The sequence below is a fragment of the Zea mays genome, chromosome 5 (genome assembly GCF_902167145.1).
Source record: "Zea mays cultivar B73 chromosome 5, Zm-B73-REFERENCE-NAM-5.0, whole genome shotgun sequence".
Lineage (NCBI taxonomy): Eukaryota > Viridiplantae > Streptophyta > Magnoliopsida > Poales > Poaceae > Zea > Zea mays.
In genome coordinates this window covers 104,723,233-104,794,707 of record NC_050100.1, presented here as the reverse complement: position 1 = coordinate 104,794,707, position 71,475 = coordinate 104,723,233, and the positions used below count along the sequence as shown (strand labels likewise).

General features: G+C 41.6%; 5 protein-coding genes, 1 long non-coding RNA gene and 1 pseudogene across 8 annotated transcripts in view; all 7 read left to right on the top strand.

Moving 5' to 3' along the window:
• Positions 1-77: 77 nt before the first annotated feature.
• LOC103626769 (clathrin heavy chain 1) lies at positions 78-2,818 on the top strand. Of its 2 annotated transcripts, XM_035959099.1 has the most exons (6): positions 78-215; positions 509-1,519; positions 1,608-1,793; positions 1,915-2,037; positions 2,133-2,243; positions 2,328-2,818. In XM_035959099.1, exons 2-6 carry the CDS (start codon positions 1,379-1,381, stop codon positions 2,493-2,495), a joined length of 729 nt encoding a protein of 242 aa, XP_035814992.1. In that variant the 5' UTR covers positions 78-215; positions 509-1,378; the 3' UTR covers positions 2,496-2,818. The 2 variants fall into 2 exon arrangements, with proteins under 2 accessions (XP_035814992.1, XP_035814994.1); XM_035959101.1 differs by lacking the exon at positions 78-215 and having other exon boundaries at positions 292-1,519.
• An 8,259-nt stretch (positions 2,819-11,077) lies between these two features.
• Positions 11,078-11,655, top strand: LOC103626768 (uncharacterized). Its single transcript, XR_002262106.2, has 3 exons — positions 11,078-11,166; positions 11,257-11,341; positions 11,444-11,655. It is a non-coding gene; the product is annotated as an uncharacterized lncRNA (long non-coding RNA).
• A 13,319-nt stretch (positions 11,656-24,974) lies between these two features.
• Positions 24,975-25,391, top strand: LOC109939521 (uncharacterized; annotated as a pseudogene). The gene is made up of 3 exons (XR_002261986.1): positions 24,975-25,089; positions 25,183-25,258; positions 25,322-25,391. The product of XR_002261986.1 is annotated as an uncharacterized protein (transcript).
• Positions 25,392-26,220: 829 nt separating this feature from the next.
• On the top strand, positions 26,221-26,849 carry LOC103626767 (uncharacterized). The gene is made up of 3 exons (XM_008647137.2): positions 26,221-26,421; positions 26,495-26,567; positions 26,662-26,849. Exons 1-3 carry the CDS (start codon positions 26,237-26,239, stop codon positions 26,773-26,775), a joined length of 372 nt encoding a protein of 123 aa, XP_008645359.2. The 5' UTR covers positions 26,221-26,236; the 3' UTR covers positions 26,776-26,849.
• A 2,609-nt stretch (positions 26,850-29,458) lies between these two features.
• Positions 29,459-30,646, top strand: LOC103626766 (E3 ubiquitin-protein ligase RNF167-like). Its single transcript, XM_020537709.2, has 3 exons — positions 29,459-29,594; positions 30,267-30,377; positions 30,495-30,646. Exons 1-3 carry the CDS (start codon positions 29,497-29,499, stop codon positions 30,538-30,540), a joined length of 255 nt encoding a protein of 84 aa, XP_020393298.1. The 5' UTR covers positions 29,459-29,496; the 3' UTR covers positions 30,541-30,646.
• Positions 30,647-31,086: 440 nt separating this feature from the next.
• Positions 31,087-32,482, top strand: LOC109939520 (probable E3 ubiquitin-protein ligase LOG2). The gene is made up of 2 exons (XM_020537707.1): positions 31,087-31,602; positions 31,910-32,482. The coding sequence occupies exons 1-2, from the start codon at positions 31,102-31,104 to the stop codon at positions 32,084-32,086; spliced, it is 678 nt and encodes a 225-aa protein (XP_020393296.1). The 5' UTR covers positions 31,087-31,101; the 3' UTR covers positions 32,087-32,482.
• A 38,414-nt stretch (positions 32,483-70,896) lies between these two features.
• LOC100275644 (uncharacterized) overlaps positions 70,897-71,475 on the top strand; it is a 796-nt gene continuing 217 nt past the window's right edge. The window contains exon 1 of the mRNA NM_001149687.2: positions 70,897-71,475. This exon is cut by the window's right edge and continues 217 nt beyond it. Coding sequence (NP_001143159.2) covers positions 71,003-71,455 — 453 coding nt within the window. The 5' untranslated portion in view covers positions 70,897-71,002 and the 3' untranslated portion in view covers positions 71,456-71,475.

Genomic DNA, 71,475 nt, shown 5'->3' with positions numbered 1-71,475 from the left:
ATCCAGCTTGATGGAAAGACTAAGCAATGATATGCATGCAACGAGCCTTTTCCATCAGCAAAGAGTTCAGCTTAACAGATTCAAGAAATGGAGGTGATACTTCGAATGAGGCCCATAAAAGGAATTCTACAGATGGCAACAATAAACAAACAAGTGAATTGGATGCATTCATCTACAAGAGTCTTGAGGGCATCCAAGATCAAGAATTCTGTAATGTATTTTAGTTGCATCCTGAAAAGGCTATTATTCTTTTACTACCATAATGTATTGTTTTGTTGTAGGAAATGGGAAAATTTCCAACAACTTTTATCTATTTGTTGCATTGTGCCTATTCGATTGTTAGCCAATCAATCTGTTGAGAAACCCGACATACGATCCAGGCTTGCAGTCGACCATATAAGTTGTACATCATTAGTGGGGGCACATTCTGTTACTCCATTTCTCTTGTGCATCAGGGTTTCTTATATGGCTGTTGTTGCTGATTTCAGTCACCTTCACCTTCTCACAGGCGGTTTCTTATATGGCTGTTGTTGCTGATTTCAGTCACCTTCACCTTCTCACAGGATGCTGCTCAGCTAGGCAGATTCACCTTCACCTTCTGTTACTCAATTTCTGCTTGCCTTCATTATTACTCATACTCTTTTTTGTTTTTTATTTAAATACTTATAAATAAGCAGTACATATGTGAGTATAAAGCAGGGATACTCATAAATAAGCAGTACATCGATAGTTATGTGGTACAACATAAAAATATAATTATGTAGTACTAAGTCATGAAAAAATAATCCCAACTCCAAGGATGTTACCGATGATATTTTCTTTGTTGCTGCAATTTATATTATGACATATTATCTTGAAGTATAAAGCAGGGATATTGGTTTCTTCTCTTGAATACAAATGGGCTATAGTTGATAAAATTGATTAACTGATTTGTGACTATGAAGCTGACTGATTTGTGTTTCCTTGTTTTGTTGGCTTCACGGAGTGTCCTTTTGATCTTAAAGAAGCAATATCAAGTATCTGTTTTGCTGCTCCAAGATGTGCAGATCTACTAAAACTGTTACAACTTAAATGATCTTTGCAACTAAATATGGGAAGGAATTTGTTGCTGCAGCTTCAGAGTTGATGCCTGATTGCGGGGTCAATCGTCAGGTTATATGACACTTTGAATTTGAACTAATTTAACCTTGTGCAGATAATTGAACTACTCTCTGTCCGTCCTCCTATTGATGCAAAGTTGAAACTGATGAAAGAAATAGCTGAGGAACATATTCCTGTAGTGCACTTTGAATAGAAGCCCTATTTCAATTCCATCCCAAAAATCTGATTCTTGTTGCTCTTTGGACAGGCTGGTCAGTTGCATCTTGTGAAACCATATATGGTTGCAGTTCAGAGTAACAATGTCTCTGCCATGAATGAAGCCTTGAATGAACTTTATGTCGAAGATGAGGACTACGAGAGACTCCGTGAATCAGTTGACATGCATGACAACTTTGACCAGATTGGTCTTGCCCAGAAGGTAAAATAAAAATAAAATAGCCAGACAGTCGTGCAATTCCTATCGCTACCGCTTTTAATTTAATAACATGTGTTAATTTATTGAGCAGCTTGAGAAGCATGAATTGCTGGAGATGAGGAGGATCGCCGCCTACATTTACAAGAAGGCTGGCAGGTGGAAGCAGTCGATTGCTCTATCGAAGAAAGACAACATGTACAAGGACTGCATGGAGACATGCTCACAATCTGGCGACCGTGAACTGTCAGAGGACTTGCTCGTGTATTTCATTGAGAAGGTTTGGTTCGAACCCATTGTATTGGCTGATGATATGGGAGTAGCTAATTCAATACTATATACAGCAAAAGGCGTATGCTTGCATTCTGATTAGTAAACGCATCCAATCATATGTAATGCAGGGTAAGAAAGAATGTTTTGCTTCTTGCCTCTTCATTTGCTACGACCTGATCCGGCCGGATGTCGCTCTTGAGCTTGCATGGATGAACAACATGGTGGACTTTGCCTTCCCGTACCTGTTACAGGTACGTAGTAATTTCTGTCCATGTTCGTGCCGACGTCTATTTACATACAGTTACCATAGTAACATCCCTACTGTGCTATGTGACTGTGTGCGCAGTTCATTCGTGAATACACTAGCAAGGTGGATGATTTAGTGAAGGACAAGATCGAGTCGCAGAAGGAAGAAAGAGCTAAGGAGAAGGAGGAGAAAGACCTTGCGGCTCAGCAGGTAAACCTAAAACCGCGCTCGCGTGTGTTTTGTTTCCGTGCTGAGGCATTGACATGACAAGTTGCATTCTTATGCGATGTGCAGAACATGTATGCGCAGCTGCTTCCTCTCGCTTTGCCAGCGCCGCCAATGCCTGGCATGGGTGGCCCTCCACCTCCGATGGGTGGAATGGGCATGCCTCCCATGGCCGGGATGGGTATGCCGCCGATGGGTCCTGGTCCGATGCCAGCATTCGGAATGGGAGGCTACTGAATTGTGGTTTTGCAGGGAGCTTAGATGATGATGTGAATTGTTCCATTGCAAGCATAAGTGGAACCTCATTGGAGCTGTACATGGTTTACAGTTTGGGAAATCAATATTCTTTATTGTACCAGGAATTTTTTTTGGGTGAGTCAGTGAAATCAGCCTGACCCATAGTTTGAGAAGCGGAACCTATGATATGTTTTACAATGGGATCGGAAATAGGATGATTAGGTTGTTTCAGCATGAGCTATTGAAAGCTGGTACCATGTGTATGTATAGTGGTGTGATAAAATCTTTTGCGTGTCGATAGACAAATGTATGTTTCTTTGTTACGACCTGTTAATCTATATATTAGCCCGACTTGTAGTTCAAATGTCCTACATTATTTTCTTCTAGCTTCTCCATCTTGGAGTTCAATCAATCAGTCATACTATATTTACTAAATTCAATGGCTATGTTCTATATCTCGAGCATAGAGTCTAGACATGTATCTTTGTAGACATGGCTAAGCGGTCACGCAAGGCGCGGCTGGGCTCTTTCGCTTCGATACTGCACCGCCAGGCTTGGCCGTGACCCGTGAAGGTGCATAAAAAAGGGTGATGGCCCTCGTGTGCGAGCAATATACATCTAGCGCACCGCGTTGCGCAAAACATTCTGTCTTCCTAACGACAAGGTTTGCAGTGAAGGTAATAACATTCAGAAGTCCACTGTTAAGGTTGGTACCCGTGAGAACTAGAATACAGAGCCAGCCAAATTCTGCAGGCATCTTTGAATGGATGGATGGATGGATTAGACCATTCTTTCCATGCTTGCTGTCAATTTTGCGAGGAATCTTTGTCGCTTGGCGTGAGTCTTTCTGAAGGGGACTGTTGTCGAGAGTTGAGTAATACCACTGCAACAGGTTTGGTTTTGCAGACCCGGATAGCGTCATGCTCCACGGTTAGTTTTTGGTTGCCTCCATCGAACAGTTCAACAATTCCTCCAGGCTTTACATGAAGACACATGCTGATGAAAGGAAGAACCACTCTGTCGCTGAGATTCAGAGCTTAGACTCTTTAGAGTGTGCATTTTGATGAGAATCTGCTATATTCTGAATGTCACCCACACCCCAGCCTTCACCTGTGCTGACTAATGAGCCCTGCAGTAATGTGTCATTGAAGGATGTGGTTGAGTTTCCTTGTTCTGTTCTTGTAGGAACCACGTGCCGACAGGGCTGTGTCTGTACATGTTAATGGGTTGTTTGTAAGTAGAGCTGTTCATATATTTATTTTTTCTTCTTCGTCGGTATTGTGTAATGGGGTGATTTGCAGACAACATGTCAGGCGTAGCTCTGTAGTCTGTACAGAAAAAGAAGGTTTGCTTTTTTGTTTGCTTGGTGTTGTATGTAACATTGACTCGTCATATACTATTGTACAAATGGGGAAGAACGCTGATCCTTTGGGTAAGGTGCTGCTTCTCTTCGGTTTGAACTGGAGCGAATTGGAATGAGGAAGAGGGGAGGGGAAACCCTTGAAGAGTTTCTTCTGTCTGAACTGGCTGCTCAGCGTCACACAGCAGCCAGAAATATCTGTCATCTCATGGCACAGGCTGTGAGCAATTACAAACCAATCGAAGCTGTGTTTTGACATTTCTAAATACATAGTTTTAATTATATATCTAGATCTATAGTATATAAAGATGTGTAACAAAACCTACAATTTAGGACAGATAGTACCCATCTAGATAAGCACAACAACCACTAATAGAACTGTTTAAGGGTAACAACTAATATGCAAACAGTCATTAGATGCAAGCGTGCAAACAGTTCTTTTAGTCCGTTGGATCTAAATCCAACCGTATGTGTAATCGTGGTTTGTTAGGTTTTTTTTATAAACGTACACGAGGTGGTGGTGGGAGGATTTAAATGCTAAATATAGTATATAATTAGATCTATATCTAATAGATCAAAAGATCTGCTTGCAGGTTTATACATAATGACTGCTTGCATATGAATCCTTGCCCTGTTTAAGTGCCTAACTGGTAGTCTTGTTTATATGGACTGCACAACAACGCCATAAGCTACGATGGGCTGCTCCACAACGGCTCATAGCAGAGCGCGTTTGGTCTCGGCGTACGACTGCCGCGCCATCTTTGATCAGGTCGGTATGTATCCGTTGATTGGTTGGTCGCATCTTCTCGTCCTGCATCACTATGTTCTAAACATTTGTTTAGTTGTCTATATATTTAGAGCATGAGTTACACGAGTGGATGCAAAACAAGTTATTTTAGAACTTTTTGGCTGCATCCCCACCCATACGCCAAAAATAACTGTTTCCGGTCAAACAAGTTATTTTAAAACTCTTTGGCTGCATCATACGCCAACAATTGCATCATACGCCAAAAATAACCATTTCTGGTCAGATGGGATCGGGCGAACGTGGGTGCGCTCGTCCAGCTAACCAATCAGCCGGTATATCTACTTGTACAGCCACATTATATACTGAGTTTAGAAGCTATTTTTTAATCGTTTGGTAGAGCTTCACGATGAGTCTGAGATATAGCCCGTCTGAGATGGAGCCTTCTAAAGAGCTATACTTAAGGAGCCTAAATATTGGGCATGTAGGTGAAACATACTACGACAATGAAGCAACAGTGTGGTCTGTGGATGGATTTCGCTCCGTATTGCAGGGCTAGGCACACGCATGACGTGTCATAAAATCCAAAACGCTCAAAAGAATCATAAAACGCCAATTGATTAGCGATCAATCAGCGGCGTAATTTTAATTTGTAGATAGAGACAGAAAATCGCATAACAAAACGGTTCTCCTCCCTTTCGCACAAAGGACCCGAAGAAATGTGTGCATAGAGAGAGAAACAAGAGAGCGGCAGAGGGGAGAGAAGAAAGTTCTCCCCCCTTCCGTCTTGTTCACTTTTCAATCTCCCACGTCGCCCCATGGCTGCTTCGGGTGTCCCTCGCTCTCTCTCTCGCTTTCCCTCTCTAGACTTCAATACTTTTCCCCTGCCAGGCCCACCCCCGCGCGCAGCGTCGCACAGACAGGCCCACCCGGCGCTCAGCGTCTCCTCCGCTCCACTCCCGCGCGCCGTCATCGCTAGCGCCACGACCTCCACAGCTGCACCAGCTCTCCCTGCAATCCCCCACGATCTCCCTCCAAACTGCTCCACTCCCTCCACTTCGATGATGAGGATAAACGTGGGCGCGACGTATACAGAGCAGGTTGAGCAGACGCCGAGAGCTCGCGTTCGTGGAAAAAGAGAGAGGGAACGAGGTCGGCGCCGCCACCGAGCTTGTGGAAGGTATGCTCCTCTACTCGTGGTGAAGATAGACCAATCCTCTAGCCACCCCCAGCGCATTAGCGTGGATACTTCCATTTAGGGTAGAGTTTTTGTCTGTCCTTGGGTTTGGATCGGAGCCGAGCAGCTATATTGGCTAAATTAGCGTGGATACTTCCATTTGGGGTAGAGCTTTTGTTGGTCCTTGGGTTTGGGCACGGTAATTGGTGTTCGCCTGGTCTCGGGGAAGCTACCTCCACTGCCAATTTGATGAACAACCGGTGGAAACTCGGGCAATCGCTCACCGGACCTAGGTACCTGCGTTCTGTTGTGGGCAGGCCCCTGCGCGCTAGCATACTAGGTAAGGGTGCCTCCCACCACTTGGTATTTCTCCCTGTTACGTGTAGCAGCTTTCAGATTATAGCATTGTGCGCTGGGTTGTTGGCGAGACGATCTGGTAATGGGTGATGATGAATGCGTGTGTCCAACTGAATGAGTGTTGGAGTCTGAAATTAAAATGGGCATCCAGCTCGTCTGAAATGTTCCATTTTTTTGTGTTCTGTGTTTCTGATACAGGAAGTACTGTTTCTGAGTCAATTAAAATCTTATAAGTATGCAACTTTAAGTTCATAGGAATTGAAATGGTTGCAATGGAATTCCTCGGTTACCAACGGTTCTTTGCACTGGGGTGATTTGGTACTAAAATTACTGGTGCCGTCTTAAGACATTGAAGTTTATGCCCTCAACAATCTGAACTGCTCCAGCTAAATATGTTCAAAATGAGATAAGCATGGTTGGGTCATAGGACATGACGATAGGAGACATTTTTCTTGAAAATACCGTGCACATGCCGGGGTAAGGCGTCTACTTCAAGTTTGTTTGGATGCTGTTAGCTAGCAAGAGCATGTACAAAACGTGGCCTCGATCAGCATTTGGCTGTGGAAAAGCCATGTTCCTTGCGTCTTGGGCTCCGAGCTGAATCGATGACGACCAGCTGCTTTAGCCAAAGCCAGCCAGCAAGAGAGCAACCACCGTACTAAGCAGGAAAAAGAAACTGTGTTAAAGAAATTCCTCACTTGCTCACTAAGGAATACATCAGTTGCGTCTTGTATGTCGTCTTTTTTGACCAATTAATCATGTATACCGACTGTTATTGGAAATTTGGTGTCGAAGAGTGTTTTAATTATTGTGTACAAAGCTAATGACACATGATTATGTTCATGCCGTTTATCGAATTTATTCCTTTTGTTTTTATTTTATCTCTGTTGCATTGACAGTTCATGTCCCAATTCTTTTTATTTCCAGCTTGATGGTCACTACTGGCTCACTGGATGCAAACTGTTGGGTGCTCCAAGGTAGCAAAAGGTTTTGTCTATAAAGTGTGGGACTGGACAGACATAAGGCAACTTCTCAATCCTGATCAGGTAATATAGTTTCTGCTCGTGGAATTCATTTTTACCATGTATATCACACTAATTCGATCTACAACGCACTTGCTATATTAATTTAAACAAATTTTAATCTGTCTCAACAATAAATAACACACATCGGTTTTTGCTGTATGGGTGGGGATGAATTTTGGGCCTGCACCTATCTGGTTTATACATCCACATGTTTTTATGTTCTAGCCATAGCCCATAGCCATATTCAGATAGCTTCAGACTTCACGTGTTAAATTATACTGCTCCTGTATATCTAGACCACTTTATATCTGTGCTCATATGCTCTACTACGTATCTTAGCAAGTTACATTAGGCCACATGTTTTGCTTCAGTGAAGTTGCTTCGTATGCATACTCCTACCACTGTTTGTTTCCGTGAAACCACTAAACTTATCATTACTATTGAGTGGAGTCTTGTGCAGCTGCAATATATCAAGTTATCAAGTTTTGATGTGAGATTGCAATGTAGCAAAATTGAGTGGAGTACTATTCGGTTGCTATTAGTTACCTTTGTATTAACTTATCTATTCTATTCTAGGCTCAGACACTAAGATAACATTTTAGGAAGAAAACAGGAAGATGCAGTTTAACTAAGTTGATTTTAGGCTCAGACAATCCATCTGTTAGTAATACATTGTCAAAATTCCATGTTCGAATGCATTGTATCCCAGTATATCCTAATATATCTTGGGAAACCGATTTTTAATGCTGAGCATCTGCAATACTGTCCAAGTGATTAACTTATTATGCATTTGCTTTTTCAGACTAAGCATTTTATCTCCAGCTTGATGGTCACTGCTGGCTGACTGGTTGCAAACTGTTGGGTGCTCCAAGGTAATATAGTTTCTGCTTGTGGAATTCGTTTTTATCATGTATATTGATTTATGCTAATGTCAAACACTCCCTATAACAATTTTATGTTTATGTTCTTCTTTCCCTTCTTCCTGCCACGCTTGCTCTCGTCGTCCTCCTTGCCGGCAGACTTGCCCGCGGGGACCCGCTTCTCCGCCTTGGGCTTCTTCCCGGCGGTCGTCTTCTCCGCCGCGGGCTTCTCCTCAGAAGAACCATCAAGTAAGTTGTATAGTGCACTGATAAACCTGCACTAAAATACTTTGAATATTGATCTGGAGAATTTATGTGCCTTGAAGCTTTCCAGTTATTGTTTGATGTGGAACATTTTGTCTTAGCTGACAATATTCTCTCATATAAAAGATCTGCAATCAATAAAGGTTAGCCAATAAGACCACATAAGCACAAACTTATATAGAGGTTATTGAAGAAAAAGAAACTAACTTGATGTAGCCTGAACAGAACATAAAATGATTCATTTCCATTAAATCTGCTGGTAGAACCTTCATTTTGTTTAGAAGTTCCATCTATAGCTTCATCTGAGCAAACACAGAAGTGTTCCTCTTTCATTTCACCATTAGGAGATAATTCACCCTCTTCTGTTTGAGGCCTTAAATTGTTGTGGGACACCGAATATGCACTAAATGGATGTACACCCAATCCATACAAAGATGTCATCCTGTCATGTTTTATTCTCTGTTGAAATGATAATGATTTTATATCTTAATTTATTAACCAAAAACAAGAGGCTATTTAGTCACATTCTCTAGAAATAACTTAAACTTGGAACGGTGCATTTGTCATCCACTGTACATTTGCCAGTTGCCATCACAATATCATGACCCAACATGAAGGTAGATTACACCAGCAGACCTGCAGGTTACATAAACCAATCACTCTTCATCATCTTCATCTTCATCGTCATCATCCGGAATGGCAGTGTCATCGCCAATACCCTGCAGAAGGGTATCCACATCTTTGCCGAGCTCTGTCAGCCTTGTGCTCAGCTTCTCGACCTTCGTTTGCTCCTGCCCAAGGCAGACGAGTAGATCATTCAGTTCTGCCTCACTGTCCTTCTCAGCCTCTTCCTTAGCTTGCGCTTTTATTGTTTCCACGTCAGGATATGGCACGCTGCCTCCCTGCCGCAAGGCTTTTACCTCGGCATCCAAGCGGTAGTTGGCCTGCTCTATGCTGTTGTAAGCTTCTGACAAGCTCTTGAGATCAGACTCCAGTTTTACTGAAAGGTTTCTTTGGTTGTTAGCTTCAGCTTCAATCTGGGACTTCTCACTTTTGAGTGCCCCTATCTGTCGTTTTGCCCCCTCCAGTTCTTGTCTGAGAGCTTCACTCTGGACCCTTTCTCGGCCACTGCTCGGTTTCTGTGAAGTATCTGTGGTCGTACCACCACCAGTTCTCAGTAACTCTTCTGCTAACATTGCATTCCGAGCCAGCAAGTCCTGACAGATAATAGCAGCCTTCTTTGAAAGAATTGCTTTGTGGATCGCTGGTAAGCCATCCTGAGGAAACCAGCAAAAAAATCCAATGAACAATAATGATCTAAAAACAAAGAAGCTGTATAGCTATTTTGCAGTCAGGCGGTGGCAATTACCTTATCAAGTGCATTTATGTCCACGTTATGTTTTAAAAGGCTATTCAATAGATACAAATCACCGGATGCAGCAAGGGTGTGAAGTGGAAGCCATTTACTCTGCAAGGAATAGATACAAGGTCATATTACACGTGAAAACTAAACTTGAAATAACAAAAATCAGCCTACAGACAGGTGAAGAGGCAAATTTTAAACATAAAAATCTCTATGGTTCTCATGATTCAAAAGCAAATTATTAATAACACTACAACAACTGAACTTCTCTAAATACAGATTTCTTACAGAAGTAGCTGTTTCCAGATCAGGCACTCGCTTGTTCAGAAGAATCTTCTCCTCATTTGAGAACAACTTCTGACGGCCTGAAGTATAACAGAAAATGTCACTATGCATAATAAAAATAAATATAAGAATGAGGCCGTGCTGCGTCCAGGCTCGAGAGGAGGATTGACCGGTGTAACCGACCATTCATGCCTGGGCCGGATATTCGGACCACGTAGACACGTAGTACGTGTCTTTCTACATGGGCAACTGAAGTATACTTCACACATAGTTTACTAGGTGGTCATAACTAACATTTCAAAAGTCAGTGCAGAGTAGCATTACTACATTATCTTATATATGTAACAATGCTCTTCAGCATTTTGCTAAATTCTTGTAGTCCAATGCCGTTCTAATTTGTATGATAACAAAAAACAATGTAGTTTAACTGCAAAACATAAATAACGGTCAAGTTAAATCAACATAAGACATGTGCAATTTTTACAATAAAATCTTACATGTGTTACACTACTATTGTTTTTCTGTTATCTCATCTAATCCTTTTCATGATATTTTGTATCTTTGCAATGATGTCATGAGCGATCCTATAGGATCAATGACATCAGTTACACTTAACCAAAATAGGACGGTTGCAGACTTGTGTCCCTTTCCTCCGTAAGTACATGGTTCACTTGTCACATCTATCTATCTATATATTAATGAAGAATCTAAGATAAAGTTCGTGTTTTATGTAGTTTCGTGCTATTTGACGATATTCAAGGTTTCAATAACTTACCACAAGTAAAGAGTGTCTTTGCGAGGGTAGTTGTTAAGTTTCCTAGGCATCGTAATAGTCAACACTTCATCCTACAGGACATCACTGTGAGTCACTTCATCAAGCTTTAAAATAGAGTCAATATAATCATGTTATTATATCATAGACTTTTTTGACTTATACGACATGTATTCTCAAAAAAATATCTAGGGAGCCAAAATCGAAGCAATTTCAAACGGCAATAATGTCGAACGGTTCGACGTCTTACTCAAACAAGGATACACATATACATTGTATAAAGTGGCATTCTGTCTAAACTGGGCGGAGGTTCAATTTCGGAATATTGCGCATGGGCTAGAGTTGGGATTGATAACACATACTGTTGTGGAGCCATTCACTAAACCAATTCAATTTCCTCCATTTCCAAAATATCTTATGCCATTTCATGATGTTTACCAACAACCGCATAAGACGTTCGTAGGTAATCACCCTTCCCTCCATATGGTATATAACTTAACATCTTAAGTTTGCAAATTATTCAAAGGTAACTAATCACATGTGAATGGCTCAGACATTATTGGCATAGTTGTTCATTTGGAGCCATTAAAGTATATCGGTGGAAGGCCATACAGAGAGGCTGTACTAATGGATTCCAGGTCATATTAATTCATAGTTACACATTAATTCACAGTTACATTCTTTTTAAAACATTAAACATTTGTTAGGTTTTAATCAAACAATTATTATGTGTTTTATAGGTGGAATCTAATTGTCATGGGGGTATGGACTGATCTCCTGCAGAGAAATGCTCTACGATGGGCATTAGCTAAAGTTGACAAGAATATAATTATTGCAACAATGATGCGTCGTAACAATAAATACAGTAATTTCTCCTATACCTAGCATCTTTCAACATATATTCAATTTTCATGTTTATTATTAATTCTATACTATAAATAACAATAGGATGTTTGGAAACTTCGGACTATAGCACCATTCATTTCAACCCAGATCATCACACTATACACCGGCTGCAGAGTGAGTTCTTTTTTCAATATATTGTTAAAAACATTTAAAATTATGATGATTTAAAATAATCATGTTTTTACAAATCATGTTCTAAATTGCAGTCATTCGACACTCGTTGATTCAAAATCCAAGGAGTCGTGCCATCAACAATTTTCTGGAGAACAGACAAGCACAATTGACAACTATGATACCCGATTGAGACGTGTTTTAGCTTATTATAGTAGATATACTTTATTAATTATATGTAGTAGAACACTTAGTAACAATGATTTGGTCTCTATTTGTATTGGTCATGTGTCCAGTCTTAATGGTGATAGCTTTGTACAAAACTATGTGACTTATCTGTGAGCTAATAAAGAGGTTCATCACCGTGTTTTTGTTACCAATGTTCTTACCAATTACTCCCTTTGCGGTGGTGTGTTCTACTGTGCAAAAAGAGAGTCCGTGTGTTGCAACGGGAATATATAATACAAGTATACTACGATAACTTATATACAAAATATGTGTTATATTTGTATATAAGTTATCGTAGTATACTTGTATTATATACATGTATACAACTGTCATATTTGTAATTTTAATGTATGAAAGACATGCATTTAATAAAACAGATGCAACAACTCAGTATATAGATGAGAAATGACACAAATGCGCCTGACAATTTCATCATAACAGTATACCCTAAAGTTTTAGTCATCTGCAATTTCCATAGTGCTTCTTAATATGGTTTTATTTAAATACAAAAAATGAGAATCAGAATATTTACCCGAAGGTAGTAGATAACAAGCAGACTACCATTTGGTTTCATGGGCATTTCATGAGCAGAGTCAAAGAGGGACTTGTGAAGATGTTTCTCCTCCTCCGAATCCCAGGGCAGATCCATCATTTTATCAACTAAATTCCTTTTAATGCAGATAGCACAAAATTCGGTCCCCATCATCTCAACATGATAAACCCAAGAGTTTTTTAATGTATCCTCAGCATGTGTCATATTTTCTGAGTGTTGCTCTTTCACCTTAGAGCAGTAGCTTCTATGATACATAAACGTTTCTGTTAGGAGGCGACATTCAATTCTGACACGAACCACAATCACTGCCTCACTAAGCAATGAAATGCCATCTTTTTTAAAGTTTTCTGTAGCAGAGAAGCTTCCATGCCCTGTGCACTTTAGCACACGAAGTGCCATATCATATTTTTGTCGTTCCAGCAGAACTTGTGCTATCTTTGGATGTGTTTCCTTGCTAGAGATTTTGGGAAGATGAGAGTACGCCTCCTGCAAAGGAAGCAGGGTTGCATCACAAACATAAGATAATGAAGACAAAATCCATGAAACTCAATTAAAATGGCACTGCATACATATACAGACGAGATTCAAATCTGAAGTCAATGGTACCATGAACAGAAAAAACAAATCATTGTTACATAGCAGTACGTAACACAAACTATAACACGATTCCAATAACAAAACACTACAATGCAAATGTGTTCAGGTAAGTGCAGGCAGCCAACAAAAAGAATGTCTGCAATTCAAAGAAAAAGTAAACACAGCACGCCTGTGATCCTTGCAATTGCTATGCTCAGTTAAAAAATCTCCTCGTTGTGCTTCATCCACACTTGTGTTATGGAAACTATATGTGGGCTACCTTCCGTCCTGGGGGATGTTGCATAGTGGGCAGAGCTGACCCTTTATTAGTTAATGCCATTAGGGATAGCTTATTAATAATGATCCTTACCTTCTGAGTTATCTCAAAGGCAATGTCAAGAGCCTTCTGGTAAGCCTCTCCTGCTGGAACACAGTAGTTTGCTAAGCCTGAAACACACACACATTTATGATTTGTTGCTGTAAGTATTAAGTAGGTAAAAACAGGTAACAACTAACAAGGTTAGCATTACCCATTGTTACAGCTTCAGCTGCACCACATCTGTGGCCATTGAATATCAGTTCCTTTGCTCTGGACCTCCTTATGATCCTAGGAAGGCGTTGTGTACCTCCAGCTCTGTATAGTGCAGCAGACGGAAGCAGATTACTCTGGTAGTTTTGGTTAGGTTTTGTGTACCTTTTAATTTAAGTACATCAAAAAATGCATGTACAATTACCATAGTCAAAGCATGCAGTGGGAAAGTTCTATCATGACAAAGAAAACCAATGTCAATTTGGATTCTAGAAAAGTAAACACATCATGTAAAGTCCTGCTTGCTGGTTTTACCTTTTCAGCATCAACAAATTAAATCGACTATTCGAAAGGTAATTAAAGTTGATGTAGATGCTTACTTCTACAAGTTCCTTATGCTTGAGTCTTTGTTTCAAACTTTTGCTAGCCACGTCAGATTATTTTCTGTGAAATCACGTCCAGTTACAGCTAGATTTATCACGTCACAATTGAAGATGAAAATTGCACCAGTCTGGGGACTCCCTATGTATTTCTGTTTTTCAGGCTATTTTGTTCCAGAGCATCTTGACATTTTCTTAAAAAATTCGTATATAAAACTAAAAAAGAAACACACAGGGTGGCTTGTGTAGGTTATATATTTCCATACCCAGGTATAATAGCAAGGCTTGTTTCTGGCAGTCCAAGTTCAGCATTTTTCTCCTGCACAAATTGAAATAACAGTCTTAAAGTATAATCAGTGCAGTTAAAGTATAATCTTAAAAATACAAGATGATACAAGACTCCTCATAGGAATGGAAAAGGGCTATGCTGACTTATTAAACAGCAGTCAGTACTTATTTTCTTTCATCCAAATTACTCAAGGATCATATAATCTAAAGAACTTTGAAATGATTCAAATATGTGTAGCCAGTAATAAGGTATCTGGCAGATCATCGGTCCGGCGGAGCGGAGAGCAGCGCGTAATGCGACGGCCAAACCGCTGTCAACGATGTGTTTTAGATACATTTTCTGGTTGTCGTCCTGAAGGGGCAACGGCTGAAACAAAACAAATCTCGCAGAAAAACGGTGAACACAAATAGTAGTATAGACTACAGAACACTACTTTCGATCGATTAGCTCGTTTCCTCCTCGCTGAAGAACTGTGCGATCGAGTGTACTGTAGGAGCCGAATTTTTTGTCAATCTGTGCCTGTATTCTGGTGATCTAGCCGCTCATCCTTTGCTCTGCTGGTCGACTTTTCAGCCCTGCTCTGTTGTTGTCCGCCGTGCATCGATTTGGATCCGCAGCTCCAGCTGTATACTTACAATAAAGCAACAATTTTAGAGATGAATCTCAATTGACTTCCATTTAGCTCGATAGGACTTTCCCTATCTCTACAAATCATTGCTATTCGACTAGAAATTGAGCTTATATTATCCTCTGTTGAAGTCTGATAATATTACTCATCCTTTGTATACAGGTTTTCTGACTGATTGGAAGACGTAGATGGACCCGTTTCAAAATAATGATGTTCATTATCCATTAAGAGAATTGTCTAGCAACACTGTTGAAGGTATATCTACTAATAAAATGGCTTATTTGACATTTCAACAATGTTTAAAATTGAATAAATTTGATGGTTTAGGAGAATGTGTTGATGCAAGTCAACGTAAGAGGGAAAGAGAAAGAGCACGATATGCCGCGATGAGTGTTGAAAAAAAAAATGAATTGAAGAAGCGTCGTGAGTCACGTAAAAAAGAAAACCTTATGCAGCATGAGTATTCAGAAGGTATATTAACTATTTCCTGTGCATCGGTTATTTTAAGAGTAACATTGTTACTTTTCTTATGAGTTGTTTGGTTGTTTTGTAGATTGCAATATCCCTATAAACAAGAATAACTCTCATCAAAGCACCAATATTGAGGACATAAATTCCATACATTTGTCAGGTGCTGGTTGAAATTATATTCTAAGTTTAGATTTTAGATTAGAAGAAGTTTTATACTATACCGTGTGATAGCACTCTAAGTAATTATGTTTCTCTGTTATGTTCTTTGCATATACCGTGTTATAACACTCTAGGTATTGGGCACCATTAGTTGGTATATATATATAAGCCCCTAAGACCTTTTCTACTTTTAACTTTAAGGCACATCGGGTCTAACGTGTCATCAACATGCTTCCAATCCAAGTTCAGAAGTTTTAGATGCAAGGGAACGTAAGAGAATCCGAGAAAGAACTCGATTTGCAACTCAAACAACGGAACAAAGGGCATTGCGTAATAGGGAACCATGTAATAAGAAGGCAAGGAAAGACTATAGAATAAGACAACGAGGAATGCTAAACCAGGACTCAATCGCCATTGAGAACCCAACGTTTACCCCAGAGCTTCAGTGGGGTCCAGCGGATTCTCAAGCGCCTCATGGGTCTCTGTCTTGCTCCAAGGACATGGTCATCTCTGAGTTGAGCGCAATACCTTTTGTTCCTGCTCCGTCGCAGCCTGAGGATGTTGAGGAAGACAAAATAACACAGTCTCCTAGACGAAAACGACATAAGCGTCATGTATCGTCTGGTGAAAAACAGAACCTGGTATCTCGTCAAAACCAGAAATTTCAATCTACAATTGGAGGAAACTTTGCTACTGCAACTAGGGATCGTGAAATGGATACCAATGAGAACAATGAAATTGATCATCCGACTGCTTCTGAGATTGATAACAATGGTTATTACTAATTCATCTTTACTTCATCTAACACATCAATTATAGTGGCCAGCTAACTTAACACAGCTTTCCATCAATAGAATGTACTGGTCCATGTCCAGTCACTACTACAAAGACTGACAAAAGGACTGAAGGAGCAGACGTTGGGATGCAACACCAGACAACCCTAAATGTCACCACCAATGGTAATTCCAAATTCAATTCTACCATTAGTTCCCTAATTATTCTTAGTGGTTAAAACCATGTGAATGAATATATGACGATGAAGGTGTGCTATTTATAGATAATCATGACGAGGATATACTTTTTGAAGCTGATGATGACGAAGAAGAGGGATACCTGTTCGCTTATCAAGGTTCTTGCGTAATGTTTTTAATAGTATTGGATATATGATTTTAAAGTTTCTAAAGCTATACATCTTACCTGTTGCTCTTTAAAAACAAATTTAGATGGTGAATCCGGTGAGGATATCAATATTGATGATACCCAAGATGCCTTTGCTGTAACCCCTGACGTACCTGATCCGTATGACAAGGTGTATAGTAACATACCTAAAGAAACACATTTGCTAAACGCTGTTGCTGATTGTGACTACTGTAAAGCGAAGAAGTTTCAATATGAACCACCTGGATTTTGTTGTCGTAATGGACAGATTGATCTAGCTCCATTCGAGACACCGTCCCAGCTTAGGAGGTTGTGGGAGTGTGCAGATGCTGATGCGAGGCACTTCCGTGATAACATTCGATTTTTTAACGGCCATTTCTCATTCACTTCTCTGTATTGTTGCCTTGATAGTATGACTACAAACATGGATTGTGGTATCTACACGTTCCGTGCACATGGCATGATGTACCACAACTTAAGGTCGTTCGGTAGGGAAGTTGGGGCGGAACATAAACACCTTGAACTTTACTTCTATGATGATGATCCCAGTCTCGAGCATAGATATCGTAAATGTCGTCAAGAGCAACTTGAGAAAGACAAGGCGGTTATTAAACAGTTGGTTGAAATACTTAAGGGAAACCCATACTCTGAGCACCTTAGGAGTATGGGGCACGTTGATAACATTGAAGACTACCATATCGCATTGAACCTTGACCAAACATTGAACCAGAAGTTATATAATGTACCCATCACTTCGGAGGTCGCTGCAGTTTGGATTGAGGGGAGTGAACGTCGAGGTCAATTCAGTAATAGTGTTATGCTGCATGGGAAGGATAGGTCAAGCCACGGCATCCGTTCATATCATGGATGCTATGATGCACTATCATATCCATTGTTCTTCCCTAAAGGTGAACTTGGATGGCATGCCAATATTCCTAAGTCCAATGTTTCCATGGACGAAGTAGACGCGTACCGTGATCAACATAGGAGAAGTGATGCAAACAATGATGATACAGGTTAGTTATTTCTTTGTGATTCTTAAATAATCCTTTGTTAAATATGTTTTTAGCAACACTAATTAATAAACCTTGCGGTTGCAGAACGACCTAGCCATCTATGCGTGTCTGTACGTGACTATTACTGCTACAGATTCCAAATTCGTCCAAGTATATTCAATCCAATACTTCATGGGAAGCGGCTTTTCCAACAGTTCGCGGTTGACACCTACATCAAGATTGAGAGCTCTCGTTTGGATTTCATACGTAAAAATCAAGACAGATTAAGGGCGGATCTATACAAGGGTTTGGTAGATAGCTTGCATGAAGGCGAGAACAGAGCAGACAAAATTGGAAAGCGAACCGTGCTGTCTACATCATTTATCGGTGGTCCTCGTGACATGAGACGCCGGTATATGGATGCTATGGCCCTTGTGCGGAAGTTTGGGAAGCCAGACATATTCCTCACTATGACGTGCAACCCCAATTGGGATGAAATAACGAGAGAGCTTCTCCCTATGCAGTCACCACAGGATCGTCCGGACCTTGTTGTTCGCATATTCCGTGCAAAACTAGAGGAACTGAAGAAGAGATTGACTAAGCATGATATTCTTGGAAAAATCCGGGCTTATGTCTATGTCGTGGAGTTCCAGAAGCGAGGTTTGCCTCATGTCCATTTCCTACTCATCATGCAGAGAAAGTACAAGCTAACTTGCCCCGATCAGTATGATCTCCTTATCTCCGCTGAGATCCCTGACAAGAAGAAGTACCCTGAACTATACAAGATGGTTATCAAGCATATGATGCATGGACCGTGTGGATTGCTAAATCCTAAATGTCCATGCACTAAGGGTCGTGCTTCATGCAAAAACCATTATCCTAGAGCTTTTAGCAATGCAACGTCTCAAGGAAAGGATTCATATCCTATTTATAGGCGTCGTGATGATGGGCGTAAGGAAACGGTTCGAGGTTGTGAATTGGACAACAGATGGGTCGTCCCTTATAACCCTTACCTCCTCCGGCTCTTCAACTGTCACATCAATGTTGAGGCGTGCGGGAGCATCAAGGCTGTCAAATACTTGTTCAAATACATATACAAAGGCCACGATCGTGCTTCTGTGGCTGTGACAGATGCAAACAAGGCTGATGGTGACGTTGATGAGATCAAGCAGTATAGAGATGCTAGGTGGGTGACCCCTCCAGAAGCCCTTTGGAGGATATTCAGCTTTGATCTAAGTCAAAACTCTCCACCAGTGATGCAACTGCAGCTCCATCTTGAAAACATGCATATGGTGTCATTTCACGAGCGTGCTAAAGTAAATCATGTTGTCCAACGTCCAGGTGCCGATAGGTCAATGCTTACGGCATATTTTGAGGCAAATAGGCTACACGAGGAGGCTCGGGGCATCCTTTACCGTGATTTTCCTGAGTGGTACACTTTGCAGCAAGGCAAAGTGTGGCAAAGGAGGAAACGAAACACGGGTGGACAGGTTGGTAGAATAGTCTCTGCTCATCCAGCTGAGGGGGAGCGCTTTTTTCTTCGACTTCTCTTAAACCATGTGACGGGTGCTACCTCCTATGCGGATCTAAGGACAGTAGATGGTGACACACTACCATCTTTTCGTGAGGCAGCACAAATGAGGGGACTGCTTGAAGCAGACGACACAATAGATGAGTGTCTCAACGAAGCCGCTATTTACCAAATGCCGTCAGCACTACGAAGGTTGTTTGCAACAATACTGGTATACTGCGAGCCGAATGATGTGGCAGAATTATGGCAGAGACACCTTGATTCAATGTCAGAGGACTATCACCGTAGTACTCAAAGCAAAACTCATGTGCAACAGATGGTCTTGATTGACATTAGAAACATTTTGCAGTCAATGGGTAAAGACATAAAGACATTCCCTCTCCCTGCTATCATCGACAAATATGACGATTCACATGGTACTGATAGAGAGATTTACGAGGAGGAAAGTATCGAGCCGACATCAGAAGACGTTGCTATGAAAGAAACCCTAAATGAGGAGCAAAGGTCTGCCTATGATAAGATCCTATCTGTCGTTGACACCAATAACGGTGGAGTGTTCTTTGTGGATGGGCCTGGTGGGACTGGCAAGACCTATCTGTATAAGGCACTGCTTGCGGCACTACGCAGTCAGGACAAGATTGCAGTTGCAACAGCTACATCTGGTGTTGCGGCTTCCATATTGCCTGGGGGGAGGACTGCCCATTCACGCTTCAAGATACCACTTACTATTGATGATGGTGCTGTATGTAGCTTCACGAAACAAAGCGGGACAGCAAAGTTGCTACAAAAAGCATCACTCATTATCTGGGACGAGGCATCGATGACTAAGAGACAAGCAATTGAGGCGCTAGACAATAGCATGCGTGATATAATGGGACGGCCTGAGCTGCCCTTTGGTGGGAGGACTGTTGTGTTCGGGGGTGATTTCAGACAAGTACTCCCTGTTGTACGCAAGGGGTCAAGGGCTCAGATAGTTGCTGCCTCTCTACGAAGTTCTTACCTCTGGGAATCCATGTGCCATCTAAAGCTTGTTCAAAACATGAGGGCACAGAGCGACCCATGGTTTGCAGAATATTTGTTGCGCGTCGGTGGTGGAACTGAGGAAGCGAACAACGATGGTGATGTTCGTCTTCCAGATGAGGTATGTGTGCCATATACTGGTAATGATCGCGACCTTGATAGACTGATAGATGACATTTACCCCAATCTAAATGAAAACATGTCTAACACAAGCTACATCACTTCAAGAGCAATATTGTCTACACGGAATGACTGGGTGGATATGATAAATATGAGGATGATCGATCGTTTCCAAGGGGAGCAGATGATGTACCATAGTTTTGACACCGCGGTGGATGATCCTAATAACTATTACCCATCGGAGTTTCTAAACACGCTGACTCCTAATGGACTACCCCCGCACGTTCTGAAGCTCAAAGTTGGATGCCCAATCATGTTGCTTAGGAATATAGACCCTGCTAATGGACTTTGCAATGGCACGAGGTTGGTGGTTCGTGGTTTCCAAAAAAACAGTATTGATGCTGAAATTGTCCTTGGCCAACATGCTGGAATGCGAATTTTCTTGCCTCGTATACCCCTGTGCCCCTCTGATGATGAGATGTTCCCTTTCCAGTTTAAAAGGAAGCAGTTTCCGATAAGACTAAGTTTTGCCATGACGGTTAACAAGGCCTAGGGCCAGACGATTCCTAATGTTGGTGTGTACTTGCCGGAACCAGTGTTCTCTCATGGCCAGCTTTATGTTGCTCTATCAAGGGCCACCGCTCGATCGAAAGTTAAGGTACTTGCCATTCCAGTCCATGATGAGAAGAAGAAGAAGAAGGGGGTTGAAAGGAACTCAGCGATAAATGGCGCAACATACACAAAGAATATCGTTTATAAGGAGGTCCTTACGCCGTAGCTGACATTGATGAATGCATGGCAATTAACAACTTGTAATGCACTTAATTATTTTGGTTTTTAGGTGAAGATGTATTTTTGCCTTTTATTTCTCTATTTTGGCTCCTTTTTAGCTTCCTATTGTTTAGTGGTCATGTGGTTGATACAAAAAAGAAAGCAGATGAGCATTGAATAGATGTTATCGGTCTCTTTTCATTATGTTTCATGTATTGTTTAGTAAATAGTCTTGGTCTTTGGACCCAACTTAACTAGATATATAGATAACTGCATCTCACTTAAATAGAAGAACAATGTTCATTATGCAAATCTTGTTTATAAGGAGGTCGTGGAGCTGTAAATGCTTTAGATGCACCTGTAAATATTCTCAGTTATACAATGTGATCATAGTACAAAATTACTGGACTTTCAATACAATAGATCCGACTAAGACATAAAATAGAGTTAAATTCAAGCAAGAATTTTCCTTGGCTGTCCATAGAACTAAGGGTAGTTATCTCCCTCTCAAGAACCAATGGCTAGAATCCTTGTAATTTTTTTGTGTTGTTTCTTTGCTTTCCTGTTTCCTAATATTGTACTATGAACCCAATGAACTTTTTGTGTGTTCCTAATAATAGAGCAGGAAAATTAATCTCTGTCCTTCGTTTTTCTCAGCTATGTCTTTTTTTCTTTTCCAATTTTTATTTTGGTCTGTCATTTTGGATCACTGCAGAGGGGGTAAAAAACATTATTTGAATCCATGTGGTAATGCTTGTGCATTGCACTGCGAAAGAATGATGTGGCAATTTTTTCTTGTTTGGGTGCCTTTGTACCCAAACATATTATTTACAAAAACATATTATTTAGATTATTTTCCCTCTTGTTATTTTGTTTGTTTCAATGCAGTAATATTGATGAGCAGCATCCTTTTTTGGATCTACCATTTAGCGCAAGCAAACAAGATACTTGTTTGCTACTATCTCTTTTTTCTAAACTCCAAGTTACATGTTTGCTGCTATCTTTTTTTTCTAAACTCCAAGTTACATGTTTGCTGCTAAATTCTTAGACCTCTAAATTGATAGAGTGACTTTGTTTGTTGCTAAATTCTGGTATCTCTAAATTCAGTCATATTAATACAACGATTACACTATGACATGTTCAGATGCTTCTTTAGTTCATTCCAATTCAAGGTTATTAAAAATGATCCTGTCATAATATAAAAAGTTCTCCCAGATACCTTGTAATTGTCTAGGGCACACCTGCTATCAGCAGGTATGTTCCCTTTGGTATATTTTCCAGTTAGTACTCCTGAAGCTAGAGGACTCCATGTAGTCAATCTAATGCCATAGGTGCTGTAAAGTGGCAAGAATTCAAACTCAACCTGCAGAAAAGCAGTGTGCTATTAGTTCTTGTAATAAAAACTACATGCACAGGGTGATCTGTTTAGAGTTTTTCTTTGAAATCATTCATGGGCAAATAGTGTTCATTATTGAACCATGGAAAATCAAACAGAATACATCCACACAAAGGACTACCAAAGACAAAAAAAACGTGGATGATTCCAGTCATGCAAAATGGCAGTGACATGCCCGAATGCTTCATCCTGGCATGCTGGTATCGATCTGCTGAACTGTGTGATTAGGTATGCAACAAACTGTATCCGAATCACCAAACACTGAAATGAAATAACATTTTTATAATGTTTAACGGCAGGCCTGTTACTATTTCGAGCTCTCGTTCTTTGAAAAACAATATGCTTGTTGGGAGATTATTTTCCCTCTTGTTATTTTGTTTGTTTCAATGCAATAATATTGATGAGCAACATCTTTTTTGGATCTACCATTTAGCGCAAGCAAACGAGATACTTGTTTGCTGCTATCTCTTTTTTCTAAACTCCAAGTTACATGTTTGCTGCTATATTTTTTTCTAAACTCCAAGTTACATGTTTGCTGCTAAATTCTGAGACCTTTAAATTGATAGAGTGACTTTGTTTGTTGCTAAATTCTGATACCTCTAAATTCAGTCATAATAATACAACAATATATTGTTCATAATATTTTAGCATTTTTATAAGGAGCAATGTTGTATCTTTGCAATAATGCCATGATATACATCCTATAAGATCAATGGCATCGGGTATACTTAATCAAAATAGGATGGTGGCAGACCTGTGTCCCTTTCCTCCGTAAGTTTATACAAGTTCACTTGTCACATCTATATGAATGAAGAACTTAAACTAAAGTTCGTGTTTTATTTAGTTTCGTGCTATTTGACGATGTATTTTATATACTTAAAATACTTTTGTCAATAAAATTATGTTTGACACTTTCAATCTGATGGGTACAGACCAAATCACAATGGATATAGTGGTGGAGGAAGGAAATGCCGATGTTGGCAATACTGCTGAACCATCGTATGAGGTTGTGGCTAGAAGTGGTCGTTCAGCACAATTGTCAACTAATGACACTGATGAACATGAACTGGGTAAGTGCTATTATCAATTACAAAAAAACTAAGGTCTGCATAATAAATATTTGTTTGACCCTTAATTCTTCTATTGTGCGTCATAGCTATAGAGAGCGAGGATAGTAAGGTCAGTGTTGGTAATGCTGCAAAACAATCACACGATGTTGTGGGAGTAGGCATTGACTGTATTTTCAATCATGCTAAAGTGTCAACTGAAGCCGATCTTGGACCACAACCGGGTAGGCTCTCTTATCTACACTCCTAAATGTAAATATTGTCTTATGAGTACTCCTAAAAATGCTTTTGTCAAGAGACTTATGTTGCATTCACTCCTCATACAGATGTGATACACTTGACATCTTTGGATGTTCCAAATGAATCAAGTCAAATAAGTTCTGATGCGGATATGGTAGAGCAGAACAAAAAAGATGCTTTGGACACACTTATTAGAATATCACAACATAAAAAACCAAAGAAATCGAATGTAGCTCGAGTTGTCTCTGAAGGTAATTTTTTGTTCTTGCCTTATTGCATCTTATTGGATTTCGCATATATCATTTGCTTATTAAGTATAATATTTTTCATTGTATAGATTATAAGTGCACCCCAGAAGATGTTCAGCTTATTGAATACATTAAAACATTACCGGGGAAACAAGTTGTGGTGAACATCGACAGCGCATGGTTAAATAGAAATGATATGGAATGTCTTTTTCATGGTGACATCGAACTGTCTGGCGAAGTAAGTACATCTGTATGTCCATATTATATACAGTAATAAAGTATATATATTTATAATTATCATATTATACAGTATGGTATACATATTTAAAGCTAGCATGTATATTTGATCTGCTAATTGTATTCTTTTGGTGTACAGGCCCTCAGTGCATATATACACTGTATTAGGGATGAAGAGCATTTACTTCATAGAGAAGGTGGAAAGGTCTTCTTGGAGAACACATTCATTTCCAGTCTGCTTAAGCGTGATGGCGACCCTAAGATGATCTTAAATTATAAGGAAGACACAATTGAAACAAGGGTGGACAACTATTTACAGTCTGACATGGTTGACCTAAAACTCATCTCATTTTTAATATATGTAATATGTAATATATTGGTGCACAATACTTACAAATTAATGTTAATGTATGTTCTATGAAGGTGTTCATTCCAATGAATATAGAAAATTTTCACTGGTATCTGGCAGTTCTGAATGCAAAAAAAAGTGAGGTACATGTACTCGATTCTATGGGACAACAAATAACGGATCGCCGAGACCTTTATACTACAGTGAGTAATCATTTCTTTTATATTATGATTATTTCATCATTACATTATTTGTTATCTATAAATCTTGATATGTTTTATATATACACATAGTTAAAAGGTCTAGAAAGACAGATTAAACTTGCAGCAGAACATAAAGAGCTTTACCAAGGCAAGTGGTCGAACCTTGATGTTGCATCATGGCCAGTTATAGAGAAGATCACAACACAAATGCAAACCGATGGGTAAAATTCATGTGACCACAACTCTACAAAATTGGTTGTATTTATTTTCATATATACATAGAAACTCACCTGATCTGTTAAATTTCATATTAGGGTATCTTGCGGGCTATGGATGATAAACTATATGGAATACTGGACAGGATCCTCCCTATCTGATAACGTAACTCAGGTAGAGGACGTATATTTATTTATAGGAACAATGTTTCTTTTGTTCTAATTTATATACTTGCAGGATGATATAACAATGTTTAGGTTTAAGCTACCTGCAATATTATGGGACTCGAGATTAAACACAAAGAAAGTACATCAAAATCTTGACCACAATGTGGATGAAGATGGAGAGAGTTCAAGTGATGTTCAAATAATCGATACTCCATGTGAGTTATCTAAATCGTCAAATACATCACATCAGATTGAACCATATATATCTCCATATGTTCTGCCTGCTAAAGTAACATCAACAAACACGCAAGAACTGATGTTTGTATTATGCACATATATCATGGGGATAGACAACGCCAAATATTTAAAGTAAGTTAATTCTCATTTATTATAGTATATGCATGGTAAATATTCAACACATATGTTCTTGCTTTAACTATAAAAACAATTGTTCATTTAATAGGAAACATTGGATTCAGAGCACTAAACCTTATCCAATTTCTTTAAGTCTTCAAAAACTTAAAGATATATTGGATGTAAATAAGCCGATGGATACAGATTGTTTTAACATGGCTGTTCGGATGATCGCATGCAATGATGCCTTGTTTTTGTTGGAAGACAAATACCACTACATGGATCTACAGTTCTGTGTAAGTTCAAGTAATTAGTCTTTATTCATATAAGTGTGTTCATTATATAATTATTTTTCTAACAAAAAGTAGTCCATAACTAAATTTGGTCGAGACCCTCGCCTTCGTGCAAAGCCAGATATCAACATGTTGGCAAAATTATTAGAATGTTGGCCTGACATGGAGTACGATGTTTCAGATTGCAAACAAGTAAGCTATACTCTTCATCATTTTTGTAATCTTGTTTTTTCTCTTACTTGAACTGTTTTTTTAACTTGCAGATTCTATTGCCCTTTTCTTTCATGGGTCACTTTACCTTATATGTACTTAACATGGACACTAGAAGCATCTATATAATGGACTCCATGCCTATACCATCATGGTTTAAGGGTGATCATCCTAGCATGCATTATATCCATAATATACATTATATTGCCAATAATATGAATGCTGCCATGGAATTGGCCAATCCTACATGGAAAGACGATATTTATATGTGGCGTCGTATAGTACCAACATGGGTTCCAAGAACATTAAACTGGTAATTTTTTTAACCCGAACAACTTATTAATTTTGTCTACATATATGTAACAACGTATTATTTTAATTTGTAGGGATTTATCTGGCTTTCTTGTTATCAACTTTATGCACGATTGGAATGGTATAAGGTTACCCTGCATTTGCACTGTGAGTACCCTATTTGTTCTAATACTTTGTTAATATTGTTCTTCTATAATTGATTATTAATCGTGTTCTATGATATGTAATAATGAATGTGCAGAATGGGAATGACCTGAGGACCAAATTCTTAGTAGAATTATTGAAGTACAAGGACAATGAATCCAAAGACAATATTCCAGAAGAAATACAAGAAATTATTAGGCACATCAGATAGATATGATTTTATTTGTAATGATACTCAACTTATTATCCTAATTAATTTTATTGCCTTTTAGGTTCGTAGTATCGTTAGGAACATTTGTCAACATATATTTTAGTTATATGTTGCAAATATGAAGGTGGTTCAAATTTCTGTACTTTCAAAGATGCATTGGTGTTTTAGAAGCTTCAGCTTATCCTACTGTAGTATTGTGCTTAAAAGACTCCTATGGGTTTCCATCTTTTTATTGGAAACGAAGTACCATACTATTGTACTGTACAGTGACTTACAGGTATGGAGGGATAGGGCTCATCGCACCTTCTAGCTTCGTGAGTCAAATGATTTTATAATTATTTCCTTTTTATGCTTCTGTTCTTATTTTGTGCTAAGCTGAACGGTGCTTGGTTGTAGTGAGCACAAAGCGATCTTTCTAGCTTACTCGAGGTAGCAGGCAACTGGTGACTGGTGAAACCACAGACTGGTGCCACCAAAGTGGAAGAAATACACTCAAAGAACCATCCTGTCAGTCTCCTTGTCATAGAGCATTCACCTTTTCTTGCAGGTAACTTGGGCTCGACTTACTGACACGAGCAATAGTCTGATAACGCTACAAGACACCGATGTGCAATGGTCGCCGCTCTCTTTGGGATTATGCAGAGGTCAGAGAAACAAATAGCTATATTTTTCAAAGAAAAGAAAAAAAAATAAGAACAGGTATCCTACTGTTTCCATTCTCAAATATTATTGCCCAATTTACTATAAGAACACAGAATCTTATTCTTGTAATTTTCTAAATCCTAACGAATAGGAAAAGAGGGCCACCCAACTTACAAAGTCTTTTTTGTTTGCATAGGATTATCTGTAATTCTGAATGAAAATTTGTGTGGCACCGTTGAACAGCTAAAGCTAAGCAGGGAGTGCCTTGTCTGCTCCTTCTCTGTTACAAGCCTACAAGGTAACATAGTTCTACTTTGCACGTTTACCAGATTGTGGATCTCTGTAGTAATGCCATATTTCTTTTCTAACATTATGCTGAAAACCAGGTAGCAAAGGCTCCCGGTGGCAATGGCGGAGTATATGCTGGTAATCTCTAAATTGTGATGCGGTAAATTATAAATGTATGCTATTAATGTTAGTCATGACTTTCTGCTTGTTTTTTTTCTTTGGTTGTAAGAAGGCTTATCTTCTTATCGATTTCTCTGACCATCTCCAAATAAGTGTGTGAGTATACCAACTCTTTGACCCTCTATCTAATATATGACTTAATGAAGGGACTCATTTGGATTTTCTTTCAGCTACGTCCTAGGTGCTGTTTTTCTTCAGCTCTGCCAAGTTTTGCAACTTGCAGAACATCCAGTTGTTCAGTAACTTGTACATCCCAGTCTTTTCATCCATCGTTTTACAAAACGTAAGCTGATGACATATATGTTGCATTGTATATTTCATCTGTTGGATCTGCTAAATGACATTGTTCCTGAGAAATAGGTGGTGCAGAGCAATCTTAACCAATGTAATAATGAAGATATCCCGCTTTCTGGAACAGAAATTTAGATGGTAGGTTGTGATAGTGAGTGTATTCACTTCAAAATGTGAAAATAGAAAATGAACTTTTGAATCCATGCCTTAGCTTTACTAATCTCTTTTCCATTTTTTTATGTGCAATCTAAAGGAGTCTTACGAACAAGAATCATCTGACAGCAGTGATGAAGAGTGGTCCACACTTAGCACACCACGAAAAACAAAATTACAAGGCAACGAAAAAGTATCACTTACTGAATCAGTACGTTCTGCAAAGCGGTGTTCTAGAAGAGCGCCAGCTAGGGAGCAGAATAATGAACATACTCAGAGTGAGCAGCTTCATGGTTCTGCAAGTGAGCAGCAAGCTAGAGAGCAACTTCATGGTTCTGTAAGTAAACAGCAAACTGAAGTTCTTCGCTCCAATGTCAGCAGTAGCGATGCCTCAAAATGTCATTTTGGCCCTATAGTTACTCAGGTATATAGATATAACTATTGTCCAATTTTTCTTGGAATCACTTTGTGCTAACAAATCAGTCCAATTAATTGTAGTCTGATATAGATTACAGTATTGACACTGTATTTTTTTTGCAGAAGCTGAAGGAACATTTTGAAAAAGATCCATATCCTTGCCATGCAACAAAAGATGGTCTGGCACAAGAGCTAGGACTGACATTTAATCAGGTATTACTGCTTACCTAACAATTTTGTTCTACATTATCATTGGGCTGTTATTGTTCCCTCGTCTTAATATATTTTCTTCTAACAGATCAGTAAGTGGTTCTCTGCCACCCGTTATTATTCAAGAGTTGCTGTTGCCAAGAACCAAAAATACACAGGAGAAAATACTACTGAGAATAATAGTAGCGCAATCTTTGATGGTATACAAGTAATAGAACCCAATTTTGGTTTGATAGATAAACCAGATGCAGATACAAATGACATGATTTCTGAAAAGTTGATGGTACAAATTAATCTTAACGAAGGCATTGAAGAGGATATCCCACCGAGCCAATATGCTACCAGGTGTGAAGAGAAATTAACTATGACTCAAGCTGCCATCTCAAGGGAAGTTGGACCTCCAGGTTATGATCCTGGAGAAAACTTTCTTCAGGTCAGTTCAATGATTATTAGCTGTGAGCATAGTGTGATAATGGCCTACACGATTCTTTTCAGGTGTTGGATGAAATTCACCGTCAACCCGCATCACTTTCACTTTCCATGGTGTCTGTTCAGGCTCCTGAATCTGTAGTTGATTCGTTGCCATGTAAGAGCTACAAAAAGCTTGAGACACCCCAATGCAGTGATGATATGGAACAGTGAGCTTCTCATCATTCTAATATCCCTCTGATTTTCTAAGCCTTAAGCTTTGGATAACATGTTCTTAGTATAAATATGAGATTTGCTTGAAAAAGAAAACAGATCCATATTTCGTTGACTGATAAGTTTGGCAACATACATTCCTTAGTATAATTATGAGAGTTGCTTGGAACAAAGCAGCCGCCGTCAGGGGCGTAGCCAGGATTTTTTTAGAGGGGCCTTAAACAATATTTAATAGGCTATATGTAGTATGAGAGTGACCGATTTTAGCTTAAATTTAACGTAATAGACTACATATTTTTATCAAACGCACAAACAAATAAATAACCAATGTTTATTGAAACAAAGAATGTAATAGTAATTAGTATGTATTTAATATTTATATGTTGGGGGGGGGCGCTGGGCACCATATCTTTTGTGATCAGTTAGACATCCAATGTTGGTTGTAGCTGTTTTGTATAGCCTAGACCTCTGGGCTATAAAATAGCCTTGCAGAGTTATGATACTTTGTTGTATGTTTTTGGTGTCACAACAGCTTTTATCACCTTGCAGTGGAATAAATGCCTGCTGGCTAGCCCCCTTCTTTTTTGTTTTTGTTCTCCCCTTTTACCCGGCCCTGTCATTCCTTCGGGGTTCTGATGCTGAAACCTACCACTTTTTTTTCTTGACAGGTGCCATATCTGCCTAACCGAATATGAGGACGGAGACCAGATAAGAACCCTTCCGTGCAAGCACGAGTTCCACCTGCAATGCGTTGACAAGTGGCTGAAAGAAATACACAGGTATCTATCCATCCTGGTTCGGTTAGATCTGCCATGCATCCTGAATACTGTCAAGCAAGGCACAGGAAGCGTTAGGGATCCCCTCCTCACAACGTTCCTGTCGTCACAATGCTGCAGGGTGTGCCCTCTGTGCCGTGGAGACGTCTGCGAAGTCGCCTCGTGAAGACCTTGGCGCTGCATCCTTCCGTTGCAGCACCGGTGGATAGGGCACCACCGCCAGGCGCCAGCTGTTCCGTGGTTGAAGCTGGTTCGGTCAGGCAATGGTGATCCGTCGTATAATTCTGATGTTTAGGATCCATCCCTAAGTGGAAGAGTGGAAGTAAAATTTTATAACTGAGCCACGAGTCATCTTGCAATTTCACCTTTTTTCTGAATTCTGTAGAAAGATGCAGAGCCTAACCTTCCAATCTTGGAAGATAAGGATGGCCTGATACTGGAAATGGACGATTTTGAACTCCCGCTTGTATGGAATTTCAAGTACAGGTACCTTCACCATATTGTACTTTTGTTCAAATATAATAATACTTTTACGTAGTTTTTAGTTGTAGTGCTTTGTGCTAAAAGCTGCACAGCTATGTATGAAATAGGATAGATATTCACCTATCTTTATAGCATGACTGCATGAGACAAACCCTGCATCTTGACTATTATTACTAACAAAAGAAGTTCTATTCTTGCTGTTATGTATAGTGACCAATTTTTTTCGTTTGCTTCCTTGAACAGCATGACTGTTTACTTGTTTGCAAAGGAAGAGCTCAACTGTAATCTAACAGCAGTGAAAGAAAACCTAATGAAGCCCGTTACTGTTAGCTTCAAAGAGGGTCTTGGTCAAAAATTCAGGCAACCTTCAGGAACAGGAATTGACTTTTCAGTGTTTGAAGAATCAGATTTATTAAAGCAGGGGGACATGGATGTATATCCACTTGCAGTTAAAGCTGAAACAGCATTACCTGTTGATCAGCCACCAGAAGGGGATGACCAAAAGATGAAAACTCCTAACTCACAGATCACCCAAGCCGTGTTTGAAAAGAAAGAAAATGGGGATTATCATGTAAGAGTTGTTTGCCAGATCCTTTGGGTCAATGGAACTAGGTATGAACTGCAAGAAATATATGGCATAGGGAACTCCGTGGAAGGTGATGCTGATGCAAATGATCCAGGGAAAGAATGTGTTATTTGCCTCTCAGAACCAAGGGATACTACTGTCCTCCCATGTAGGCATATGGTAAGTATGCTGGCAATCTTTCAAGGATTGCATTTTTTTGTAGAAACTAATGCTCTATTTTTAAGTAACTTGGTATAAGTTTTCATTATTTGACTATGTTCTAAATTAAACACAGTTCTTTTGATAATATATGCTCCCCATATTCCCAAATGTATGCTATGCAGTATGACATATTCAGAATATTGGTCCAGAAAGGCAGGCAGTACCATACTGATGTCTTAAGCAACTTCCATTTTCTCAGAACTGATTTAGCGTTGAATTAGCATATGTGCTAAACCCTGACATTTTGCTTACATCTTCACTGCAGTGCATGTGCAGTGAGTGCGCCAAGGTCCTGAGGTACCAAACCACTCGGTGCCCCATCTGCAGGCAGCCTGTTGAGCGTCTCCTCGAGATCAAAGTGAACAACAAATCTGAAGATCAGCAACAGATGCCCCAATCGCCACCGCTCCCAGCACTGGCTCCGCAGCAGGAAGAGGTGTAGCCGTGATCAAAGTCAGTTCTGAAACATTATATGGCTCTCGTTTGCGGACCTTCAGGCCTTCCCTAAAGGTTTGTTCTCTCATTTGAGCAATGGGGAATGTAACTGGTACTTTACCTTTAGCGTATGTAAGGTTCTGGCATGGCTTTGCCGACCTCTGCTGTATCTGCCTATCTGGAGGTGGGAGACCAAGATGCCAAGAAGAGTGTGTACCATATATACACCATGCATGCGTGTGCCATGGCTACCTTAAGAAGCGTAGCGAGGAGGATTCATCATTCCTGGTTGACTTCCTCCAGGGAAACCAGGTGAAGAGAAGGTTGTCTCATAAATTTGTACAAAAAATGACTATTTCCAGGGAAACCAGGCATTCTCTGTTATGCCATGAAAAGTCGATGAGTATTTTCCTTGTGCCAGTCATAAAACATTCCAAGTGCAATAGCTCGCCTGTTGGTGAGAGATTTTGTGTGGCTAAGGCCCCGTTTCGTTCCAGTGACTAATCTTTAGTCCTTGGCTTTTAGATGGTGTTTGGTTTAGACATAATTAGGGAATGGTAATGAGATCTCTTATCGGTGGTAATGATTACTATTTATAATTGAATTGGATAGTAGTATTTAGTACTAATGGAAAGAGCTCAACCAAACAAAAGTATCGGTATCCATTACCTCATGTAAATCGTTTGCTTACATTTCGGCGAACCAAACGCCCTCTTAATCTTGCTTAGTTCCTTTTTTTACCAAACAGAAGGACCGAACATAAATTGCTTCTCGATTTGTATATCAGCTATGCTTCCTGTGGAGCAAGGAAGCGAACGCAAGCCAGCCTTTTGTATTAGTGCATTCTGTTCAGTTCTTACTTGATCATCCCGTGTTCTCGCGTGTGCCATGGCCGAGTGGCAAGCTCAACACTGGTATTGTTGTTTTGTCTCAAATGAAGTCCGATTCCACAAGTTAACCGGAAATCTTCATGGGTGATAGTTGTGTCAGATTCTTCTGTGCATAGGGCAAGTAATGCAAGTGATAGTTGTGTCAGTTTACTCCCATTTTCTTGGGCATCACTTGTCTCAAATGAAGTCCATTGGAGGTTCGCAATTTATGTTCCGTGGCATCGCACGGGCACCTACCTATATAACATTAATTTCCCAAAACCAGGTAGAGCAATAGGAAATCTACCCAATAGTTCATCTGTTGGCAAGGTGGGGGATAAATAATGCTAGGGAAACCTATTAGGTCCCATCAAATTAACCTGAGCATGTCACAGTGATTAATTGGAACATTATTAGGTAAAGAAGATTGATCAAGGGCACAACTTGCCTGTGACTTGAGATTACCAGGTACTTAACCAATTTGGTCTTCAGATTTCTCGTGACCTCACATCTATTCGTAGCAATATATATAATAGACAAGGAGTACATAAAAATAACATTACACCAAACATGAGAACATATAGCGTAAGAATATTCTACGCGCTGCTACAAGAGCGTAGGTTCGAGAATCACTAAAGTCGAAGTTACGGTGAAAAAGATATGATTTTCGGAAGACCTATGTGATTATATATGAGGATTATGTTCTATGTGGATTAACATAAAGCATGTGATAAAAAGGTAACTATCTCCATCTAACTTTTAATTCAAGTGACCACTAGTTCACATTCTTGTCAACTTATAAATGACCTAATTTCAATTATTAACTTAGACAAGTTAATCCAATAAACAGGGGTTAAACATATTAGTTCTAAAAGTAGATGTTATGCTATAAACAGGGTTGTTACTATGTAGACAATTTTATTCTGAAGCTAACACAACTGGAACGGGCCAAAACAGAGTTAAAACAAGAAAGATATAGATTTTACAATTTTCTAGAATTATTTTCATATTAGAAATCCAATTTCGACTTATATTATATAGATCCTATCCCCTAATGGACGACAACCACAATTCCCTAGAAAAGAAGCGGCTAATTGTAATACCCAATTTGTAAATAACAATAAGAGTTGATCTCCTTATATATTTTGCCTCTATTTATTATAGAATGTGAATAACTATATTTAAAAAGTCAATAATTAAACAAATGACATGTAAATAACCTATGCATCATGCTGGAGTTTAATTGTTTGTGCATTCACTCATAATAATAATGATAATGGAAATATACTAATGTTGAGGTAGGCTTTAAACCTGATTTGGAAATTAGAATTTGGAGATAACATATAGAAAGAAAAAGGGGAAAATACCACACAATATAAAGGAAATGAATATATAAATAAATATAATCTGCTCATAATGGTATTTGAATTTAGGCATTGAACCTAAGTATGAATTTCAAAAATAGTAATTCAAATTTGAAATCTAAAATTAGAAAAGAAAAGAAAGGAAAATAAAAAAAAAAGAAAAGAAGAAAGAGATCTAGCTGGGCCTGGATCTCCATTTTGGCCCATTTTCTCCCCTCCACCGCGCCAACCCAACTTGGCATGTGGTGCCGACTGGTGGGCCCTCCGAGTTAGTCGGACCGTGCTGCGCCTGTGTCGTTCGTAGCCCTGCGCGTGGGGCCCGTCTGTTGGACACCCCCCCCTCAAACCACCACGCCGGGTCCGCCGGCTGCGCGCGCGGGGATCTTGCGTGGCCGGTGTGATTGACCCGGCTGCGGATTCCGCTTCGTAGCTCTACAAATATCTCACCCGCACACCGTTGTACCGTCTCACCCACCTTAATAGCTCAATACCGCGACCATAACACGCCGCCGGAAGCCGCCGTAGTCGTTAGCCACCGTCGTCCCCCGTTTGGAGCCCATGGTGCGCTCCCTGGTAGTCTGACTCGTGTGTGGATCGTGCGCCAGGAAGAAATCGGGCACGCGGAACCACGCTGTGGGGGGGGGGGGGGGGGGGGAATTCATCGCCGATGTAGCGTCCGCGCCGCGTTTCCTCCGTGCATCGCGATTGGCTTCGTTCGTCGTCCATCTCCGGTGAGTAAGCCTCGTGCCATACTCACTCGTGCCTTGTGATTGCGTAGCACCCAGTGAATTCGAGTTTGGGGCACTAGGGCCCTAGGTTCACCTCTTCGGTGATGCTCTTCGCCGTGCTTGGCGCTCGCGCCACCGCGCCAGGCCGGTGATGGGCGAAAGTTCAGATGACCATCTCATATCTTTTCACGCGATCAGATCTGGGTCGTTGTGATGGAATCGGATGAAGGAGAGTAGATCGTGGCTGTTTTAAATCCAGGCCGTAGACTCCAGATCGGGCGGATTCGGCGCAATTCCGATTTGGGACGTGTCCGGTTTAATCGACGTCGTCGGTTGTCGATCGAACAGACCCAATCCCTCCATACCACTTCGACAAACCATTTTACTTAAGGGCCCCTAAAGTTTATTGAAACCAACCCACGGTACATCGCGGGCATGCCCTGAGTCAGGGACTTTTTACGTAACAGACCCTGCACATCACAGTAATAATGCGCGCAGTCGAGACAGCGAATAAAATCAGGGAAATTCATTTAGAAAATTCTTTTTAGTGCAAAAAAAGTTGCAGAAACTTGTTTAATTCATAGAAATTTTTTTAACTCCTTTTTGACCCATTCCAATTTCTATAATTTGTTATTAATATTGTTTATCACATAGTATCTCTGTTTTAGCATGAAACCAGTATTAAAATTGACCACTTAATTATTTCTGTACCGAACACATGAAACCCTCGGAAAATCATAACTTAAAATCCGTTACTCCGAATTTAGTGATTCTTATTCCTACAATTTCGTTACAACGCATAGATTATTATTATGCATTCTATATTCATGTCTAGTGTGATGTTAATTTCTCCCTTGTACCATGTTTGTTTGTATTGTGGCGAGTAGACGAGTCAATGGCCGAGGATTCAGGCGTTCAGCAGGTAGAAGTTGCTGAGCAGGAGCTCATTGAAGGCAAGTTGTGCCCTTGACCACTTTTATGTACCCAATAATGTTCTCTATAATCATTTTATCATGCATAGGCTTAATTTTGATGGGACCCAATAGCAGGTCACCCTAGTATGGTCATCTTTACACCTTGTTTACCCTTGAACATTTGGGTAGTCTTTGTTATTCCTATATATGGTTTTGGATGTTGAGATAACTATAACACATGGTCATTCTTTATTATTGTTCTATTTCTGTTCATGATAAGACTATTACGTTAATTGGAACATGGTGCTTAACTTGAGAAACATGTGCCACCAGAAGGGTGGAATGGGACGCCCTTGGCTGACTAACTAGGAAAGCTAGTGGAGGACTACCTTACCCAAAAGGGGCAAGGGCAGTAGGGGATTAGGCGTGTAGGGAGGTGCTTAGGTTGATTTTGCTGCGTTGGCTGTCAGACGGGGGATTCCTGCATTGCTTTTCCTAGAAACTGTAGCGGGTTTTCTGAAGCTAGTGAAACTTTGTAAAGGCCTTGTAGTGGATCCCTAGCCATTCACCTCGGTAGTGTCTAAGGGCCTTGCAAACCGTGGCTAGACAGGATACACGACTTGTGGGTACAGGGTACAAGTTCTGCAGAGTGTAAAACTGGTATACTAGCCGTGCTCGCGGTCATGAGCAGCTTAGGACTCTCGCATGATTAATTTATAGAATTAAATTCAATTTTTCATTTGCATCGCATTGTGGTTTATTACTAATTTTGATCTATTATTAATCTGGTTTGGTATCTACTTACATTTAGTAACTGCTAATCAAACTTGACCAACTTATTAAAAGCAATGCTCAACTTTAACCCTTATTTGTTGATCAACCTTACACTTCACATGAACTCCCACCTTTGGTGAGTTCATGCACATTATTCCCCACAACTTGTTGAGCTATGATCTTTTGTGAGCTCACCCTTGCGATATATAAACCCCCCCACAAGAGAAGAACAGGTGGTCTAGGAGGAGCCTTACAACAAGGAGTACGAGCTCATCTAGGTGGCGTCTCCCAGTCAGCTTGTTGGCACCGAGGAATAATATTTAGTTTGCTTTATGGTTATCATTTATTTTGTAAGACTTCTGTTATGTAATAATGATACTTGTTACATTTATCTCTATACACTTTGTCTATATATGTGATGTTCTTCTTTAGCGCACATATGAGACGCACCCGGCTTTGTCCTTTAAATCCGGGCGTGACACTAATCTATTAAAAACATGACTCACATGTAAGGTTCTTTGTGCATGAGTGGACTGGGGGTTAGTTTTGGGAAACCAGAGGGTCTTTTTATAAAGATTGACATGGTGAAGGGGTATGGTGGATTGCTAGCCGTGGGATCCAAATTCGATGGCAGGGATCAGAGACTTATCTCACCAGAACCAGTATTCTATCACAGCGGTCGGATCTAAAATCAACGCTCAAGATTAAAGGATCACGCGATCTAATCTCGGCCAACAGATCTGAGATCAATGGCTATGATTTTCAATCATGATGGCGTATTTGAGATTCAATCATGAGCTCTCATCACCGGATCAATGGCCAGGGCCGTTTCTCCCCCCACACGATCCTGTTCACGCCAGAACGGGGCTGCGGCATCCTTCCCGTGGTGGTAGGCCCACTGGCGAGCGGTGGCTGCTGTGAGGCTAGGGATTCTATGAGTCTTTGATTGATGGCTTGAGGTGTTATGATGGCAGGTATTTATATAGGCTAGGAGGTGGGTGGTTACATGATAGATCTGATCTGGTACTTATCTATTACAACTATATCCTATATATTAGAAACTCTAACAAACTCGAAACCAAAATCTATTACATGATAGATCTAATCTAGTACTTATCTTTTATAAACCTATCCTACCTATTAGAAACTCTAACAAACTCAAAACCAAATTTGTTACATGATAGATCTAATCTGGTACTTATCTGTTACAATCATATCCTATCTGTTAGGAACTCTAACAAACTCGAAACCAAATCTGTTGCGTAGGTGAGAAGTATGGTCGGGCGGTTACAATAACTATAGTGGTTAGTTTGTTACGAACAGCAAGGGATGGCTCATGTCATGCATGATGTAACAGTGATGCAAGATCCGACAAGTAAAATAAAAAATAGGAGGAAAAACTCATGTGGGTTGTGTTCCTTAAGTGGCCGATTAGGTAAGCCTTTTCTTTGCTATTATTTTTCTTTTTATTTATAGATTTAATTATCCCAATTCAAATATTATTTTAAATCTTGAAACCATATTTATATGCACAACCAAAACACCAACATGAATGCAAATATTTTACACTTATTTATTCCTTATTTACTTTGTTCAAATAAGTATTTGTATGCATGAAATTTAATAAGCATGGAATTCACATAGTTATATAACCCAATAGGTGTAATTTATATATAATAACTCAGTATCCTATTTATTATAGTTTAAATATATAGCCAACATTTTATATTTACTATTTATTAAATTGTAGGGAAGATAATCTCAATTCGTAATTTTGTTATAATATGCTTGAAATTTTAAATCTTTAGGAAATTTCTTAATTAACCAAGATACGATTTTGGAGTGTTACACGCGAGGTGGCGCGTTGGCGGCTGAAGCGAGAAGGGCAGAGAGTAGGGGCAGTAGGGCGCTTGGAGCGGTGGATTGCGAGGAGACATGAGCGAGCAGACGAGTGAGGCGTGTTGGGGGCCTTCGTCTCCCTAAGGTCCTCAAAAACACAGCTAACCATTTGTTTTCAACGTATTATTGAGTAATACAGGAGCTTCGTTGATGTGCACCCGTTGGGTGATTGCCCGATCTTTCGATGAGAGGGTGTGGAATAACTCGATTGGGGGAGGAGACGACGTTCACGGCCCGACTACAGCCTTCCAAAGACGCTGCGCCTTAGCAACCGATACACCACCTCCTATGGCTGTCACGATCTTGTGGAGCGTGACACCCTGGCCACTAGGGCACTCGTCCTGCAAGCAATCGAAGAACTAGCAAGAACAAGTAGAACAAGTACTGAATTACCAGATCTAAATGTAGGTTTAAAGATCAAACTACAATATGGTGGGGTTCCGAAGACAAGAAGACGGGCGGCTGAACTAGCACGCGCGCTTGCAAGCAAGTAGCGAGAGCTAAACTTGATCTAAACAAAACCCGCTGTTCTTGGTGGCGGCTAGGGGGTTTATAAACATGGGAGGACGACCACAAGGGTATTGGGGTCGTGCTGCAACCCTAGGATGCGTCCCTAATGGACCTAACTTGATACACGACCCATTGGGCCAAAATAGGGTGACGCAGCACCATGGGCAGAAAAGGCAGGAAATGTCTCGGTAAGAAAACAATGATTACGGCGGCCTCAGAACAGATATGACTATAATTCCGGATCCATATGAAAGTAGACTTGATAAGCTTTCCATGTTGTGCTTGAACATTCCAATCCGAGCCCGCATCTGACCGTGGTGACCGTCACAAGTTGGTGTTCTTCTGCAGTCCGAATCCAGCATGTTCAAATCCTTTTCCCTTTCGGTCTTCTCCCTGATTCCTAAGCAAAACAAGAGTGCACGGGTCTCCATGGTCTAAATATGATGGACATGAACTCAAGAGTGTAATCACCTGATGGTTGAGTTGACGAGCACGAGCGCGAGTAATGGGACCAGAAATTGGTACTTGTATTGGTATAGATGCATCAGTAGTGTGGATGTCTTCATCATTCTCCCCTTCTTGCATTTGAGTCGTCCTCGACTCAAGCTCAACTTCCTCTCCCAAGTAGGGCTTTAAATCTGCAATGTTAAATGTGGGGCTAACCCCAAAGTCTGCAGGCAGATCTAGCCTATATGCATTGTCGTTAATTTTCTCTAGCACTTTAAACGGTCCATCGGCTCGAGGCAACAATTTAGATTTTCGTAATTCAGGAAACCTTTCCTTTCTCAAATGCAACCAAACTAAATCTCCAGGTTCAAAATTTATTTCCTTTCTACCTTTATCACTAGCAAACTTATATCTAGCATTCATACGCTCTATGTTTTCTTTAGTAGTTTCGTGCAGTTTTAACATCAATTCAGCACGCCTAGTAGCATCAAAATTTAGTTTTTCAGAAGATGGCAAAGGCATTAAATCAATAGGAGCACGAGGTAACAAACCATATACAATCTGAAATGGGCACATCTTTGTAGTAGAATGCAATGATCGATTATAAGCAAATTCAATATGAGGCAAACAGTCCTCCCACATCTTAATATTCTTCTTTAGAACTGCCCTTAACATAGTAGACAAAGTTCTATTCACAACTTCAGTTTGACCATCAGTTTGAGGATGACATGTAGTAGAAAATAAAAGCTTAGTCCCCAATTTTGCCCACAAAGTCCTCCAAAAATGACTAAGAAATTTAGCATCACGATCAGAAACGATTGTGTTGGGCACACCATGCAAGCGAACAATTTCACGAAAGAACAAATCAGCAATATGAGTAGCATCGTCAGTTTTATGACATGGTATGAAATGTGCCATCTTAGAAAATCTATCAACAACCACAAACACACTATCACGTCCCTTCCTAGTCCTAGGCAATCCCAGCACAAAATCCATAGAAATATCTTCCCAAGGAGCACTAGGAACGGGTAGAGGCAAATACAAACCGTGTGGATTTAACCGTGACTTCGCCTTTTGGCATGTCGTGCAACGAGCAACCAATCTCACCACATCTCTTCTCATCTTGGGCCAAAAGAAATGACCAGCAAGTATGTCCTCCGTTTTCTTTGCTCCAAAATGTCCCATTAAGCCACCTCCATGTGCTTCCTGTAACAACAACAAACGAACGGAGCTAGCTGGAATGCATAGCTTGTTAGCTCTAAACACAAACCCATCACTAACGATATATTTGTTCCATCCTTTCCCATCTTTACAATGCAGCAACACATCTTTAAAATCAGCATCATGAACATATTGGTCTTTAATCGTCTCTAATCCAAAGATTTTGTAGTCAAGTTGATTCAGCAAAGTATATCTCCTAGACAAAGCGTCAGCAATGATATTCTCTTTTCCTTTCTTGTGCTTAATAACATAAGGAAACGATTCGATAAATTCAACCCACTTAGCATGTCTACGGTTCAGTTTTCCTTGACTACGAATATGTTTCAAAGATTCATGATCAGAATGAATAACAAACTCTTTGGGCCACAAATAATGCTGCCATGTTTCTAATGTTCGCACAAGAGCATATAATTCCTTATCATAAGTAGAATAATTTAGAACAGACCCACTCAATTTTTCACTAAAATATGCAACAGGTTTGCCTTCTTGTAACAAAACACCACCCAATCCAATTCCACTAGCATCACATTCAAGCTCAAAAGTCTTATTAAAATCAGGAAGTTGGAGGAGAGGTGCATGTGTCAACTTATCTTTCAGCACGTTGAAAGCGTGCTCTTGTACTTTGCCCCAACTAAAATGCACTCCCTTCTTCGTAAGCTCATTCAAAGGTGCAGCAATGGTGCTAAAGTCCTTCACAAAACGGCGATAGAAGCCAGCAAGTCCTAGGAAACTCCGCACCTGTGTGATAGTCTTTGGCATAGGCCATCCATGTATCGCTTCTACCTTGGCTTGATCAACCTCAATTCCCTGTGGAGTCACAACATAACCAAGAAACGAAACTCGATCGGTGCAAAATGTGCACTTCCCAAGGTTACCAAATAAACGTGCATCTCGTAAAGCATTAAAAACAGCACGCATGTGATCAACATGTTCATCCATAGATTTGCTGTAGATCAATATGTCATCAAAGTATACTACCACAAATTTTCCAATGAAGGCACGCAAAACCTCGTTCATTAATCTCATGAAAGTGCTAGGTGCATTAGTTAACCCAAAAGGCATGACTAACCACTCATACAATCCGAACTTAGTTTTGAAAGCAGTTTTCCATTCATCTCCCAATTTCATACGAATCTGGTGGTACCCACTACGCAAATCAACTTTAGAAAACACAATGGCACCACTCAATTCATCAAGCATATCATCTAAACGTGGAATAGGGTGTCGATAACGTATCGTGATATTATTAATAGCCCTACAATCAACACACATACGCCATGTTCCATCTTTTTTAGGCACTAAAATAACCGGAACAGCACACGGACTAAGAGACTCACGCACGTAACCTTTGTCGAGTAGTTCTTGCACTTGTCGCTGAATTTCTTTTGTTTCCTCTGGATTTGTCCTATATGGCGCACGATTCGGCAAAGATGCACCAGGAATAAGATCAATTTGGTGCTCAATCCCTCGTATAGGTGGCAGCCCCTCTGGTATCTCACTTGGAAATACATCAGAATACTCCTGCAAAATGTTAGTAATAACAGGAGGCAAAGAATGCTGCATATCTTGAATTGAAATCAAAGCATCCTTGCATACCAAGGCGTAGGCAACAGTAGTGGAAGCAAATAATTCATTAACATCAGTTTTTGTTGCAAGCAAGCAATGTCCTTTCAATTTTATCCCATCTTTGTTATTACCAACAGCTTTAATATTCTTGTTGTTCTCAGTTTTAGCTTTGGTAGCTTTAGCAACATCATCACGCACAATAGCCTCAGGGGACATGGGAAGCAAAATAATTTTCTTATCATGGTGTATGAGAGAATATTGATTTGATCTACCATGATGCATACAATCTGAATCAAATTGCCATGGTCTACCTAGCAGAATATTACAAGCATCCATAGGCACAACATCACAGTCAACAACATCACGATATGAACCAATAGCAAAATTAATTCGTACCAGCTTGGTTACCTTGACCTTACCACTATTGTTGAGCCATTGAATGTGATATGGATGCGGGTGCGGTTTGGTCGTAAGTGCAAGCTTCTCCACCATGTCGCTGCTAGCCAAGTTGTTGCAGCTACCTCCATCAATGATCAAACGACATGAACGCTCCTTAATGACACACTTTGTTTGAAACAACGTATGTCGCTGATTCTGCTCTGCCTTCTCCATTTGTGCACTAAGCACACGCTGTACAATGAGGCTCTCATAATGCTCTGCATCATCTGCACCAATCTGTTCTTCGGGTGGTTCCTTAGTGCCTGCATCATCAGCCGCAAGCAAAGCAAGTGTAGCTTCATCCAAATCACTAGCAGAGGAATACCCACCATCGTCTTTTACCACCAAAACACGCTGATTAGGACAATCACGCTGCACGTGTCCATAGCCCTTGCATCGATAACACAGAACATCTCTTGTTCTACCTGTGGAAGCTACTGAAGAGGCACTACCTGCGGGTTTCTGGGCAGATTTGGTTGCTGAATTTGTGGAAGATGCACGTGGTTTGTCGCTGGAGGAAGGCGGGGGTGCTGGTCGACTTGGCGAAGGAGTTGGTGCTGGTGTACGGCCGGTCATGGACGTAGTCGTGCGCTGGTGCCATGGTGTAGATTTTCCTGCAGAAACAATAGACCTTGCACTAGCACGTCGTCCCTGCACTTCCCTTTCAGCTTTGCAAGCAAGATGAAACAATCGGGTTACATTAGCATAATCTTTATAAGCAAGGATGTCCTGAATTTCCCTATTTAACCCGCCCAAAAATCTAGCCATAGCAGATTCCTCACCCTCCTCTATGTTACAACGCAGCATACCCATTTGTAATTCCTGATAATATTCTTCTACACTTTTAGTACCCTGTCTCAATTGTTGCAACTTGTTTAACATATCACGTGCATAATAAGAAGGAACAAATCTAGCCCGCATGACCCGTTTCAACGCATCCCAAGTTTGTGGCATGTTATTAGGATTCTTCTTACCATGTTCTATCCACCAAACAGAAGCAAATTCAGTAAACTCACTAGTAGCAGCTCTAACCCGCGCATTCTCAGGAAATTCATGGCATGCAAACTTTTGATCAACCGCAATCTCCCAAGTAATGTAAGCATCGGGGTCATATTTACCATCAAAAGGAGGTATTTTAAATTTAACCTTACTAAAAGCATCATCATTACCATGTACCTCACGTCGGCGAAAACCACCCATACCTCTACGGTTAGTACGTAGTCGCCGGCGATTAGGTGCTTCTTGGTCATCTTGTTCGGTATCAGCAACATAGTCATCCCAGTTACCTTCGGCGCCCTCATCACGCCCACCATTGATATTAGCATGCATCTCATCAAACCGCCTCAAGAGTGCGATAAGGCTCTTGTCAATATGAGCAACTGTCATTTCCACATTTGCAAGTTTGGTGTTTGTGTCGATCTGTGTGGCCTCCAATTGCCCCATCTTTTCATTCGTCACCTGCATGTCATTATCAAGACCTTCCGTGTGCGTCTTCACCAGCCTTACAAAGTGTTGTATGATACCCTTGGTGCGAGGAGAGTGTGGCATATTACGAGAAGCATCATCAACCTCCAATCCTGCCATGGTTAGACGAACAGAGGCAACAAGAAAAAAAAACGTGAAGGAATGAAAACTCTACAACTATTAGGATGTAGCTACTGCAAGGCGCTCACTCTCAACCTGCCACACAAGCTCTTACCAATTCTTACCTTGCACAACAGGAGGGGTCAGCAACCAACAAGTCTGCAACCGTGGAATAAGTGTATCGGTGCCGCAGCAACACGACCTGTCAAACTGTAGTCGAAATATGTAGAGTTGTAGGTGGGCTGAAGCAAGGAATACACTAGTACCACGTTAGTTACAAAAGCAAGCTGAATAATCGTTCAACGGTGGTACTGTGCTGGTCCTAGGCTAAACCAGGCTAGAGACGTGAGCCTAGGCACAAAGGTAGTCACTGAAAAAGAACAACTAGCACAGCACAAAGAGAAACAACAGATTTAGAGATTCAGCCCCCTTCTTCTTCTTTTCCTTTTTTTTCTTTTCTATTCTTTTTTTTCTTCTTCTTCTGTTTTTTTTTGCAGGGGCCTAAACCTTTTTTTTCACTATGACAACCCAAACAATAAAGATATTGCTAACAGCCCCTTTAAATCAGATTTAACAAATCTTGTTAATATAGAAAGTCCAGAAATCTCTACGATGATTGCGGAGCGCTCAGAACGAATTTTGAGATAAGGTCAGATCCGTTGGAAAGAAGATAAGATAAGCTTTCCAGATTGTATTTAAACTTCCAAATCGGATATGATATGTATCCGTGGTGGCAAAAACGAACCAGAGATGTTTTTGGTGATGGTGGATCTCGTGGTGACCAAAACGTGGTAGAACTCAAAACTCTAAAGGAATAAACTAAGACCAGCAACTCGACACAACCGATGCAACCAAAAACTCAACAAGCCCTAACTAAGTAGTACTAGTAAATGCTCAATGGTTTATAGGATTGTGGTAAAACTAATCTACTATTTTTTGGCTTTTTCTGGACTATAGGAGATAAGAAAACAGCGAAGAAAAGTAAATCTCTCACCGATAAACCTTGCTCTGATTACCAACTGATGTGCACCCGTTGGGTGATTGCCCGATCTTTCGATGAGAGGGTGTGGAATAACTCGATTGGGGGAGGAGACGACGTTCACGGCCCGACTACAGCCTTCCAAAGACGCTGCGCCTTAGCAACCGATACACCACCTCCTATGGCTGTCACGATCTTGTGGAGCGTGACACCCTGGCCACTAGGGCACTCGTCCTGCAAGCAATCGAAGAACTAGCAAGAACAAGTAGAACAAGTACTGAATTACCAGATCTAAATGTAGGTTTAAAGATCAAACTACAATATGGTGGGGTTCCGAAGACAAGAAGACGGGCGGCTGAACTAGCACGCGCGCTTGCAAGCAAGTAGCGAGAGCTAAACTTGATCTAAACAAAACCCGCTGTTCTTGGTGGCGGCTAGGGGGTTTATAAACATGGGAGGACGACCACAAGGGTATTGGGGTCGTGCTGCAACCCTAGGATGCGTCCCTAATGGACCTAACTTGATACACGACCCATTGGGCCAAAATAGGGTGACGCAGCACCATGGGCAGAAAAGGCAGGAAATGTCTCGGTAAGAAAACAATGATTACGGCGGCCTCAGAACAGATATGACTATAATTCCGGATCCATATGAAAGTAGACTTGATAAGCTTTCCATGTTGTGCTTGAACATTCCAATCCGAGCCCGCATCTGACCGTGGTGACCGTCACAAGTTGGTGTTCTTCTGCAGTCCGAATCCAGCATGTTCAAATCCTTTTCCCTTTCGGTCTTCTCCCTGATTCCTAAGCAAAACAAGAGTGCACGGGTCTCCATGGTCTAAATATGATGGACATGAACTCAAGAGTGTAATCACCTGATGGTTGAGTTGACGAGCACGAGCGCGAGTAATGGGACCAGAAATTGGTACTTGTATTGGTATAGATGCATCAGTAGTGTGGATGTCTTCATCATTCGTTACTAGAGAAGCTTTGACGTACATCAACGGAAGTACGACGAAGCAAGCTTCGTCACGATGAAGCAGGAAGGAGACATAGGGAGAAGGTGTTGTTCAAATTGTTGAGTGCAAATGACAATACTGACCCTATGACATTTGTAAACTATTGGTAACTTATCCTCAAATGCTGTGAATCAAGAACAAGGCAACACAATTGTTAAGTATTAGGGACCTTTGCCTTCGGAAGCATTATCTCCTCATGGACATAATGATCATCAGACGAAGGTCATGAAGGACATGCCTTCATCATCTTATAGATAAACAAGAATGCAAAGAGACGAAAACAGCAAGTGTATCCCATTGATTCATTCATATTTGCATTCCACAGAACATGTATGAATAATAACAAGATTTATATTACAATGATACCTTCGGCTTGCTCGAAGGTGTTGGTGCAAGAGAGTTTACAAGTCAGCGTGAACAGTACGGTGCTACTGTTCATCTATTTATAGGCACGGGACGCAACCTGGGTAAAAGTACATTTATGTCCCTAATATTCACTTATGATCGTAATATAAGTCATTAAGGACTAAGTAGTATTTTCCCCCTTCGATCAGCATCATCACCATACTTCATCACCATTACAAGCCGAAGCTGTCAATTTTGCGATAGCTTCGACATTTATTCTTATCATCCTTAGATCATATCTTCATCTCGTGTGCCTTCATCATGAGGAAAAGACTTCCATCCTGAAGACAAAGCTCTATGTAATAGCTTATGCTGATAACAAAAGGTTAACTATGTTTTTGAAGACATTTGGAAGAGGAAGGCCCCCAACAGTAGCCCGTCGCAGTATTAATTTGTTTCTTTGTAACAAATTTAGACTGTGACGTAAACAAAGGCGTTTAGCCGAAGGTCCGAAAAAACATCTTCCCTTCACTAGAATAGCGAATCACTCTGAGCCCGGGACCCACCGAATTGTGGGGCTCTAGGTATATATATAGAAGGCTGTGTTGTAGATATTTTTTTGTGCCATCTAGCATTCGTGCTGCATTTGTCATTTTAGTTTTCCTGTTCTGTGAGTGCAATTGTTTGTGAGCTTCGACTTTCTGCTGTGATCATCACTGAAATGGCTGAGAATAACAAAAGCACTGATCCCACACTCGCTGGCTTATACGAAGCCATGGAAACGATCAATGTAGAGAAAATAACCAATGAAATGTTAGCTGGACTATCTAGTGATTCAAGCGACAGTGAAAGCTTCGATGTTGAGAGTGAGAACGAAGATGTCGAAGATCGGCCGTGGAGACCAAGCCACGTTGTTTTTGGGAAATCCACAATTAGACAATGGCAAATTGAAGCGATGAAAGGCAAATACTTTCAAGATGTGTCTATAGTGAGGTCTGGGGGAGAAGACACCGTTCTCCTGCCAGAAGGTGATGAAGTGGTAGTCTTCAGGAGCTTCATCAGGTTACCCCCAAAGCTCTTGTTAGAGTGGGAGTTTTTATATGGGCCATGAGGAGCCAAGGACTGGAACCGGATGCAAGATGCTTCTGCAATATTCATGAGCTGTCTTATCAGACGAAGGCAACCGGAAAGAAACAATATCATAACAATTTAGGTTGTTACATCTTTGTGCCTCGCTCTAAGGCAAATTACCATGTGCTCGCATTTTGGAAGAAGTGGCCAGGTTCTTGGATGAAGGAATGATTTTACGTGAAGAATGACCTAAATCAGATGGAAACTGTGAAAGGCGTTATCCAACGTCCTATATGGTCACGCTTCGGCATTAGAAGGCCATCCATTGCAATTGGAAATGAAGTGCAAGCGTGTCGAATTGCTTTCAACACTGTATGCACCTATGTTGTCACAAGAGATTTAGTTCAACAGCATATTGCTTATAAAGTATGGCCTCTTGCAAGTGAATGGGAAATGCCGAAGGAAGCCGCTGTTGGCTCCAACTAGAGTGGCTTGGTTTATCTTAAGTATACTTTTTGGTTCAGAAACCAATTTGATGAGCCAAATGATGATTGGCTAGACGCTATAGAGGCAACAAGTGAAGAACTACATGGAGCGTACTCGAGGGTAGAAGACGAAGCTATGACAGCTGCCTTCGGCGCTCGCGGCTAAAAGAGGTTGAATAGAGTGTTTGATGCTATTGGGTTCGTTTACCCAGACTACTGCTATCCCATCCAAAAGCAAGGGAGAAAAAGGAAAGTCACAGCTTCGACATCTACTGGTGCACCGAAGATAAAGAAAATCAAGGTCTTGACACGTAGACCGAGGCGCATCGAGACGGTCGATGTGCCGAAGTTAATTTAAAGGGCAGAAACTACCCTTCCACAGAGACTGCTCCTGTTATGCCTATTGAAGCTATTGCAGACCCGACGAGAGAGCCAGAATCAGAAAAGGTAGAAGAAAAGGTACCAGAACAACCTAAGATGATGGTGACAGCGCTGCCGAAGCTGTCAGCTACTACAACAGGAACTCCGAGGAAAAGGAGGATGGCTAGTATTTTGGACGTTGTTTTAGTGAAAACGCCGCCTCCTACTTCTGCCAAAGCTTCTAGCAGCAAAATTGAAGATGCCAGAGAGATGGTCACTGCCAGCACTTCTTCTGCTCATGCTGAGACAGGACCTTCGGAATCTGCGCCAAAAAATCTTGTGGAAGAGAGCCTTCCAGAAAAACCCTCGGCACCTGCTCCTGAAGCACCTTCCAGGGATCGGCAAAGCAAGTCGCCGAAACTGAACATTATGCTAAGGAGCTAAAGTACCCCCAGGGATCCTTGGTATATGGAGGAGATAACGACGATGATTTCCTCTACTGTCTACTTGACGGTAAGGAGATCAATGATTGCCGTGAAATGATGGATAACATGGGGTATCCGAAGCTTGAACTCGGCTTGTCTGCAATGACTAAGGATCAGCTTGCAGATAGCCTCGCCTACAATAGCTTGAAGGTTTGTATACTTTGGTTTTTCATTTTACAATTTGTGTTACAATAAACTATTTTTGTGATATTTCTTATTGTTGTTATATGTTCACTCTTCATTTTCTAGGGCTTGATTCTAAGCAAGGCTCTGAAGTCCCAGAAAGATGCACAGGATGAGAGCTATCGAATAGCGCTTAGAAACCTTTGTTCGGAGGTCATTACATTAAGAAACCAAGCTCTTAAGAAGGATAAGATCCTACTCTCTTTAGTGGAAAGATTAAAATCTAGCGAAGCCAGGCTTTTTGCTCAAGCTGAAGCTCATGAAGCCGAGGTGCAAGAGCTAAAGAAGAAAGTTGCTGAAGCAACTGAGAACTTTAATGTTGAAGTGGTGAAACACGAAATATGTGAAATTGAAAGATCAAGGGCACAAAAGAATGTTGATGAGCTTTGTGTTGGCAAGGGAAAATGCTATGAAATATCCATGGAATGCGCTAAAAATCTAAAGAACAGCTTTTCTAAAGTTGGAGCATATCCTCCGAGCAGAAATTTATTTGTGGAAATCCTGATGAAGTCATTCAATCGATAAACAGCGAAGTCGAAGCTTTCGAGGAAGTTCTAAGCGACAGAGGGGACTTTTGTGCCTTCGCCGGTGCCCGTGGGGCTATGTCCATTTTGGAGAAGGTCGGCTGCGATCATGCTAAGGCTATAGCTCAGCCAGACTTTGCCTTCTCAACTGATGATATTAGAAACCCTTCAGCCGAAGCTACTCCCTTAGGTGGGAAATTTTATTCCGAAGTATGGCTTAAGGGTGGACGAGAAATTGTTGATGAAGCTATTAAAAGAAATGAGAAAGAATCTCATGATGCCTTAGAAGAGGCCAAAAGAATTGAAGAAGCTGCCAAGCGAGCCAGACTTATACACTACAGGAAACGCCTAAATTTTCGTGGGCCAAAAACCCACGAAAATAAGCCTAAACCGACGAAAATAGCCGCCAAAAATAAGTTCGACGAAAATAGACACCTATTTCCGTCGGTACCGAAGAAAAATACCTATTTTCGTCGGCTTTCCCAAGGCCGACGAAAATAGTTGGTCGACTGACTATTTTCGTGGGCCCGGTGGTGGCCGACGAAAATACGTGCCCAGGCTATTTTCGTTGGCCAGGTGGGGCCGACGAAAATACGTGCCCGATATTTTCGTCGGCCCGCTGATGGCCGACGAAAATATGTTCCCAGGATATTTTCGTCGGCCACCACCGAGGCCGACGAAAATTGATGGTCCCCCCCCAAAACAGATTTTTCTGCACCTATTAATAATTCACAGCAAAATACACAATATCACAATTCACATATATAGATTCACAAGCAAAATACATAATTCACAAAACACATTCACATATACATAAATAGTTCATAGTCCATTCAAATAAGTCCAGAGTCCATAAGTCCATTATCCATTCAAATACACAATTCACAAAACACACTCACTACTCACTACTCATTACTCACTCCTCACTCCGGCGGGCTGTGGGAGTTTTGGCCACTCCCTCCTCCGCCACCAGGAAGGTGGCCACTCCCTCCAGAACCATGGACGAGGAAGTCTTGGACGTTGACAGCACCCTCCGATCCATGAGCATGTGACGCTGAACCCTGCAATTCATCAATCATTCAAATAAGGCTGTATTTTATTATCCCTATACCTATACATTGCTGTGTTTGGTCAATATTTGCATAAAACTAAACATGGAACGTCACCTGTTATCCATGGTGAGGAGGAGGCTGTGCATGCATCCACGGGTACTGTTGTGCTGGCCACTCCAGAGGTGGTGGCACCCACCCTGTCGGTGGCGGTGCCATCCACGCTTAAAATGGCTGAGAGCCCGCCGGTGGCTGGGAGACCGGTGGCACCCATCCCGGGACTGGCTGCGATCCTTGGGGTGGTGGAGGCGTCCAAGTGCCTGGAGGTGCCTGCGTCCACCCAACACCGGTCCACTGTGGCTGCGACGTTGGAGCTTGTCCTGGCCACTGTCCCCATCCTTGTGCCTGCGAGCCATTTTTGATAATAAAAAAGAGTTGCTATGGAATTGAAGTGTTCAGATAGTGTTACCTGGGGAGGGCGAAAAGCGGGCAAGTTCATATCAGGGCCGAGTCTAGTAGTCATTTCCTGCAAATGGATGCAACGTTAGAATCGCAACATTATACTTTGAATTCAATGACGACACGTGATGAGATAGACGAATTACCTAAAAATAAGAAGCCATATATTGCGTCAGCTGCGCAACCTGCTCCTGCGCTGCTCGAGCCTGCTCCTGTGCTGCTCGAGCCTGCTCCTGTGCTGCTCGAGTCTCCTCCTCCAGCTGAGCCTCTCGAGCAGACCTGGAGGAGCGAGAACTCCCTCCCGAAGACGATGCCTTCCCTTGACCTATTGTCCTGTTATACTCCACAACGCCGGTGCCAAAGGCAAACCTGCATGATACACATAGTTGAGCCATTAAGTGGACACATTCTTGTTAATGAAATCGTCGAATCAAACACAAACACCTCACCTGCCATGCTTTCTACCCCCACCACTGTGGTACAACGCCGAGGCATCTAAGTCTGAATTCATCCAGTCGAAGTCAGGCCCATGGCGTTGAGTCATTTCCTCCCCATATGCATTCTGCAAAGAAAGTTACAGTTGGAGTTAGACACAAAATATGCAATTTAATTCGTAAATACAAACTTGTTTACCATTTTCTCCCTTGCCGCCTCGCTGCATAGCACATCAGGGTTAGCCGGATCAGGGCCACGGTGACCACAGCCGTAAACCTCCATAAAACTTGGAGAAACTCCACTTATGCATTCCGGAACGGCGAACCTCACAAGCCAATGTGACGTTCGCCGTTCCCGAACGAGTGACGCATACAGTTCGTTACGGTTAACGATTAAAACTAAACTCTAAACATTAAAACATAACTCGGAGACAAATATGAATTTGAATCAAAGCAATAAATAGTTAAACTAATCACAACACGACAAGATGACTAATATAAATTAATGACCTCGGGGCCTCGGCAATTATACTTGCCTGATGGCGAAAATGCGGGCGGGGCGAGATGGGCGACGGCGCAGCTGGGAGACCTTCGCGACAGAGCGGGCGGGCGTGTGGGCGGCGGCACGGCGCAGGGAGGCCATCGCGATGCGGTGCAGCGCGCCTCGGGCAGGGCGACGACGCGGCGAGGGGCAGGCGGCGGTGTGGGGCTCGGTGGGGCGGGCGTGGGGCTCGGCAGGCGTGCACGGGCGAGGGGCGCGACGTGCACGGGCGAGGGGCACCGCGTGCAGGGGCGGGCGTGGGGCGTGGGCCTCGGCGGCGTGGCAGCGTGGTGCTCGGCGGCGTGGCAGCGTGGTGCTCGGCAGCGTGGCAGCGTGGAGGGGCGGGGCGGCGGCGGCGGCGTGGGCCCGCGGTGGCGCGCGGGCTCACTGAGCGCGCGGGGCAACGGCGTGGCGCGTCGGCCTCACTGAGCACGAGGGGCGAGACGGGCGTGGCGCGCGGGCTAAGCAGGCGGCGGCGTGGGGCGGCGTGGCGACGGCGGGCGTGCAGCGATGGCGGCTGCTTGAAACACGCGATTGAAACGAGCGAGAGAAGGCCGAGGACGACGATGTAGGGCCTCTATTTTTGTCGGCCTCAGTGAGGCCGACGAAAATAGGGTACGGTTAATGACGTATTTTCGTCGGTGTGGCCTCGGCCCACGAAAATACGCCTCATTTTCGTCGGCCTAGGGACCGACGAAAATAGTTTCCGTATTTTCGTGGGCCTGCCGATGAAAATATTGGTGGGCCCACGAAAATACGCCTCATTTTCGTCGGCCTCGTGACCGACGAAAATAACTTCCGTATTTTCGTGGGCCGGCCCACGAAAATATCCCGGCCCACGAAAATTTAGGCGTTTCCTGTAGTGATAGGTATGTCGTTTATAACTCAGCTTCATAAGTTTTTTAGCTTCGGCACTGATAGATGTTTGTGTTGCAATGCAGCTGAGCTTTCTATGCCTCCCGAGCCATATAACCCTGAAGCTGACCCTTCTGTCAAGGAGGCGCTTGATATAATCAAAATTGCTAATGATGTTATGGATGAAGCTATCGACAAGCTGCTTAACGAAGTTGCCAACAAAGTCCTAAAGGAGGACTGAAGCTTTGTATTTTTGATAGTTTAATGTCTTTGTGTATAACTCCTGGTTTTGTAAGAAACATTTGTGAACAATTTGCATGTATATTGATGTAATATATTTCTTTGTGAAGTGTGGAACCTTCGTGCATACCGTTTTTGAGCCGGCGGTGAAAAAACACCTTCCCTTCTTTTCACGCTTCAGAAAGAAATCCCCCTTCTTTTGTCGAAGCAATTGTATGATGTTTGATTTTTGCTGTAGATGTTGCATATGAATAGTATTGTCGAAAGCGTGAACTTCGTGTGACAATACTGTTGCAGGCATAAACCATGCCTCTTCAATGCTTCTTTCATAAGTCTTTGCCGAAGCTAAATGAATAATTCTCATTGTTGATGCAAAACGATGTATGATGTGATGTCATGATGCAATATGATGTAATGGCATGATGCAAATGATGTAGGTGCATGAAACATAAAAAATAAGACTTTGCATCCCCTTAGGAACGACTTTGGAGTCTCTTCACCTTTTACTTAGGTGGTATTTTAGCTCTGCATACCCATAGTAATGACTTTGGAGCTAAGCTCTGCATTTCCTTAGGAACGACTTTGGAGCTTCTTCACCTCTTATTTAGGTGGCATTTTAGCTCTGCATCCCCGTAGGAACGACTTTGGAGCTTCTTCACCTCTTATTTAGGTGGCATTTTGGCCCTGCATCCCCGTAGGAACGACTTTGGAGCTTCTGCACCTCTTTTTGATACACTCGATGGTGTAATCACAGATTTATTACATCAAGCTGAAGGTTAGACCTTCTTGTATTGTCTTTTGAGGAGGAAATATAAAGGTAAAAAAGTAAAAATACATTGAATTATAAAACTTTCTGGTCATAGTGATGCGCTGCTTTCAGTAAATGTGCCTTGACTCGTGCATAGTGCTATTGACCATGCGAGCTTCGGATTCCTCCCGAGTATCGCGTTGTTGTTGTGCATGGCGATGCCCTTCTGGCTGCTGATTATGTGCCAAGATAGGCGACAATGGTGGTGGTGGTGGCAACTGAGTCCAAGCAGTTTGAGAATGGCTTGTCGAAGCAACCGACGTCATGGGTTGCTGATTGCCCACATATTCAGGGATGTATGGCAAATAGCATGAAGAAGTGTGCAAGACCTGCTTCGGCTGATCCTGCCGCGCTTCGGCTTCAGCGATCTCCTTTTGCTTTTGGATCGTGACTTGGCATGTCCTTGTTGTGTGTCCCTTATCCTCCCCATAGAATAAGTAGAACAATCTCCTAGGTTGAGTACCAAACCTTCCTCTGAAGCTTCTCCCCCTCTACCTCTTGGGGCTGGTGGCCTGTAGGAAGTTTGCTTCATTCATGAAGATTGTGAGCTTTGCTGGTTGCTAGGTGTGATTTGCCCTGTCATCATTTGTGTTGGGATTGTGGATCGTTCTGACATGCCTGGGGTGGAGTCTTCCTCCAAAGCCCCTAGTCATCTCAGAATACCTATAGGCTTCCTCCCTTCTCTGGTGAAAATCGTTGTCAGCTCAGATGTACTCATCCATCTTTTGGAGAAGCTTCTCCAAGGTTTGTGGTGGCTTCCTTGCAAAATATTGTGTTGTCGGTCCTGGTCGGAGCCCCTTGATCATGGCTTCGATGACGATCTCATTAGGTAGCGTTGGCACCTAGGCTCTAAGTCGCAAGAACCTTCGGACGTATGCCTGCAAGTACTCCTCATGGTCTTGCGTACATTGGAATAGAGCTTGAGCAATCATTGGCTACGTTTGAAAGCCCTGGAAGCTTGTGACTAACATATCCTTCAGCTTCTGCCACGATGTGATTGTTTCCGGCCGAAGAGAAGAATACCAAGACTGAGCAACACTCTTGACTGCCATGACGAATGACTTTGCCATGACAGTAGTGCTGCCACCATATGATGATATTGTTGCTTCGTAGCTCATGAGGAATTGCTTCAGGTCAGAGTGTCTGTCATACATGGGGAGTTTTGGTGGCTTGTATGAAGGTGGCCATGGGGTAGCCTGCAACTCTGCTGCCAGGGGAGAAGCATCATCAAAAGCAAAGTTACCATGGTACAGGTCATCATACCATCCATCATCATTGATTGGAGTTTCTTGACAAAGCATTTTGTGTTGAGGCCCTCGTCCTTGATCATCTTGCGCGATGTGGCGCATTTCTTCAGTGGCTTCATCAATCTTCCTTTGAAGTTTGGCTAGCCGAAGCATCTTTCCCTTTTCCTCTGTACTTGGTGATGTATAGCTCATAAGTCTCTGATTTCCTGGTCCAACTCCTCCTCCTGAAGTTTTGGGTTGGTAGCCTTTCTCTTCTGGCTCCTAGCTTCTCTCAGTGAGAGCATCTCCTGATTAGTGTCCAGTGGCTGCAGAGCAGCCCCTAGCGCTGTTGCCTTCTTCGACGGCATGACGAAGGCGAACGCTTGCCGAAGGTCGTGGAAGTGAGTTCACCGGAAGTGGGCGCCAATGTTGGTCACTTGTTCTCAAATGCTGTGAATCAAGAACAAGGCAACACAATTGTTAAGTATTAGGGACCTTCGCCTTTCAAAGCATTATCTCCTCATGGACATAATGATCATCAGACAAAGGTGATGAAGGACATACCTTCATCATCTTATAGATAAACAAGAATGCAAAGAGACAAAAACAACAAGTGTATCCCATTGATTCATTCGTATTTGCATTCCATAGAACATTTATGAATATTAACAAGATTTATATTACTATGATACCTTTGGCTTGCTCGAAGTTGTTGATGCAAGAGAGATTATAAGTTCGCGTGAACAATACGGTGCTACTGTTCATCTATTTATAGGCACGAGACGTAGCCCGGGTAAAAGTACATTTATGTCCCTGATATTCACTTATGATCGTAATATAAGTCATTAAGGACTAAATAGTCTTTTTTCCCTTCGGTCATCATCACCACAATACTTCATCACCATTATAAGCCAAAGCTATCAATCTAGGATAGCTTCAGCGTTTATTCTTATCATCCTTAGATCATATCTTCATCTTGTATGCCTTCATCATGAGGAAAAGACTTCCATTCTGAAGACAAAGCTCCCTATAATAGCTTATGCTAATAACAAATGATTAATTATGTTTTTGAGGACCTTCGGAAGAGGAAGGCCCCCAACATAAACCATTGTATGTAATTGTTGAGGGTATGAATGTAATAACGTATGAACCTGTACGATTGCCTATAAATATCTAACAGTACGCATGTACTGTTCACGCTGGATTGTAATTGCATTCACGTCATTGCCTTCAAACAAACCGAAGGTACCAATGTAATATAAGTGTTGATGTTATTAATACATTCAGTATGAAATGAATATATAACATGATGTTACGTTTGTGGCTATATTTTTATATCCATGCATGATGAAGACTTGATCTTCATGACCTTTGTCCAAGATTCATTATATCCGAAGGGGAATAACGCTTTGAAGGACGAAGGCCTTTAACATATAACAAATGTTTTGCCTTGTCCTTGATTCATAACAATTGAGAACAAGTGATCAACATTGGCTCCCACCTCCGGTGAACTCAAATGACCACCTTCGTCAACAAGAACTCGAACAACTACCTTCGTCATGCCGCTGAAGAAGACAACATCGCTAGGGGCTGCCCTTGCACTGCTGGACACCAATCAAGATGGGCTCCTTCTAAGGGAGGACCAAAGCCAAAAAAGGAAAGCTATTAGCCCAACACCACAGGAAGAAGAGTTGGACCAAGAAATCAGGGATCTAGAGGCTATTCATCAACAAGTGGAGAGAAGAAGGGAGAAGATGATTCAGTTGGCTGAGCTCCAAAAAAAGATTGACGAAGCCACCGAAGATATGCGTCACATCACACAAGACAACGAGCAAGGGCATAAGCCACAGCACAGAGAGCTTCGTCAAGAAAGCCCAAGCCGTGATGACATATGGTATGATGATTTTCATCATGATAACATTGCTTTTGATGATGCTTCCCCCAAGCTACAGAATTGCAGGCTACTCCATGGCCACCTTCATACAAACCACCCTAGCTTCCCATGTATGATGGGCATTCGGACCCGAAGCAGTTCCTCACGAGTTACGAAGCAACTATATCATCATATGGTGGCAACACCGCTGTCATGGCAGTCCTTCGTCATGACAGTTAGGAGTGTTGCTCAAACTTGGTATTCTTCTCTTCGGCTAGGAACAATCACATCATGGTAGAAGTTGAAGGATATGTTAGTCACCAGCTTTCAGGGCTTTCAGAAGGAGTTAGTGACTGCTCAAGCCCTATTTCAGTGCACATAGGACCACGAGGAGTATTTGCAGGCATAAGTTCGGAGGTTTCTATGTCTTAGAGCTTATGCGCTAATGGTGCCAAATGAGATTGTCATTGAAGCCATTATCAAGGGACTTCGCCTAGGTCCAACAGCGTAATATTTTGCCATGAAGCCCCCACAAATCCTGGAGAAGCTTCTCCAGAAGATGGATGAGTACATCAGAGCTGACAATGACTTCTGGAAAAGAAGGGAGGAAGTTTACAGATATTCTAAGATGACCAGGGGCTTTGGAGGAAGGCTCCACCTAAGGCATGTCAGGATGATACACAATCCCAGCCAAAGTGATGACAGAGGCAATCACAACCAAGGGCACCAATACAATTCCAGTCAACTAGGACGCACCAAAGCTTCTTCAGACCACTAGCCCTAAGAGGCAGAGGGGGACAAAACTTCGGAGGAAGATTCAACTCACAACCAAGAAGGTTGTTCTGTTTGTTCTATGAAGAGGATAAGGGGCACACAACTAGGACGTGCCAAGTTACAATACATAAGCAAAAGGAGATAGCTGAGGTCGAAGCATGGTCTAATCAGCCAAAGCAAGTCCTACACACTACTTCGTGTTATTCCCCATACATTTCCTGAGTATGTGGGAATCAACAGCCATTTCCACAACCTATAGTTTTGGTAGCTTCGGCAAGCCACTCTCTAGCTGCATGGGCCTTACCACAACCACCGGTCATGGCTCCAACTTCGTCCCACAACCAGCATCCTGAAGGGCAGCACCAAATTCAGCAACAATGCGATAAAAGAGAAGAGTTCGAAGCTCGCACAGTTAATAGCACTGTTCCAGAGTCGAGGCACATTTACTGAAGCTACAGAGGAGCTGCGTTAAAAACTTCATATACACCTATTGTAATTTTCATTTCTCTCGTTTCATGTCCTCAGAAACAATTTGAAAGGGTGCAACCTTCGACATGTTGTAATAAATATGTGATTGCACCATCAAGTGTAACAACAAAGCTGAAAAATCTCCAAAGTCGTTCTTACGGGGATGCAGAGCTAAAATACCACCTTAGTAAAGGTGAAGAAGCTCCAAAGTCGTTCCTAAGGGGATGCAGAGCTTAGCTCCAAAGTCGCTCCTACTTGGATGCAGAGCTAAAATACCACCTAAGTAAAAGGTGAAGAAGCTCCAAAGTCGTTCCTAAAGGGATACAGAGCTTAAATGCCTCCTAAGTAAAAGGTGAAGGGACTCCAAAGTCATTCCTAAGGGGATGCAGAGTCTTACTAATACAAAGTGCTTTTTATTAACATTTGCCGCATCATATCATCGCATCATCCTGCATCATGACAATGTATCATGACTCCAAAGTCATTCATCATTTTGCTTCATTCAAATAATGGAAAAGAAGGGAAATTGCTCCTTCGCCCACAATGGTTAACCTACGAAGATAAGCGTGTCTTTTTCAAAGAACTATGAAAGGATGTTGCATCCCTACCCGTTTCTATTAAACGGTACAAAATTCCTTATACAAGACCTACAACAAGACCTTCAAGACTAATATTGTCACTTCGGCAATGGTATTCCTTATGCAAGACCTTTGACAAGACCTTCGAGTTTAATACTGCTACTTCGGCGAAAAAGGGATTTTTTCTTTTTGAAGCGTGAAAAGACGGGAAGGTGTTTTTTTCGCCTTCGGCTCAAAAACGGTACGTATGACACTTTCAAGCTACACAAAGAAATATATTACATAATGGATCACATAGTTTGCAATTGTTTTTTACATAAAAAGCATCATACAAATTCTGCAAATGTTTTTTACACATAGTCTAACCATCCTCCTTCAGGGGGAGGTTTTTTCACATTTATCCTTATATAATACTTATAAACTTAAAGGATATTTTATATGAGAACCCTTTTTCTTTTCTGTTTTATATTTTCATTTATACTTTAAGGTCCATTTTAAGTTATGATTTCTTTATTCAAATAAGGTGCCTCAAAACAACATCAGCATGAGATACACATTTCTTTATTTATTTGTGTGTTATTTGCATAAGTAATTGCCATTAGTTGAGTATGCAAAGAGAAAAAAAGGAATTCAAGGAATCCTCAAAACACCCTCTTATAAATTTATTTATTCATTCATTTTATTATTATTATTTTTCTACCAATTTTGGGTCTTATAGTAAGATCCACTGCAAGGGTGTCCCACGAGGGAGATGAAACTAAAGCAACTGAGGTGCCTCTAACACCGAAGCTAAACAAGTTGTGGCCGAAGTTGAGAGTGACAAAGAAAGTGAAGAGGACGATAGTATTCTGTGCCCAACTAAGCCTAGCCATGTTGAATTCGGAAAATCCACAGTAAAAGCAGAGGATCTGGTTGTGATGAAGAAACTAGGTTATTTTGGAGAGAATGATAATGAATTGAATTGCTTTTCTAGAGAAGAAATAATCCCAGAGCCGAAGGAAGATGAAGTTGTGGTATTCAAGAGCTTCTTCAGGGCGGGGCTTCGGTTCCCCCTTTACGAGATGGTAGGGGAGGTTTTAAAGAAATTTGATATCTATCTCCATCAGCTAACCCCCGTACGCTATCGTCAGGCTTAGCGTTTACATCTAGGTTCTCTGAAGCCAAGGAAAGAGTGCTAATGCCGAAGGGTTCTGCCGAGTTCATGATCTTCATTATCAGACAAAGGCAAGAGCTGACGGTCTTCACAAGAATTTCGGATGCTACAACTTTGCATGCCAGAAGGATATAAAGGCCTCCGTGATAGGCTACCAGACCAAGTGGCCCACTGGTTGGACAAGTGAATGGTTTTACGTCAAGGCAGACAAGAAGAAGAGGGAAAAGCTTATGAGCATGGTGATGAGTCCACTGCGACTAAACTTCGGCATGACTCGGCCCCTGCACAACATGCAGCTGGGGTCTCCTTGCCAACTAGCTGAAGTGGAATTTAGGGTCGTGGCTGAGCATATCAGCACAAGAGATTTGGTACAGGAATATCTGGCAAACCGGATATTCCCAACTTCTGGCGGCTGGGGAATGCCGAAGAAGGAAGAAGAGGGGAAGAATACGAGCTTTTTCACCTGTCGTACCATTTCAAATTTCAGAAAAGATTCAAAGAACCATGCACCGAATGTTTAGAATTGATAGGAACCATTTCCAATGAAATTCTTGGAAACTATACGAAGAAATAAGATCAGCTAATGACTGTTGCCTTCGGCACCTGGCCAAAGCGAAGGCTGAACCGTGTAATGGATGCTCTTAACTTTGAGTATCCTTACTACGAAAGGCTTGTTGAAGGGGCCGGAGGCGCCAAAGGAAGAGGATTGTCAGTATTCTAAGTAGGCAGGCTATCCAATCGGTTAAAGAAGACCAAAAGGCTTTGAAGAAGCAAAAAACTGTACCGGAGACGAAAGTATCGGCTCCCAAAAAACGGAAGCTTGCCGAAATGTCCCTTGAGAAGACGAAGATGCAAGATGTGCCGAAGCAGACTACAAGCCCTTCTTCGTCTTCTGCTGCTGAGGTCTCGGAGATTTTGAAGGTAATGACCGAGTCTTTCCCATTTGCACTGCTAAGTCCTCTCAAGTTGGAACTGACTAGCCTCTTACAGACAAGGGAAATCTCTTCGGCTGCCGAGGGGGGAAATAGGGGCCAGAAGAAACGACGTATGATGAATATACTGGAAGCCATTGAACAGACCCCAACGTTAGCTTTGGCAGGCAAGGCTACTAAATCGACTGATCCTGAAGCTGCCGTTGCAAATGGAGACAAAAATCTCACAACCACTCTGTCCGAAATCGACAGACTCATATCAGACATGGTTGCTGAAAAAGAGGTTGTCACAGTAGTTTCCGATAAGCAGATGAAAATGGAAGAAACCTCTTCGGAAGGTATGAATTTCAACCTATGGTACTTGGGCGGCCAATAGCTCTCCGAAGAGGACATATCAGAGCTAAAAGAATTTGCTATCTTCTGCGGCTACCAGCCGGGGTCAATGCTCTTCGGCAGGGTCGATGAAGAAATTGTGGGATGCATCCGCGACCGCGCCGGTGCTAAAATTATAAGCACCCTGTCTAAGAGTATTGGATTCCCGAAGCTTGAAAAAGACATCAGCTGCTACAGACGCCAGCATATCATCGGCAACTTATTTTACTCGAACTTCAAAGTAAGGTCCCTTTGCGAGTTACCGTTGATATCTTCATGTTGACTTAGGTATTCTAACCTCAATTCATTTTTACAGAGTTTATTATTAAGTAAGATGATGAAGACAGAAAGAACGAAATTGTTGTCAAGGGTTTCGAAGATAAGATCAAGAAACTTGAAGATTCTTTAAAAGAAAAAGATGATTTGCTGCATTCAGCCGAAGGATCGCTTGCCGAAGCACAGGCTCAGAATAAGAAATTGAGCAAGGAGCTGAAAGAGGCTCAGACACTTTTGGTAGAGAACTCCAGCTGATTCAACCATGAAACCGAAGCTTTTAACATGACACTCAAGGTTGAGGCTAAGAAAAACCTGAAGCTCAGTGAATCACTCAGAACTCTCAAGGAAAAATGTTTTAACTTTACAAGCCAATGCACTGCTCGATTAAAGAGTATATTCAATTCAGTTAGAGCTGCATCTGAGGAGGCTAGCCTCTCTGCCGAAGATGTCCCTGGAGCACTTGAATGCATTGAGAAAGAGGTTGATGTCCTCGACGAACTCATAACTGGCCACGGTGACTTCTATGCGCTAGTGGCTTCTCGTGGTACGGCTGCCGCTTTCATAAAAGCCAGGTGCAACCACGCAAGGGCCGTTAATAGGCCAAATTTCAGCCTTTCACCATCGGACCTGGTTGATATTCCAGCCGAAGCCCGAAGCATAGGCAATAGATTTATCACTCAAATCTGCTCAACAAAGTATAGCTCTTTACATATATTCTTTTATTTTATGTTTTTCCTTACCATATTCCTCATTACCCTTGCCTTCGTTATTCTTCAGGGTGATGGTGCTAAAAGCTAGTAGACCGGAGATGAGTCTGAACCATTGAAGAAAACTTTCGAAGCTCCTTGTGTTAACATCTGTAAAAACACCTTTTGGAAATTCTTTGTGCAAGAAAAGTGTATTATTTGACAAAGAATTGTAATTGAATGTGAACAAATAGTAGTAAATATTTTGTAATGCTATTTTACATTTCATTCGTGTGTCATCTGCTTTCCTGTGGACGAAACCAATCCTCGTAGCTTTTTGAGCCGAAGGTGAAAACACCTTCCCTTCTTTTCGTTTGCATTGAAGCACCTCTCATATACAACGAAATTTCATTTGAGACGAAGCATCTTCGTATATACAAAGCATATTCTCATAGAGGCAGGAACCCGTGCTTTTCCTGTTAATGCTTTATGCCATGATGATGAATCTACAGATGCCTAATGTATGTTTGTATGAATGCAAAAGATGATGTGATGAAGTATGCATATGTATACCGAAGGTAAAAAACACGCAAATACACACCCAGACTTTGCATCCCCTTATGAACGACTTTGGAGTCTCTTCACCTTTTACTTAGGTGGTTATTCAGCTCTGCATTCCCTTGGGAACGACTTTAGAGCTAAGCTCTGCATCCCCTTAGGAACGACTTTGGAGCTTCTTCACCTTTTACTTAGGTGGCATTTAAGCTCTGCATCCCCTTGGGAAAGACTTTGGAGCTTCTTCACTTTTCACTTAGGTGGCATTCTAGCTCTACATCCCCTTAGGGACGACTTTGGAGCTTCTTCATACTTTTTTACACTCGATGGTGTAATTCCAGATCCTTACATTTTACATGTGGGGGAATTTGGCCCTTGTATTGCACAGGGCAGCGCAAAAAATAAAAATTATAATCAATGGCCCCAATAAAAACCTTTCTCTCCTCTTTGAAAGGAAAAGGGTGCCATAAGGAAAAATAAGAAAATTACAAAAATTACATTTAATATCTCCGAAGCTCATCTGCATTCCATGATCTTGGAATGTCATTACCATCCGCGTTCAACCAGTATGATCCAGGTCTTGAAGAAGATACCACCAAGAAAGGACCCTCCCATTTGAGCTGAAGCTTTCCAACTGTATCCGAGTTGGCCACTCTCCGAAGTACCAAGTGTCCTGGATTGATGTTTTTCAGTCTTAGCTTTCGATAATGCCATTTAACTTTTTCAGCTCGATACTTATTGATGTGATCTATTGCCTAAAGTCTGGTCCCTTTTATGGTGTCTTTTTTTATTTTACAATCCTCTTCATCTTCTGCCGAAGCTAGGGTCCTTATTGAACACGTTCTTGCTTCTTTCGGTGTTATTGCTTCGTCATCAAACAAAAGCTTGAATGGGGTAAATCATGTTGCCCTTGAGACAACAGTGTTGTGGTTCCGTACCACTTTTATTAACTCATCTGGCCACTTTCCGTTTGGCTGATTGAAGATTGACTTCATTATCCCTATTATTATGATTCCATTGGCTCGTTCTACCAGTCCATTTGACTCTGGATGTCTCACTAATGCAAAATGTAGTTTTGTACCGATTTGGTTACAAAAAGCTTTGAACGTTTTGGCATCAAATTGAGTTCCATTATCAACTATAATGGCCTTTGGCACACCTAAGCGACAAACAATATTCTGCCAGAAAAACTTTTGAACCATGGCCGAAGTGATTGTGGCTAAAGGTTTAGCTTCAATCCACTTTGAAAAGTATTCCACCGTTACTACAATGTATTTTAAATTTCCTTGCGCTGGTGGAAGTGGGCCTAATAAATCTAGGCCCCACCTTTGTAATGGCCAGATGGGCTGGATTAGCTGAGTTAGACACGAAGGTTGTTTTTGGTCTCTAGCACACTTATGGCAGTTTTCACATTTTTGAACTAAATCCGTTGCATCTGAAGCTACCTTTGGCCAATAAAATCCTTGTTTGAAAACCTTTCCAAGTAAAGACATGGACCCAATATGAGCTCCGCACAGTCCTGTATGTATCTCCTTCATTAGCTCCTGACCTTTGGTTCTAGACAAACACTTCAGTAATGGAGAGCAGACTCCTTGTTTGTACAATCCTCCTTCTATGATTATATAGGGCCTTGTCCTAGCTTCCATTCTTTTGATATAAGCTTCATCATCTGAAAGACAAATGCCTTGCAGGAAAGATACAATCTCAGTCCTCCAATCTTCACTGTGCACTGGTGAGATTGTAAGTACTGCTCGCTCCATGAGCTCGACTGAAGGTGCTTTTATTGTTTCAAAAAATACTTCCAAAGGTAATGGGAGCCTATGTGCCGCTGACTTGGCTAATAGGTCTGCATGTTCATTTTCTCCTCTTGGGATATTCTTCCATTCTCTTGACTGTAACGAGATATTTCTCAAGCTTCGGATCTCTTGCTTTGCTGCTTTGTCGATGTGGCCTATAATAACTTGTGAGTTAGATTTGAGGATTGCCCTTCTTATTCCCATTGCCTTAAGCTTTCGAAGCCCCAAGAGAAGGGCTTCGTACTCTGCAATGTTATTTGTGTAGTTGAACTCCAGCCTTGCTGCGTAGCAGGTTCTGATCTTAGATGATGAAATTAGAATGGCGGCTGCTCCCACGCCGAAGGTTCCCCATGACCCATCACAAAACACTGTCCAAGCTTCATCATCTTTTATTCCTTCTTCGTCCTGAGCCCCTGGCGTCCAATCAGCAATGAAGTCTGCTAATGCCTGAGATTGAATTAAAGACCTATGGACATAATCTATGGTGAATTCATTTGGCTCCATAGCCCATTTCCCAACTCTTCTTGTGGCTTCTCTGTTCCTAATTATATCCTTGAGAGGTTGAGAAGAAGGTACTATGATATGGTATGACTGGAAATAGTGCCGAAGCTTTCTAGATGCCTTCAATACAACATATAGTACCTTCTCCAACTCTGTGTAATTTTTCTTTGATGGACTAAGTACTTCAGAGACGAAGTATGCTAGCACTTGCTTTTTTGCTTGGCCATCTTGCTTTTCTTGCACCAACGCTGCACTAACAGCAGCGTGAGATGCAACTACATACAACAGCAATGGGGCTTCTGACAAAGGTGGGGTTAAAGTTATTAGCTCTATGCATTGCTTCCTTATGCAAGACCTATGACAAGACCTTCGAGTTTAATACTGCTACTTCGGCGAAAAAGGGATTTTTTTTCTTTATGAAGCGTGAAAAGAAGGGAAGGTGTTTTTTTCGCCTTCGGCTCAAAAACGGTACGTATGACACTTTCAAGCTACACAAAGAAATATATTACATAATGGATCACACAGTTTGTAATTGTTTTTTACATAAAAAGCATCATACAAATTCTGCAAATATTTTTTACACATAGTCTACCCATCCTCCTTCAGGGGGAGGTTTTGGAGGTCGAGATTACACAAAATACAAGGGGGGAGGTTTTGATCTTCATTTTTTGGAGGAAGATTGCTAAGAAAGGTTCGTTTTATGTTTCTTTGTCAATTTTTATTCATATTATTTCTCATTTTAGCCAAATTTTGGATCTAGGCTTTTACCATGTGAGAGAGAAGAGTGTAGCCACGTTTTGTATCTAGGGTTTCGCCATGTTGGAGATAGAGGGTGAAATGTTTGGTAATTATGGATTAATTTTATTTGTTGTTATGAGGTTGGTTTAATTATGTTTGAATTGCCAATTATTGTTAGAGATATGTTAATTGGGTATTAAGATTTTTGTTTAATAGTTGCTAGGAAAGTTCGGCTTATGTTTCTCTTGCTAACATTCATTGGATTGCCAGATTTCACAAAATACAAGGAGAGGTTTTGATCTTCATTTTTTGGAGGAAGGTTGCTAAGAAAGGTTGGTGTTATGTTTCTTTGTCAATTTTTTTCATATTATTTCTCATTTATCCAAATTTTGGATCTAGGCTTTTACCATGTGAGAGAAAAGTGTGTAGGGTTTTGTATTTAGGGTTTCACCATGTTGGGGATAGAGGGAGAAATGTTCGGTAATTACGGATTATTTTTATTAGTTATTATGACCTTGGTTTAATTATGTTTGAATTGCGAATTATTGTTAGAGATATGTTAATTGGGTATTAAGATTTTTTGTTTATTAGTTGCTAGGAAAGTTCGGCTTATGTTTCTCTTGTCAACTTTCATTGGAATGCCAAATTTCACAAAATACAAGTGGTAGGTTTCGATCTTTATTTTTTGGATGAAGGTTGTTTATCCATGATATATTTAGTTGTTTGGAAATGTTAGTTTATTTCTCTTGCCAATTTGTGTTCTTGTGTGTTTTATATTACTTTTTTACAATTAATGATGGACAGGACATCCTGGATGTATAACTTATCAAGGCTAGATCCATCATACATATCCGAGGTTCATAGGTTTATTGATGTCGCTACGAAACATGCTTGGAGAACAAAGACAAAGCACATATATTGTCCATGCATGGACTGCAAAAATGTTGTTGTATTCGTGACACATACCAAATCATATCTCATCTGGTATGCCGAGGATTTGTGAAGGATTACACAGTTTGGACAAAGCATGGAGAGGGTAGCTCTTCGCCTTATACGACTCGAAACCCTGAGAACATCGACGACAGATTTCAGTTTGTTCACGCGACACACCAACCACAGTGGGAAGGTTTGTACAAGAAATGTGATCGATACAAAGAAGAGTGGTCAGATTATTTTAAGCAGGAGGCCAAGAAAGAGTTCAAAGACCTGATGTCTCAAATGCTATCAAATCCTCCTCCAAAATCGATGCAGCAGTTGGTGAGTGCGATGTCTGTTCAATGACCACTCCATGCATAGATGCAAATAATTCTAGCAGCTCAACCGCCGGCTTCCACCGATTGTACGATCGTCCCAAGCTCTATCACGTCAATGGGAAATAAGGTCCGTTATCTAGTTGATGACATCACAAGGCCTGTGGCGTGCACACTAGTTATAAGATATGGTATTAACAATCATCATACGAAGAAAGTAGGACAAGGCGTTGTGATCACAGGACGCTAGTTTCATGGAAGCGACATTCCAGATGATTATTGCAGGGTAGAAGTGACGACGACCGTCCAATGATCCGAGGATGATATGCTAGACATCCCTAGGCCCAAAGGTATCGAGACACTTGGACAAGCCATCAAAAATTTCATCCTTTGGCCACGAAGGGATGTCGAATTGGTTGATCCACCAATGCCATCTCCGTCGCATCCCCAACCATCTCCGCCTCCTCAAACTTTAGTACCTATTGTACATCCATCATCACCTCCTGAATCTTCACATGCTGCTCCTCATCCTCTTTCTAACCCACCGTCTCTGCCACAAACATCAACATTTAGGACTCCACCACCTTCTCCTCCTCATCCTCTTAGAGACCCGTTGTCTACTCCACCAGCAAGGGATCCACCTTCTCCACAGCCATCAAGGGATCCACGACCATAAAAGAAATCTAAATTCGCTATACCAAAATTGGTGTCCACGTTCGAGAAAAAGAAGAGTAAAGCTACTACTGCTGGCACAACTCAATTTTTGAAAGGGAGTGCATGGGACCTCACATCACATACTGTTGATTTGACCGAGCACGAGGAGTTTGCAAAAAAGGCTGAGGCAATGGCCACAAAGATAAAGATCCCAACTAAGGCAGATTATTTAAAAATGTGCCTAAACAATATGTGTCGTGCAGACCTCTACTACCTTTTGAGAAACAGAAGAAGATCTCGGCTGGTATTAAAAGGTTGCATGACAGGTACATGCGGGCATCATCAGTTGGCATTGACGCCATTTGTGTGCGTATACCAGACCATGCTTTTATTGGTTTGGACCAAAAGGCATTTGTTGCATTCGAGGACATGTGGTTAATGATGAACCATCAGAGACTCGACGTGCAACTTGTGACGATGTTTTCACTGTAAGTGTCGCTCATACTTCCACATATATGTGTTATTATTAGTGAATTGTATCAATTTTCAATATCTAACACATCCACGTGTGACTTGTAGAATGCAACATGATCAACAGGAGATCCTTTACGGTACCAAGCCCGATGCTAGTGACGGTAAAAGGATTGGGTATCTCAACCCAATACTATTATGCGAGGAAAGCCACACTTTCAGAATTTGGAAAGACGACGAAGAGTTAAAGGGAATGACGGACGAAGAAGTTGAGGAGCATCTAAAGACTATGAAGAAGGAGTTTGAAACAAGATTCACCACCTACATAGCAAACGCAATGCTTAAATTTCAAGACAGGGAAGTCATAATGGCCCGTACAACTTTAAGTAAGTGTGATTTTGCATAAATAAGATTAATAATTTCAATACATATGCATCACAAATTTGATTCGTATAGGGACCACTTGATATGCTTCCTCATTTATCCTAAGGTTGGAAAGGTGCTGGTGCTCGACTCCTTGAACTACGACCCTTCAACCTATGCAAAATTCCTCAGTATCTTAGAGTTGTAAGCCTTTTCTATGTATGCGTACTTATATCGATAAGAATTTTAAAATAACATGAAGATTCTATTTGAGATCACAAAGCATTTATGTCGAAAGTACAACAAGTCCAAAAAATGCGTGCCACTAGACATCCATCATCATTGACCGGTAAGTATGTGAATTTATGAATACATATCATACATAATGTTGCAACTAAATAACCAATCTCCCGTTATGTAGTGCCACAAGCAACAACAAGGATCGGTCCTATGTGAGTTCTATGCGTGCGAGTTCATGAGAATGAACGGACGATACATCACAAACCCTAGCAAGGTATTATTAGTAATAGTCATGTTGTATTTATGTCATTAAAGATGCAAATGTGTTATCGAGTGTGACTATATGATGTTTATAAACTTCCATTACAGGAATTTCAATAAGAAATCCGGAGAACTTGACCGAAGGTGCATTGTATGGCATAATTGAAGACCTATGCACATTCATATTGAAAGAGGTCATTTCCGCTGAAGGGAAATATCACGATGCTTCCTGTACATTAGCTATGCGAGAGTTTAGAATACTAACAGAAGTTAGTGGACTATCTCTTAGACGAAATAGTTACTAGAACATAGGTGAAAACTTTTGATGTATAGAATGTGTGAAGTATATATGGTTGCAAACATAAGACTTTGATGTATAGAATGTATGATAGAATTTAATTTCATGTCGCTTTCAATATGTGTGGGTGTGTGTAAATAAATATAAAATTCAGTTTTTTTTGAAAATTTAAAAAAGGCGGGAAAACTTATATTGGCATGAAATGTTAAGCAAACCGCTGGTCCAAATAACATTTTTACTGGCGATTTTATTAAGTAAACCGCCCGTGAAAATAACATTTGCACTGGCAGTTTGCTTAATACAACCACTAGTGAAAACATTTGCACTAGCGGTTTGCTTAATACAGCCGCAAAACATTTGCACTAGCGGTTTGCTTAATACAGCCGCCAGTGAAAACATTTTCACTGGCGGATTTCTTAAGCAACCCGCCAGTGAAAATGTTATTTTGCATTGACGGCTGTATTAAGAAAACCGTTAGTGGAAATAACATTTGCACTGGTGGTTTGCTTAATAAAACCACCATTGGAAATAACACATTTGCACTACCGGGTTGCTTAAGAAAACCGCTAGTGGAAATGTTGTTCACTTGCGGTTTTTTTAAGCAACCCGCCAGTGAAAAGGCCGATTTCCACTGGTCCATAGCACTGGTGTCACTGAAAAACGCGAGTGCAAATAGATATAGAACCGCCACTATATAGCTTCTGTGTACTAGTGTATATGTATACTCATTGAAGGAAGCCATGTGACATTTGCCAAGCAAATTTTACCATAATATATCCTTAATTAGCCTAATTTGGGTACGAACTAGGGGCTTAAATGAATCGGATACAAGTGATTTTCTATGTATATAGATACAGTTATAGTATTTCCCAGGTAAATGCAACTTCAAGCCACTGCTGGAATACCTTACAGGATCGCACCAAACCGCCAACTCTAGCTACCTATTAGCCTAGTAGGCTTTAGCTGGGAATATCTGCTCCTCGCTACTTGAATTAATGAACGACAAAGCAGCGAAACACCAAGCATAATCCGGCCCCACAGTCCCAAATATCACACCAAACCCATGAGCCTTTGATGCCGCCGTCAGGGTCAAGTTAACCACTGGAGCCCCGGGGGGCACACAGTTTGGCAGCAGCGGGCCCCAGCTCCATGCATTTCCGAATCTCCCGCCTATAAAAGCCGCCCCCTTGCACTTGCACCTCATCTTCGACGCCCCGCCACCGCCCACACCGCACACACGGATAGCATACCATACCAATCTTTGAGGTTTCATCAACAATCAATACAAAAGCACACGGTCGAGAGGATATGAGGATAGCAAGAATCGCGATGGCTATGGAGGACGGCGGCGGCGCGTCGTCGTCGGTGCAGCAGATGCAGCCGGCGGCGGCCATGGCGTACGGCCGCGTCGAGCCGCCGCCGTTCTGGTCCACGCCGACGCCGTACCTCTTCATCGGTTTCGCGGTTGTGATGGCGCTCATCGCCGTGGCGCTGGCCATGCTCCTCTGCTCCCGCCGCAAGGAGGAGGAAGGCCGGCGCGCCGCCGAGGCGGCTGGGGTCATGTCTGTCGTGCGCGTGTTGACGCCGCTCGACAGGGAGGATGCCATGCCTAAGGTGCTCGTCGTGATGGCCGGGCACAGCGCGCCCTCGTTCCTCGCCAGCGCCGCACCGTTTGCCAGCTTCACTGAGGCTGCCGACGGGGCCGCCAAGCCCCAGCACGGCCGTGGCGGCGGCGGCAAGGAGGGCGCCGCCGCCGTGTAGGCTTCCTTACCCAGCCGCGT

Excerpts from the sequence above, each read along its gene's own strand:
- LOC103626769 (XM_035959099.1), top strand. The coding sequence starts at position 1,379 with ATGGTTGCAGTTCAGAGTAACAATGTCTCTGCCATGAATGAAGCCTTG. Across the intron at positions 1,520-1,607 it reads AGATTGGTCTTGCCCAGAAG|CTTGAGAAGCATGAATTGCT; the intron begins GTAAAATAAAAA and ends TTTATTGAGCAG. Across the intron at positions 1,794-1,914 it reads TCGTGTATTTCATTGAGAAG|GGTAAGAAAGAATGTTTTGC; the intron begins GTTTGGTTCGAA and ends TATGTAATGCAG.
- LOC103626767 (XM_008647137.2), top strand. The coding sequence starts at position 26,237 with ATGGACTCCATGCCTATACCATCATGGTTTAAGGGTGATCATCCTAGC. Across the intron at positions 26,422-26,494 it reads GTTCCAAGAACATTAAACTG|GGATTTATCTGGCTTTCTTG; the intron begins GTAATTTTTTTA and ends TTTAATTTGTAG. Across the intron at positions 26,568-26,661 it reads GGTTACCCTGCATTTGCACT|AATGGGAATGACCTGAGGAC; the intron begins GTGAGTACCCTA and ends ATGAATGTGCAG.
- LOC103626766 (XM_020537709.2), top strand. The coding sequence starts at position 29,497 with ATGGTGTCTGTTCAGGCTCCTGAATCTGTAGTTGATTCGTTGCCATGT. Across the intron at positions 29,595-30,266 it reads TGCAGTGATGATATGGAACA|GTGCCATATCTGCCTAACCG; the intron begins GTGAGCTTCTCA and ends TTTTCTTGACAG. Across the intron at positions 30,378-30,494 it reads TGGCTGAAAGAAATACACAG|GGTGTGCCCTCTGTGCCGTG; the intron begins GTATCTATCCAT and ends ACAATGCTGCAG.
- LOC109939520 (XM_020537707.1), top strand. The coding sequence starts at position 31,102 with ATGACTGTTTACTTGTTTGCAAAGGAAGAGCTCAACTGTAATCTAACA. Across the intron at positions 31,603-31,909 it reads TCCTCCCATGTAGGCATATG|TGCATGTGCAGTGAGTGCGC; the intron begins GTAAGTATGCTG and ends TCTTCACTGCAG.